This window comes from Bidens hawaiensis, unplaced genomic scaffold (genome assembly GCF_021521415.1).
Source record: "Bidens hawaiensis isolate Kalapana, Puna unplaced genomic scaffold, B.hawaiensis_p1.1 tig00000905_1, whole genome shotgun sequence".
Classification (NCBI taxonomy): Eukaryota; Viridiplantae; Streptophyta; class Magnoliopsida; order Asterales; family Asteraceae; genus Bidens; species Bidens hawaiensis.
The window spans coordinates 3,921,374-3,993,462 of NW_027491053.1; the positions used below are offsets into that span (position 1 = coordinate 3,921,374).

At 36.0% G+C, this 72,089-nt stretch overlaps 6 protein-coding genes, 1 long non-coding RNA gene and 1 pseudogene across 8 annotated transcripts; 2 read left to right on the top strand and 6 right to left on the bottom strand.

Annotated features, from left to right (window-relative positions):
• The first annotated feature begins 10,644 nt into the window (after positions 1 to 10,644).
• Positions 10,645 to 14,931, top strand: LOC143547524 (polygalacturonase At1g48100-like). Of its 2 annotated transcripts, XM_077038934.1 has the most exons (7): positions 10,645 to 11,038; positions 12,515 to 12,646; positions 12,734 to 12,961; positions 13,520 to 13,564; positions 13,652 to 13,859; positions 13,960 to 14,150; positions 14,228 to 14,931. In XM_077038934.1, the coding sequence occupies exons 1-7, from the start codon at positions 10,655 to 10,657 to the stop codon at positions 14,618 to 14,620; spliced, it is 1,581 nt and encodes a 526-aa protein (XP_076895049.1). In that variant the 5' UTR covers positions 10,645 to 10,654; the 3' UTR covers positions 14,621 to 14,931. The 2 variants fall into 2 exon arrangements, with proteins under 2 accessions (XP_076895049.1, XP_076895044.1); XM_077038929.1 differs by having other exon boundaries at positions 12,515 to 12,961.
• Positions 14,932 to 15,242: 311 nt separating this feature from the next.
• Positions 15,243 to 17,469, bottom strand: LOC143547541 (phosphatidylinositol 4-kinase gamma 3-like). The gene is made up of 3 exons (XM_077038946.1): positions 16,715 to 17,469; positions 16,089 to 16,587; positions 15,243 to 15,632 (listed from the first exon to the last, which is right to left on the bottom strand). The coding sequence occupies exons 1-3, from the start codon at positions 17,467 to 17,469 to the stop codon at positions 15,243 to 15,245; spliced, it is 1,644 nt and encodes a 547-aa protein (XP_076895061.1).
• Positions 17,470 to 26,710: 9,241 nt separating this feature from the next.
• On the bottom strand, positions 26,711 to 27,238 carry LOC143547551 (uncharacterized). The gene is made up of 3 exons (XR_013137789.1): positions 26,993 to 27,238; positions 26,843 to 26,915; positions 26,711 to 26,763 (listed from the first exon to the last, which is right to left on the bottom strand). It is a non-coding gene; the product is annotated as an uncharacterized LOC143547551 (long non-coding RNA).
• A 3,327-nt stretch (positions 27,239 to 30,565) lies between these two features.
• On the top strand, positions 30,566 to 33,232 carry LOC143546953 (putative late blight resistance protein homolog R1B-16; annotated as a pseudogene).
• Positions 33,233 to 33,637: 405 nt separating this feature from the next.
• On the bottom strand, positions 33,638 to 34,457 carry LOC143546964 (UDP-glucose 4-epimerase GEPI48-like). The gene is made up of 5 exons (XM_077038504.1): positions 34,436 to 34,457; positions 34,211 to 34,389; positions 33,962 to 34,055; positions 33,811 to 33,864; positions 33,638 to 33,708 (listed from the first exon to the last, which is right to left on the bottom strand). Exons 1-5 carry the CDS (start codon positions 34,455 to 34,457, stop codon positions 33,638 to 33,640), a joined length of 420 nt encoding a protein of 139 aa, XP_076894619.1.
• Positions 34,458 to 36,728: 2,271 nt separating this feature from the next.
• On the bottom strand, positions 36,729 to 37,187 carry LOC143546972 (uncharacterized). Its single transcript, XM_077038511.1, has one exon. It carries the CDS (start codon positions 37,185 to 37,187, stop codon positions 36,729 to 36,731), a length of 459 nt encoding a protein of 152 aa, XP_076894626.1.
• Positions 37,188 to 39,349: 2,162 nt separating this feature from the next.
• Positions 39,350 to 39,727, bottom strand: LOC143546992 (uncharacterized). Its single transcript, XM_077038523.1, has one exon. The coding sequence runs from the start codon at positions 39,725 to 39,727 to the stop codon at positions 39,350 to 39,352; it is 378 nt and encodes a 125-aa protein (XP_076894638.1).
• Positions 39,728 to 69,143: 29,416 nt separating this feature from the next.
• On the bottom strand, positions 69,144 to 69,707 carry LOC143547019 (uncharacterized). Its single transcript, XM_077038546.1, has one exon. The coding sequence runs from the start codon at positions 69,705 to 69,707 to the stop codon at positions 69,144 to 69,146; it is 564 nt and encodes a 187-aa protein (XP_076894661.1).
• Between the last annotated feature and the right edge of the window lie 2,382 nt (positions 69,708 to 72,089).

Here is a 72,089-nt window from a genome sequence, read left to right on the forward strand (position 1 = left end):
AGGCGGTAAGTCAACACAAATTCGGTCGGGTTCCGTCACGTTTGTTATGGTACCGGAACTAAACACGTTGGTTTTCATTACGATGATGGAAATAATAATTAGCATCGAGTCTACGAGAATTGAGTTCCTTTTGTCACGTTCATTACGGTACCAGAACTAAAACACAACAAGATATATAATTGTCATTTGTTCCATTTTCATTACGTTCGCTTACAGCCCAGAACTAAAACAAATCTAAAAAAAATGTCCTGACCAATAAGGTGCCGCAAAGTGGTCCAACAGGGGCTTTACAACACCAAATGCATTATTATTATTATTATTATTATTATTATTATTATTATTATTATTATTATTATTAGTGGTAGTGGTGGTGGCGGCGGTGGTCGTAGTAGCGATGGTGCACGTGGTGGTAGGAGTAGCGGCGGCGGCGGCAGCAGGAGTGGTGGTGGTGGTGGTGGTGCTTTTAACATGACTTTAATAAGAAATATAAAACTAAAAAATATTTTATCCATCAAACCAATTGGACATGCATAATATATATTGAGAAATGGTGCTTTTAAATAAGCCTTTTTAAGTGAAAATGTCAAAATGAAACAAATCAATCATATATTTTTCTTACATGCAATTTATTTCAAAATTACGCATTGATGGTTCCATATTTACATCTTCTTTATGCAATAGAGATAAGTACAATATGCATAGAAATTTGTAAATTTCATAAATAGTAGTTTTTGTGAGTAAATTGAAGTTTGGTTTTTAATATATATATATATATATATATATATATATATATGTTAAAAAAATATAAACAGATAACATTAATTAAACAAACAAAATTAAAAAAACTATAGCATAATGTCGTATTTGTTAGCGATTTTTTTGTTTAACATTGATGTCACATCGAGTTTTGATCTAGTAAGGTGGTTGTTATAATTTGAAAATCTTTCCTCGGCTTGTTCTTCGTTGAGTTTTTCCTTTATACTTTTTCTTCTTTTTTTTCTTCTGTTCCATTGTCGAATACAGTTGATTCTCTTCTCTGTTTGGTTCTCAACAAGGGTCATGAATCTGATAAGAAAGTGAGATGTTTCATCCTTTGATTCTAATAGAAAAGTCCATATAAAACGTGAAAAATCATCAGTAACAACAAAACAATAGGCTTTTTGGCCTATTGCCAAAGGATGAATGGGTACAAATAACTCCATGTGTAACAGTTGAAGAATGGAATCCAAACAATCTATGGACTTTGTTTTCTTTATTTTCAAACTTGTTAGTGGATCTTCAAACTTTACAATCTATAGATCCCTTTTTTCTCTCTCCTGTTTACTTATCCAAAAAGGCTTTCTCTTGTTCTTCTTTATATTTTTCTTGGATCTCACGTCCATTTCACTGGCTTCACTTTCAGTTTGATCAATCCTTTACTAGGAGCTGCTAGCAGCTGATGATCGGGACTGATTAAACTACTTTTGCATATCCTTTTGTTGCCTATGCTAGTTCTTGCAATGTCTTGCAAGGTGAGATGGGTTGCCACACACAAACAACATTTCCTATTATAAACCCCATAATACTCATCAGAACTATAAGACTGGTGATAATGCGGACTAGATGATCCTTGGAAGAATGGATCATGGTTGTGTTTGCTTCTTGATTTCTGACCACGATCATCAAATATATTTGTGCAATAAGACTCAACATTATTTTGTTGTGTATAATCATAGTAGTTGTTATCTAGTAAAGTTATAAGATTGAGGATTTTCTAGGTGGAACATATTTACTGGATGTACTAGCCTGATTAACATTCTCAAATGCTTTGTTTTTAGATGTTTTATCCTCATTCTCAGAACTTGATTGTGAACAACTTGGTGTGTTCATATCAACATTATCATTCAAATTTTCACAATTTTCAACACAAGAATCATTTGACAAATTAACACAATCATCATTTGAAATAATATCAACATTTTCATCCAAAATATCGTGAACAATGCCAACATCAACATTATCACAATCAACATTAACATCCACCAAATGAGTTTAATGTATTTTGCATGGAAACAGAAGTATTATTGCTACAGACACAGTTGACATCATATTGTTTTGAATTCACTTCACAATCAAAAAATGAATTTAAAACAACATTTTTATCACAACTCATTCCATCTCCCAAAGATTCCTTTTCTTCTAAACCACCTGCTGAACAAGATGAACTACCAACAGTACTTACTGGCTCACTAATAGGACCAACAGTTAACGATACCTTATGAAAGAATATCTTAGGTTTTGGTGCATGACCAGTTCCATAGAACATTTCATCCTCTGGAGGGGTGTTGATATCTAAAGTGGGGTAAGGATGCATAATTATCACTAAAAGGTGGTGGAACTGCAACAGAATCATATCCAATACCCCTCTTTTGTTTAACCCCCATTTGTGAACCAATAATACCATTCAACTTATCAAAAGCCATTTCAAAATTTTCTACAGTTATTTTCCTTTTGGAAAGATCAAGCTCAAGTTCTTCAATTTTAGCATTTAAACAAGTTATTCGTTTTGTGTGCGAATCAACTTTTAAATTTGTTTCAAATAGCTTTCTGTGTAAGTTTTCAATGCCATCATGATGAGTGTTAATTCTAGTGGTAAAAATCTTTTCAGCCTTTTTGTATTCCTGATTTTGATATATAAGACCAATAAGTTCATTAGACATCCTAGCATTGTGGGCTCTAAGTTTTCTACTTTATCAATGCACAATTGTGAGCATAAGTGTGTGTACGTCAAGAATGGCAGGGCTTGCTTAACTGCTTCCACTTGCAGCACTTGTTGATGCTTTGTTCCCATTCACAAATGCCATCTGAGCAAAGTTCATTGGCAGCATCAGCTCACCCATTTGATTCATCTAGTCAGTGTCAGATGATTACTTTGAATGAATAAACAGAGCCTTACCATATGCATTTGTGCTTCCTTGGCCAATTCTTGGAAACCCCCAACTTAATGAGTTGCTTTGCCCAACCCTCCCCCTACCATCAGACATATCCACAATCTTCACATCCCCGACGATCTTTCTTGGCTTTGTGCATTCTCTTGCAAAGTGCCCCATTTCGTTACAGTTGTAACAACGAAGCTTGTCTTTGTCAAACCTAATGTTTTTGCTATCTTCATCTCGAAAACTGTTCCTTCCATATTTCTTCATCAAGTTTGTGTACCTGTGAAATGCCATGGCCATCTGATACTTTATATCCATCTTCTCAAGGTCTTATACATTAATTTCCGGTAAGTCCCCTGATTGAAAGACAGAGGCAATAGTTTTCCCTTCAACAACTCCTCATGACTGGCCATAAAGGCATGGAATAGTGAAACATGGGAGTCATAAATATGCATGATGGGGTGGATTGAACTGCTTGAGTTGCTGCTTGAGGAATGTTTAATACCATGAGCCTTAAGAGCTTGATTAATAGCTTGGTTTACCAAATCCTGAATAGAGTTTGATGTTAACGATCCTGATGCACCAACAGATGATATGAAAGCTTTTTTTTCTAATCAGCTTGAATTATAGGTTGAGCCCTTTTACCCCATTTGCATGAACGGTAGAATGCGATTGACTTAGAAAAGCTTATCCAACTCCTGAACTATGGCAATGCCGGCATGATTTAGAGAACTGACATGGTTGTTCATTCAGAGCTTGTCATCCATATCTAATGATTTGATGGTAGAGACTAACTGCATAAGAGTTGTTGTGTTCAGATTCGTGGTTCTTTTAATGGTAGTTACATTGTTGTTCCATGTGTAAGGTAATGAGTTCAACAACTTCTTATTGATTTCAGATATCTCCCTAAAGATACCAACGCTTCTCATTTTAGTGTTCCAGGCTCCAAATATGTTAATGAGTGATGTAACCGTTTCCCCTTAGACATGTGATAGTTGGGTAAAAGTTAGTTATTTTTATAAATTAATTAGTTAGTTTTAGATAAATAAACGAGTGAACATTGGTACATCAACTATTGTTATGTGTTTTAGGGCATTAAAAGTTAAGGAGCTTAGTGTGGATTATTTACAATCTTGGAATGAAGACTTTGAAGTACGGGAATGGGAGTGCACGTCACGAGGCAGTTAAAGAAAAGAAAAAGATTTTTGCTGTGTATTTTGTCCTTCGCGCGACGCGAAGGATTGGAGAGGTAACTTCGCGCTACATGAAGTTGAGGAAAATCTGCCCGACTATTTTCTCTTTCGCACGACGCGAAGTTGAGGCCCATGAAGGCTTCACGCGACGCAAACCACCTTAAAACCAAAAAAAATCTAGGTTAATCACTATATAACCCATTAACCCCATCATTCGTCATATCACGACTTCCAAAGGCAGAAGAGGTTCCCAAGGACGACTTTCGACTATCCGAAAGCTTCCGGTTCCATCATTGATCGTATGTTCATCAAGATAAGTATTTTAAGCGATATGTCGATGCTCGGCTAAGTTCCCGTCTTCATTCTAGGCTAGGGTTTGTGTACTTTAACTTTAGATCAGATTTATTATGCTTAAGGATTAAGAGTTTGATTGAGTTTATGATTTGATCTTGCTTGATTATTACTTTAATTGTTTAAACAATTTATGTTATTGATTATAATTGTCGCATCACTTGTTTGGATGTGTTCATCAACACTTAGAGTTAGGCTCTTGAGTCATTGAACTAGTAATCATCGGTTATTGCAATTTAATTGGTTTTCATAACATAAATTGGTAATTGGGTAGACTAAGTTCAATTGTGTCAATAATTCGGTTAGGGTATCGTTTTTCATCATAATCAAACTAATAGGTCTAGCAATTACTGCGCAATCAAGTCATTTGAATCTGTGATTAAGTTGAATGATGGGACCTAACAAATGTCACATTACCCAAACCTAGAGTGAATACTTTTCTTAATATTATTTGCAAAACTTTAAAAGTAATTATTTAGTTTTAATTAATCTTTTTCAAAAACTGCTTGACATCGCCTGTCCGTCTTTAGTTAAATAATTATTTTAGTAATATTCAATTAGCACTTTCCTTGAATTTCTATGGAGACGACCTTACTTACCCGTAATTATTATAGGTATTTAAGTTAATAAAATCAATTGTTTGAGTAGACCGCGACATCTTACATCAACATGAATGAACATATTAAATTCCCCGTTCAACATTCCCTTCAGTTTTCCCTCATATCCAAGTTCCCTTCAAATTTCTCCACTAAATCATCCCAAAGTGCTTTTGCAGTAGTGCATTCTCTTAAGGTCAGAGTGATTTCAGTGGATAAGCACATACTGAGATACCATATGCCTTTTCATCTTAAAGCATTCTTTGTAGATCAATCACAGTGAGGCTTTCGGGAGGAACATCAACTGGACCATCATCAGTCATCGTTACACGTCTATGAGGTCCATTTTCTATAGATCTTATCATCGCATAGTCATTAGTTCTTATAAAGTTCTTGAACCTCCACTCCCATTCATCAAAGTTGCTATTAAAATTTAAGAGTCTTGGAGGTTTGTTGCCAGTTCCGGCTTCATTTTCAAGCATCATGTAGTTTTTCAACAAATCAGGACCATAAGCCATCTTTTAAAATTGATCATAAAACACCTAATTAAAACAGTCTGGAAATCAGCAGAAATTTCTGAAAATTCCAAGTCTGGTGAATCGCAATCTCAATGAACAGTAATCTGATTGCGATTGGTGATGCGAATGCGATTCAGGGAAAATGCGATTTCGTGACTATTGCGATTCTAGGTGTGAACAGTAATGCGATTGTGATTGGCTATGCGATTGCGATTTGTAACCTGATGCAATTGCGATTCCAAATGCGATTGCGATCAGGGATGCGATTGAGATTTGAATACAAATGCAATTGCAACAGTCACACAGATGTGATTGCGATTATGTTTCAATTGCGATCGCAATTGTCCTCCAAACGCGATTACGATTGAGTACCTAACAAACATAATCGCACACGACGCTGTTTAATGTAAATTTTCACATAAACACCCTTTTTACCAATTATGAAGCCTTGAAAAACTCAAGTAACTCATGCAACACTTACACACGCTCGTCAAACACAAGAACAAGAGCAAAATCCAAGGTTGTGGCCCAAGAACCACATATCGGAATTGGGGGGGGGAGGCTACCCCCTTATCCTTTTCTTGCTATAAAATGAAAGAAACATCCAGAAAACTTGATGTTCATTTGCAAAAGGATCCAGTTCTCTTCAAAACCCAACCAAAATAATTAAGGTACAAATTGTTTTTAACGCACTTTAATCGTGTTTTTCATGTAAAAGTGGGTATTTTAGAAAAAGAAATTGGTTATAACCATGGAAAACCTTTTAATCTGTAACAAAACTGTTTTGAAAGCTTAACATGAGTACTAAGCTGAATCATAAACTTTTTTGGCAAAAAACATGGATTAGGAGGTTTAAATCGCGTTTTTACGGATCAAAAACTCGATATAGAACCTTAAACGAAACCATATGTTACAAAGCTTGATTCTTGATATCACATGCTTGGTTTTATTGTACATGGCCTGTAGATATACTACCTAACTAGTCAAGACCCCGGAAACGCAAGAAAGGAACATAAATAAGTAAGAAACGCAAAGGTATTAATCGAAATGCTCGTTTAGGGGCTGCTTGAGTTTAGACTATGACATGCTTATTGTTATCTCAAGAAAATTTATAGAGACATCATTTACTATATGAATAGGTCCCTGTTCAAATTTGAGAATTTGGTAATAAAATGAGAATTTCTGGTAATTTTATTACTATTTATTGATGCTTTATTATGAAAAATAGCACACTAGCTTGAAAATTTCTGAAAATTTGTGGAGAACTTAGGTAACTCAGCACAAAGTCACACATAAATTTTGGGTCTGTTGGATAACCCTAACTATAGTTTCTGGATTCTCGTTTAATCGAATTTTAACGATTGTTTGTTGTTCAAAAGCTTGTGTTAGTTAAATATTTTGGTTCTGAAATTCCTACAAGGACTTTTTGAAGTTACTATGACCACTCAGAAAAATAATCAGATTTTTCGGGGATCGTTTGGTATAAACGGACAAATTATCGATTAAAAATAACATTTAATATGAATTCTATAAATTAATAAATAAGACAATATTTTCAAAAAAAATTATAAAAATCTACACTTAATAAATATCAAGTGTATAAATTTTTGTAATTTAAACATGTTCTGTTAAAAGGTTATGCTAATTTGAAAGTTAAACGAATTTAATTTATGGTAAAACCGGCAACGTTCTAGTTAACGAACTTGCTGGGATATCAAAACAACAAGAGTGTTCAAATTTCATAGTTTTGGATAAATTTAGTTAAACCAAACCTTTTAAAAGGAATTCAGACAATTTCGGTGAATTATGCGTGTTTTCTCCAACCTAATCTGTTTAAAACGGAATGGGCCATGTAGCAAATCTAGACACCTAAACCCTAACTTCTCTTCATAGTTAGAGTCATTTTAGCAAATAGCATGTTTACTCAAGTTTGTGTAATTTTACCTGTTTTAGAAACGTTTAAACGAACAACTTTGTCCAGCACGTAAAACGGTGAAACTGAGCCAAAACCGAGTTGAACATTAGACATTATACAACGTCACAATCTAAGACTACTGATATGTTTCTATGTAAACAGTTAGACCCTAACTAGATATATAACCCAATTCAGTTTAAAGGTTATATTAGTATTAACTGTACGATACCGAATTTAGGAATCGGATTATAAATGAGACGCGCTAGTTATAAACGCATATCGTACCGACTGTATTGCTATAAGGTAAGTTTCATGACCCCTTTTCTTTAAAATGTTTTACTGAATACTTGGGGTGAAAAGCATGTTTATATATATACTGAAACACTTTATGATATGAATTATCTGAGTTACGCTAACACACGAAAAGTCCCCACAAACACAAGTGATTAACTATGGGCCAATGGCATGTGAATAGTACTATTGATCTGACAAACCCAACTAAATTGGCACGGATGCCATGATGCTATTGCAATAGCACATGACCATATATATAGCATACATGCTATGTACTGTTAGACATAGCTACTCGAGGTAGGACATGGCTAGTGGAGGCCACGGGATAGAAACACGTTGTCAATGGTTCACTTGTGGGCATAGCATAATTACATCGTATATATTATCAATGTTGCAAAAGTCGTTAGGTGGACCCTAGGCGGTCGACTAGGGAGTTGGGAGTAGTTGGAGTACTCGGACATGGTAATTATAATGAAAATTAATTTTTGGGCATTATATATTTATCAAAATAAGTATAATTCACGTCAAAAGGGTACTTTAGCTTACTCAGCAACTTTTGAATGACTTTTAAAGAACCCTAGCCCGCTTAGTGTGACTTTTTTTTTCGACTTTTAGAAATTCCTAGCCAGACTTTTGACCGACTCCGACTAACCTACGCCGACTTGGAAAAAGTCTCCAAGGTAGGGGTCCGAAGACCGACTAGTCGGCCTTGGAATCTGACTTTTACAACATTGTATATTATAATTTTTTTAGATATGCTTATTTGATTAAGTCAAGCTTGTGAAACTCACCAACTGTTCATAGTTGGCACATTTTAACATGCTTTTCAGGTACACTTAAATTGGAATGAGATGCTTGTGTGCTATGTGGTCCAGTGAGGTTCAATACTATTATAGATAGATATGTAAGTTTGCTATTAGAGAATAAAGCGGCTTAAAGAACTGGCTTATGTTATGATACGCCTAGTATGTAACTGAAGTTTAAACAATGTAATATGATGTAAATTAGTGTGTTAATGTTCTTTATAAACAATGTGATTGATAACATAGGTGTTTGTTGCATCCCTTTTACACTTCCGCTACTGCTAGTCGGGGTGTGACAGAAGTTAGTTGAGCCGAAAACTCGAATACCAATTGTAGGTCCCTATACCGTATCTTACAACAAGTTCTTGGATCAATCTTAGTTGTAGGCTAGTGGAAATCACCCACAACCGAGCTAGATCTCGGATCTTATTATGTGTTTGAGTTATGTTCTAAACATGGTAAGTTAGGAGTGGGTGAAGAGATAAGGTTGAAAGAGAGAAAGATAGAGAGAGAGAGAGAGAGAGAGAGAGAGTTTGAATTTCCAAAAGTTATGTTTGCATGGGCATCCTCCTACTATTTATATTATGAAGCATGTCATGCTTTCTTTATTTTCTTTTAAGACCAAGTGGGCTTTGATTACATTGTGGCCTTTGGCCCAAACATACATAGAAGATTAAACGAAAACATAAAATACAACTGATAATAAAGCAAAATATTCAAAAACTTAATTGCATAAATAGGCCCATCACTTTCCTTTGAATTCTTTGTATGTTAACCCAAGCTCGAGCCACATTCTCCTATGCCACCTTCCAACTTATAAACTTATACTAGTCTTGTCGGACGTTTCTACAGCTTCTTTAATTAGTGGCCAGCTTTCTCGTCCTTTTCTTATAGGGGTTTGAGGGCTGTAAGCGGACTGAACCGAACCAGACAAGACTTTGTATGTGCTCGTCCATTAAGCTTTTTTTGAACAAATGGACGGTTCATGAACACCCTACCGAATGAAATCCGTGTCCATGTCCATTCATTAAGGAATTGAGTTTGTCCGTTTTCGTTTGTGTTTGTTTATTATTGTAAACGGACACTAATGGACAACCGAACACTAACAGACACTAGTGGACAAACAAACACCAATGGATAGTAATGAACGTTAATGGACAAACAAACTTAAACATATCAAAATACTTAACACAAACACTAATGAACAAACACCAAATGAACGTTAATGGACAAACATAAACGAACTTCCTGTTGAACAGACTGTCGGACGTTCGGTTCGCTTACAGCTGTGATTCATCTTCAGATTCTTTGTGGGTTACAATATTAGGAATTGTTGTGATTGTTGAAATATAGTTGATAACTTCAGAATTTTGTAAAGGCTTTCACGTTTTGGTTGAAACCGGTAAACTCTAACGGGTTTTTGGTTGAAAACTGAAGGATTGATTTGTGAAGTATGATCGTCCTTGGAAAAAAAAATATTATTTGGGTTGTTCAGATCCATTTTGCTAAATAAAATAGAGAGTGCATTGTGAGTATTTAATAGAGTAAAAGTTATGTGTTAAATATGTTAAATAATTATGTATTTATAGGGTGTAATTTTCTTATGTTAAAAATGTTAAATAATTATGTAATTTTCTTATGGCTAAAAGGGTAGTGGGTCGCCAAAATGCCATATATGAGTGTATCCGCATGGTCTAAACTTCTTTAACCTAAACGCATACTCACTAATTTATTCATATCAAATACATCAACCTAACCAGTTAACTCTTGAAATGAGTTAAACACGTTTTTAAATCGACTTGTTTAAATAAACTACCAGATGGTTGCGTTATTTCGTCAAACTAAGCAGGTTAACGCAAACACAACATGCGTATTATAAATGAGTTACTAGTTAAGATTTATTTATATTAATAATATATGTGTAACTAACAATCTTGTTGTTTACATCTGAAATAAAACCAACAAAAAAACAAATGATAAGGTGAATTATTTTTGCTTATATAAATACCATAATATACACTCTCACTCTCTCAGTCATCTTTCAACACACTCCCACCACCACCACACCTATGGGTTGTTTAACACTCAGAGGCTTAACATTTGCAATTCTGATCACCATTTTAGTGTGGACATTTGCCATTGATCATCACACTTGCAATGCAAGAAGAGGCTGGCATAGTAGTAGAACCACCTCATCTTCACTCTCCAAGAAGAAATCCGGAAGCCACCACCACCACCACACCGGCGGCAAGTCAAAGTCCAAATCTTCTTCTCATAAAGCACCACCGTCTCCGTTCACTCCACCCAAAGTCAAGGCTCCGCCAGCACCACCAGAAGGCAAGTCTCCGGTAGCTCCGCCAGAGAAAGGTTACCACGGTGGTCCAGCCGCGGCCGCAACGTATAATGTGTTGGATTTTGGTGCTAAAGGAGATGGGAGTACTGATGATACAAAGGTAATGTGTTTTTCTAAATTATTATGATCATTAATTATATATTATGATAAAATGCTTTTGATCAAATACAAATTACTTTTATCGTCGAAAACTTACTATTAAATAGAGTAATTATGTTAACACTAGTTTAATTATTATTACTCTATAACTTTTGAAATAAAATAATTATTATTAAAATATTTTATTTTTTATAGCATAATTACTCTAATTTAAAACTATAATTACTCTAATTATTTACATGTTTAGTAGGTTAATTTTATTTGTACCGGATCCCAATCAAATATGTACAATGTCTTTACAAACTTGTCAATATATTACGTTGTTTTGAATATATTATATTATAAATAAGAAATTTATGGAATCAAATATTGTGTATGCATTTTTGTTAAAAAAAATTATAATATAAGATGAAATTTCCATTTAATGGTATAACATTTTGCAAACTAATATGGATTTTAGCAAACATTGTTTTTATATGATTTTAACATATATATATATACAAAAAGTGAAATGAAAAAGTTTTGTTGGTGGATGTCCACCGTAATCATAAATCGTAAATAAAAACAAAAAGAAGGTAAATGATTGTTTTATTTTAATTACAATATATGATTAATTCCAAACCAATATCAGTGAGTTGTGTAACACAGGTAAAAGGTTTGATCCAGCTTCTATCAATATCCTGCTCAATTTTTTTAATGTCATTTGTCGGGCGTAATTTACTTAAGTCCTATTGGTTAGCAAGATATCGATACCAAGAATTTCCCGCGAATAGTTTTCTTTCTTTCTTTTTAAAAAGAAACATATGTAAATTTGAATGTACATTATTTGATTATTTAATATGAACGTACAAACTCAAAAAATATACTAATTGCGCGAATCAAGTAGTGTAATTATATATACAAGTAGAGTAATTATGTAATTACATCATGTTATATATATAATTACACTACTTGATTCACACAATTAATATGTTAATTTAGTTTGCATTTGATCCAACCTCTATTAATATAATTCCCATGTGTGTTATAAACTGGAAGCTATGGTAAACACTTGTTGGAGAAACAAAAAAGTTCCCTGAAAGTGTGATTTGTTTTTTATTTTTGATTTTTAAATTAACACTAACTGAAATTTATGATTAGAGGGTTTTATATATTTATAAAAGCGATAAAGAATTATATTAAATTAAACAGCCGAATGCTAACTATAATTATGATACTAACTTTTCTAATGTGTACATATACAGATATTTAGGTATTTAATAATAGTTAGACACTTTGTTTTTTCGTTAATTTCAAAACATATAAACATTTTTGGTAAATTCCAACTAAAATTTGTTTGACATATTAGCAGCCTAGCAGGCATATATTAATATTACATAAAAAATAACTAGTTTTTCCCATTTGTTAAAACATTTTAGACATCTAATTAGGATTATTATTGGAAAGTAATTAAATGTAAGTTTTGTTATTTAATTAGGCGTTTGAAGGTGCTTGGGCTGCTGCATGTAAAGTAGCAGGGTCAAAAATTATTGTGCCGTCATCATACAACTTCCTTTTGGGGCCCATTACATTCTCCGGCCCATATTGCCAGCAAAACATCATTTTTCAGGTGATTTATAACTTTCACTTTCTACCCTTCCAGTTTCATAAAAGTCACAAATGCATCAAACTTATAAATTACTATGAATTTGGGCAGGTTGATGGTACCATAACAGCACCATCAAGCTTCAAATGTTATGGGCCAGGGCTGTTTCAATGGATCTTGTTCACAAAACTAGTAGGGTTGACCATTCAAGGTGCCGGAACTATCGATGGAAGTGGCGCGATATGGTGGAAAGAGTCGGGGTTAAATGATCCGCTAGACGATGAACTAAAACTAATAGTTCCCCTCAATGGCACAAAAGAAGAAACCGCAAATTCATCGGTAGTTAAATTTTCTACCGCATATTATAGCTGATAAAATGGATGGGTCGAACGGGTTGGGCCCACAAACACTTTTTATTAAAAATACATATATTATGACGACTCTTAAACACGTTCAACGTGTTTTCTTTTTAGATATATTTTGTTTTACCCTTTTGACTTGAATTGAAATATTGAATAGGGGCGTGTGGGCTAGTTTTAGTCATTTTGGGCTCAAATCGAATTAAAAACTGAAAATTCGTTCTTTTGGGTCTTGAAATTTTGGAAAAAAAATATATGACTAATGCATTTGTGTTAGCGGTTTAGCCCAGATACTTTTGGGTTACTCCCTTTATTAACTTGTTACAGATTACTTAAAATCAAGTTTTTCAGTCTGGTTCAGTTTGGGTTTTTTATTGATGTGAATCCAAAAATCTGGTTTCCTAAAAAACACAAAAACAAACCGCTGGTTTTTTAATCTCAGTCAAGTAATGTAGGTGTTTGATCATTTTGGTTTTGTGCACACACCTAAACTATTTCATCATAAAGCATAACCCTGACTGATTCGCTTATATGCCAGATAACCAACTCGCTTGGAGGCAAAATGCCGAGCATAAAACCGACTGTAAGTACTCTTAAATTTTACCTACCCATAACAAGAACTGCTATATAGTTTTATAGATTTTTGAGATGTGTTATGGTGTTTATATAGGCGATTCGGTTTTATGGAAGCTTTGATGTAACTGTGACTGGCATAACTATCCAGAACAGCCCTCAGTGTCACCTGAAATTCGATAACTGTATCGGAGTCTCGGTATACAACTTCCACGTCTCGTCCCCTGCTGACAGCCCGAACACGGATGGGATTCATTTGCAAAACTCCAAGGATGTACTGATCCACACTACCGATCTTTCGTGTGGTAATTACCTCAATATTCTTGAAAAGTCAAATATGGTTTAACTGGTTCGGGTCGGGTCTGTGAGATTAAAACATAACCTGAATCGACTCATTTATTGCAGGGGATGATTGCATATCTATACAAACCGGGTGCTCAAATGTATACATACACAATGTGAATTGTGGGCCCGGTCACGGCATCAGTATCGGAAGTTTAGGAAAAGATAACACGAAAGCATGCGTATCGAACATCACTGTTCGAGACGTAATGATGCAGGACACCATGAATGGTGTAAGAATCAAAACATGGCAGGTAAAGCAACACTTTCTATCCCCTTTGACTTTGACTTTGACCTTACATTGACGTTGACTTTTGAGGTCAAACTGTAGGGTGGGTCAGGATCAGTACAAGGAATAATGTTCTCAAACATCCAAGTTTCTGAAGTTCAATTACCGATAGTAATCGATCAATTCTACTGCGATAAAAGCACGTGTAAGAACCAATCATCAGCAGTTGCGTTATCAGGAATCAACTACGAGAGAATAAGAGGAACGTATACGGTCAAACCTGTGCATTTCGCGTGTAGCGACAGTATGCCGTGCACGGATGTGCATCTAAATGGTATAAACTTAAAACCGATTCAAGAACGGTATCATCTTTACGACCCGTTTTGCTGGAAGACGTTTGGCGAGCTGCTTTCACCAGCAGTGCCACCAGTAGAGTGTCTCCAGATCGGGAAGCCATCTAGTAGTCATGTTCAGGCTGATCATGATACATGTTAGTAAAGGGAATGTGTGAATGAGATAAAATGTGTGTGGTCAGTTTGACTATCTGCCCCCCCCCTTGAAAGTTTGACTTTTGGAAAGTCAACAAATGTATATTCTTTGTAGTAATAGATTATACAGTTAATATTAGTGGTAGTAGTACCCAAGATACCATGAGTCTTAGTCTATTGAGACAGATTTGGGGTCATATAGAGTTTAAGTGTTTGTTTTTATTTGGTCAGATAAATAAATCAGGATTTCTTCAGTGTATATATTTAATGTTTTAAACATAAAAAGGTTTGTCTTGCTGAAAATACAAAAGAATGATTGGATGATTAATATGAAACATAGAAGAGTGTTTTCATGTTACTAAATCAGGTGGTTTCATTTCCGGTGGCTATTTATGTTATATTCAGTGACGGATCCAATAACTTTTGTTACGGGGCCAAAAAAATGTTAGATGGTGTATGTTAAATTACACTAAAAATCAAAGTTTTTTTTTTCATATTATCACGATTTTATGTCTTGAGATCGAAGAGTCATGGTAAAAATGTCATAACTTCGACAACAAAGTAATCGATCATCCACACCTTACGTAGTGTACAATACATACAACCTTATCCTACACAAGCCCAAGACCTCAAAGATCACTTTTCCCTGAAACCTTGTCAAGCTCAAAATCTAAGAGGTCCGAAACGGTTGCAAGGAACTCGGCTTCGGTTGTCCCTGGGGGGCTAATACTGCAAGCTTTCTCAACAATTTTCTCGATCATGGATTCCTTGTTGAGTGTCTCCCGACATAGAACCCGCCCTATGGCATAAGGACACAACCCTCTTGTTGCGCCTTTCTTTAAAAGCATAGTGGACACGCGTAGAGTGCGTGCACACTCACGTGATAGGTCCCACCCATTTGAGCTCAGGAGAGCCAAGTCTTGCTCAGCATCCAATGTTTTAATGTAGTCCACGGTTTCACGCGAATATGGCTCATGGGCTTGTGGCCAGTAGAGCCAATCAAATGTGCAATCTTCATACTGCAAAACACCACAAAAGCAGGTGTTACCTATCTAATGTTCGTTAACGTTGGTTTATTTAAGTTCGTTTATGTTTGCTTGTTCGGGTTTGTTTAGATAGTTATTTACTTTTTTCAGTTCATTACTAGTCTAGTATTATGAAATTAAAGTATCACCCTTACAATTGTCTAAATTTATTAACTTTTTAAGCCATAATTTCATCATTTACTTTTAATTGGTTTTCGCTCAGTTATGTTTAGTTATGTTTGTTCATTTATGTTTGTTTGTTACATTCATGAGCCATTCGTTTATACTGCTAACAAACATATATAAACGCATACAAACAAGAAAACCCCTTTCGTTTAATTCTTTGTGTTCTATTATTTGTTTGGTTAAAGTTAAATGAATGAACATGAAGATGCCTCATTCGTTATGCATGCCTAGTTGGTTGTTTTGATGATAAAACATGTTTCTTACGTTTTCGGGCAAGCAGTAACCATGGTCGATGGGGATTAGCACCATGCGATCGCCTTCCCGGTTCATCAAAATGTTGCCAGCATGTCTATCAGCATTCGCGGTCCTTATATCAAACACGGTGATCTTATGAACCTCTTCCACCGGGAAATCGCGTGGACCCAAATCCTCACAACTTCCACAGTTTTTCATAAACATTTGTAACGATCCGAGCTTGACATTCTCCGGTCCACCATAATACCCTTTCGGATGATTAAACTCCCCGTTTAAGCACTTTGCCATGATCGTAGGAGGTACACCTGCAAAACCTGTCTCCATTTCCCCAGAAACCCTCGGCCCACTCTTCGGGTGGTCTAGTATGTATGCTGCAACTTCCCGCAATGTGCCTTCACCTACTTTCGTTCCCCCTTTTAACCCTTCATCATTTGTCGACACGGGTAGCCCTTGAGGGTTGTTAACCGCCATCGGTTCTTCATCTATTGGCTTGAAAACAGCAACAAATCTGTTTGATAGAATATATTATTAGTTAAGGTTTATTGTTGTTATACAGTCGATTAATAATACATAATACCTTATAGCTTTTCATTATTCTATAATACATAATAAGGGTTTTCTATATTTTACAGTACCTGTTTCCTGATGGATGCTGCATAAAATATGTTCCTCCGGTACCATCTGCCGATCGTATCGGTTTCCTCCCCTTTCGCAGCCCATCAAACACAGAATCCAGCATACTCCATATACCCGAAGACAGTTTTGAATTCCGGTTAACAATAATCGGCTGCAATGGTGAGTCAATCTCTGGAGGCTTCTTCAAATTCGTCTCCTCATCGTTTTCAAGATTTCTTTTATTTTGAACAACCAGATGAATGACTGCATCATGATTATTACATATATCATCAATCAACCTATGATCATCAAGCCTCTCACCATTACACAAAATCTTGTGTTCTTCAACATCCATGAACCCCATCCTTTTAGCCTTTTCCAACACCATTTGTTTCAAATACTTGACATTCCTAAACCTGTCTGCCTCAAACTTGAACCCTTGTCCGGCGGTCATCTCGACGGATATCACCAAAAGATCAGAAACCCTTAGGATCAGATGAACAACATCACCACTACAAACACCATAATCTCTAACCAACGAATTGTTCCTCGATAACTCTCTCCCGCCATAAACCAGCTTTTGTTTCTTAACTACAAACCCGTTACGCGTTTGAATCCTATGTTTAACCGCACCAATCGAATCCAACTCCATTATTCTCATGGGGATCACTGAACCTGCAATGGTCAGGTAGATCACGATGGACTCGCTGCTCCTGAAGCAACCCGAGCCCGACCTTTTGAGGATCGGAGTCAGCGCAACGTCAACTACCGACATTGTATGAATTCCCGCCACTTTTTTTTTTTTTTTTGAATATTTTTTTTTACTTAAATTTGTTATCTAATCAAATATTTTATTTAATTTACACAATTAATGCATGTAATATGAATGAAGAAGAATTGTTTGGGTAAACATTAAACAGTGATTGTAAATTTGTATATTCGGAAACACAATGCAAAAGAGCAAAAAGACCCGAACGCTCTTTCGATGGAAAGGAAGGCTCGAAATATGGATTGAATGGTGAGAAATCTCGGGGGAAAGAAGAGGATTGGGACGCCGTGGGGTGTTTGTGAATGAGGAAAAATGTATGGATTCTTAGAAAGAATCAAAAGGCAAATTGGAGAAATTATTCAACTTTTTATATTCATGGAGTATTTGCAAAAATAGAAATGTAGCCGTTGAATTTGGGTTCTGTTTGCACCTCAAAATCAAATAGTCAAATGTTAATTTAGTTATAATAATTCATGGGTATGCATGCGCGCGTATTGCGTATTCCATATGTAATATCTACACCTGATTGGCAAATATTATCTTAAGTTCTAAACCTTCGAATTTGATCAAGTACCCTCCCCTTACTTTCTCTTTAGCTAGTATATTAATTTGAGTAATCATTTCTATTTTTCAAAATATTTCTTCATAGAACAAACCAATAAACACTAAAGTATTAAGGCTTGTTTTTGGACATATATATATATATGCTTCGATCTTTGAATTAGCAAAGGTTAAAATAAGAAGGCTAAACATGGGATTGCTGTATATATATACTATGGTTGGTTCCTGGTGCAATGGCCATGAAAACGGAAGAGGAACCCGCGTTTGGTTCAAGAGTATGTGGAGAGAACTGAGGTTTATCGGTAGATTATTGGCAATCAGAAACACAATCGTGCAACTCAGATACGAATTGAAAGATAAAACAAATATTTGGATAAATCAAAAATATGGGATCAATCTTGGTGAATGATAGTATGATACTGAAGATATGATCCAGTATTTATACAGATATATGGCGGGATAGCTGCCCCGGGGTTCAATATAAGAAATTATTACACATAAAAAAAACCTAATTTTTTCCATTAAATAAAGATTATAAATCCTTTAAAAGAAAGTAAATTAAATATCAAATCTATTAATCGTTAGTATAAAAAATCATGCAGTTAAACCCTAAATTCAATAACAGTGAATTAAGTTGATGTTGTTCTTTACAAAAAGCGATTAAACACTAAAATATAAATCATACCTGATAATTGCAAACGATGAACATATTTGATTTTGTTTGGATTATGAAACCGACAAATCATGAAGAACCGGTTATAGATGAGACGAAGAATCTGGTTACAAACGATGGAGAGCCTTATGGTTTTTGAACGAAGCATGTGCCATTTAAAGAAGAAACAATGAACAATTTAAACCTAGTAAATTTAATAAGTTTTATAATTCTAACAATAATTAGAATAATTAATATCATAATTACATTAATAAGTTATAAAAATATAAAAGTCAATATCATTGATTAAAATTTTATTGTGCATATGTGAAAAATAGATTTATGGAAGGTTAATGACATGGAAGCCTATGTGGACAACCTAAGTGAAGGACATGTGGACAAAATTTCTATTAATCGATTTATGTTTTAATCTATTTAGGGTTTAAAGGTATGATTTTTTTTTAAATTATTGGTTAATCGATATGATGTTTAATATGTTTTTTACTTAAAATTATGTTTAATCGATATGATGTTTAATATGTTTTTCACTAATACTAATTTATTTTTATGACCTATCAATTTAAAATTTGAAAATCTTATTATATATGTATAGGAACCTAACTGTTATAATAATTATAATATTAGTTTAATATATTTAACGCATTCCTTTATTTGGTATAATGTTAGTCAAACAATAATAATTGATTTAACGAGCATCTAATCTAATCTAACTAATATATTAAAGCAACATAATTTAGTCCACATGTCCTTCACTTAGGTTGTCCACATAGGCTTCCATGTCATCAACCTTCCATAAATCTAATTTCCACATATTCAAAATAAAATTTTAATCAATAATATTGACTTTTAAATTTTTGCAACTATAATTATGATATTAATTATTCTAATTATTGTTAAAATTAAAAAACTTATTAAATTTACTAGGTTTAAATTGTTCATCGTTTCCTCTTTAAATGGCACATGCTTCGTTCAAAAATCACAACGCTCCCCATCTATTGTAACAAGATTTTTCGTCTCATCTATAACCAGTTCTTCATGATTTGTCGGTTTCATAATCCAAACAACATTAAATATGTACATCGTTTGCAATTATCAGGTATGATTATTTTAGTGTTTAATCGATTTTTTTGAAGAACAACATCAAATTGATTCACTGTTATCGGATTTTGGGTTTAACTGCATGATTTTTATTCTAACGGTTAATTGATTTGATATTTAATCTATTCCTATTGATTGATTTAGTTTTAATCTATTTAGGGTTTAAAGGTATGATTTTTTTTTTAATTATCGATTAATCAATATGATGTTTTATATGTTTGTTGCTTAAAATTATGTTTATATATTGTTATTTTTTGTTCATAATACGTCTTTTTTCAAGTTTAACTAATATTAATTTATTTTTATAACCTATCAATTTAAAATTTGAAAATCTTATTATATATGAATAGGAACCTAACTGTTATAATCTAACTAATATAATAAAGCAACTCAATTCTATCGATGTGTCATTTATCTAGGATGTCCACATAGGACTCCAAATCATCACATTTCCATATAATTATCACATATTCACAATTAATTTTTGGTAACATTAAACTGTTATTTTGAAAACTAAAATCTTTTTTAATATAGTTGATCAATTAGTTATATATTAACTAGAAATTCACAACCTTACAAAATTTGTTATTTTTAATTAAAACAATCATGCAACAACAATCTTACAAAAAAATAATTAAAACAATCTTACAAAATGCACACATCAGGAATTTTTTTTAAATAGGTTGGATCCCCGGCAAACATTTCAATAAAAATAAAAGAAAAGAAAATAGGTTAATTAAAACGATTTCTAAATTAGTCAACAGGTCAAATTGTTTTCTTATTATAGTTAGATGTCTAATTTTTGGTAGTTTAAAAAATCAAGTCCTGGATTTTTATTTGAAATTATATGCTGCATTTATATGCTTATTTATAGGGTTTTATTTATAAGATGTATATAGCATTATATTGAATTCGATTTATTGTTTTTATTATTTAATTAAAACGGATTCTGAACTTACGGTGTTTATCAAAAATAAACATTTTCATATGTAGTATATAACATCCGCTCATAAATGCATTCTCCACATTAAAACAATCTTCTGCCTTTGAAGCTTTTACAAAGTAAGTTCTTCAACTGTTAATTATAAATTATATACTTAAACGAATTATTTCAGTAAAGTCTTTTATCATTTGATTTAAAACAGATTACAATGGTGGTTTAAAGCTTTACAATGTTGGATGATATTGATGTTCTCAAAACATTTCCATCCACAATCAAGGTTAGAGTTTTGAAAGTATGGACCGTGAATGATAACAAACACTCCAAACGAGGACTTCTTGATGGAGATGGTCCTTATGAATCAATCTGTAAGTTTTTTTATTGTTTTATATTTTCCTTTCTCTATATTACTCTTTTCATTAATTATCTACACATGTTTCTTCTTCTTCTTCTTCTTCTTCTTCTTCTTCTTATTATTATTATTATTATTATTATTATTATTTCATGACAGGAGAATCGAATGCAAGCTACGGTTTTTAAACCCAAAATTTTTTGTTTTAAAAGGTTTTTGAACGAAAACTCTACAGGGGTGAAAATATAAGTTTAAACCTGGTATGTATTTATAAGCTTAGTTTTCAAATAATATTACAAAATCTGTTACTAATGTGTTTTTTTTTGTTTTTTTCAGGTATAATTGTTCATTTATGTTATATTATTCCTTATTTACTGAATTATTTATTTATAAAGTATTTTCTTTTTATGTTATAGATATAGTTTAACATCTTTTGTAATATCTACTGGTAAAAAACTTATGCCAAATATTTGTTTTGATTGAATATGTTTTTTACATTTTATATCGTTTCTTGATATGTTTTCCATCCGTGTGTAACACGGGTTATTATCCTAGTATTCCTAATATGTTAAAAATAACTTTTCTTTTTAACAACTCAATAACTCAAGGTAAAGACAAAATGGCAAAAGACGTCCTTTACGTTTGACTTAATTTTCATTAGACGTCCTTTAATAAAAGAAATAGCAAAAGACATACATCATATTTCAAATTCCTTTCACGTTACGTCATTTGGCACTAACCATGTTAATTTTTCTTGTTAAATCTAGACATGTGCAGGGCATGTGAGGGTAGTATTGTAATTTACAAGTTATTTAATACTTAAAAAGAAAGTGATATATTTAAAAATAAAAGATAATTCTCCCAAACACACACACTCTCTCTCTTATTTCTCACTCTACTCCCTTTCTTTCCCTCTCTACCCCATAGATTCCACCGGACCACCGCCGCACCACCACACCTGCAAACACCAACAACCGTGGTTCCCGAAACCCAATTGTTTTACTGGAGGATGAAACTAGATTTCTGGCAACACAGGTCCCACCACCTCGTTCTGCCACCAACCAACCTCCAGCAACCACCACCATCTATACCTATCACCGCTACCACACCTATCACAACCACCACATATCCATATTCGTGAAGATTCAATTTGTTTGTGTCGGGGCTGTGGGAGAGGCGGCGCTGGCACCCGCACCGGCGATGGAGACAACGGTGGTCTTGGTGGGTTTTTTCAACCTTCTTGTGTGGACTTTGTTACCTTCTCACCATTTGCTCTTCCCTTTGTTTAATTTACCAGCATCTAACAACCCGGAGCCATACAATCTCGCCGGAAAAAAAGCCCCAAATTTCAAACCCTAGAACCCAGATATGTTCGATTCTACTTGCTCGGCGACCAGCAGTGAGGCTCCATGCTCACAACAAGGAGGGGAAGTGATGATACGGGTCTGAAAACCCCATACTTCTGATCTGCCACAGCGTCCCATGAGAACCGCCACTTTTTCCCGTCAGTTCGCCGGCACCAACCCGGCTCGGGATCCGAGTTGTTTGAAAACCCCATGTGGAATCCACCCCGCCCATCTGGAATCAACACAACCATGCAATTTAAATTCCTTTTTTTAATTTAAAATAATAATAATAACTTACAGGCAGCGTGCCGAAGATTGGTTCCCGGAAATGAGCAAAACGCCGCTATTTCAAGTGCTTTTCTTATCGGTTTTGATAGTGATTGGTTGGATGGTGATAAGGAAGATGATGGGGAAGAGATGGTGATGGTGGATGGCAGATGTGTGGTAGAGGTGTGTGTGAGAGAGAGAGATGGGTTATTTGTATTTTTTTTTATTTTATTGAAAAATAAAAATATTTTTCCAAAAGGTTAAATGTGTTGTCTAATTACACAAACAGTTTTTAAAGGGGTAAAATGACCACACTACCCTCATGTGCAAGGCACATGGTCAAATTTAATAAGAAAAATTAACTGGGTTAGTGACAAAGGACGTTAGGTGAAACAAAGTTGAAACATGAGTTATGTCTTTTGCTATTTCTTTTAGTAAAGGACGTCTAATGAAAATCAGGTCAAACGTAAAGGACGTCTTTTGCCATTTTGTCCAAGGTAAACTTCCTATTAAATTTATACCTATTTTCATCAAGGAAGTTAAACATTGAGGAAACACCTTAATATATTTCTAAATAAGTTACGACTACTTTTTTTAACTGATCGACGAAATACAGATATAAGAATGAGTGAGCAAGTTACTGACGTAGGCCGTCGTGATCTACTAAAATACAATTAGTTAAGACTTAAATACCTATAAACAAGTACGGGCAAGTAAGGTTGTCTCCACAGGAACTCAATGAAAGTGCTAATTTTAATATGACTAAATTAACTACGGCGGACAGACGATGTCAAGCGATTTTTAGAAAATATTTAATTAAAACTTAATTATTACTTAAAAACATTGCAAACAATATTAATGAAAACATTCATTCTAGGTTCGTTTAATGTGATATTCAACTTAATCCCAGATTCCTTTGATTACGCAGTAATTACTAAACCTAATAGTTTGATTGTGATGTCAAACGATACCCTAACCGAATTGATGACACAATTGAACTCGGTTTACCTAATTACCAACTTATGTTTGTTAAAACCAATAAAGAAACAATATTTGATAATAACTAATTAATGACACAAGAGCTCAAACCCTAAATGTTGATGAACACAACCAAACAAATAATACATCAATTAATAATCCCAAACACAAGTTGTTTAAATAATCAATCAATAATTAAGCAAGACCAAAGCAATAATTCAATCAAGCTCATAAACCTTAAGTATTAGAATCTGGTAAGAAGTTAAAATACACAAAAACCTAGCCTAGAATGAACAAAGAACTTAGCCAAGCATCGACATATCGATTATATCACTTATCTTAATGAACATGCAAACCCGAGATGAACCGGAAGCCTTGGAATGATGGAAGATCGTCCTAAGCAGCCTCTTTTGTCTCTGGAAGTCGTCTATAACCGAATAGGGAGGTTAAAGAGTTTATATAAGGCAAAACCTAAATTTTTTGCCCGACTTAAGCATCTTCGCGTATCGCGAAGATGTCCCAGCATACTTCTTCGCATATCGCGAAGGACAAAATAGTCGCGGCCGACATACTGCAACTTCGCGTATCGCGAAGTTGCCCTTCTTTGCATCTTCGCGAATCACGAAGATGTAAAATATCAAATTTTCATTTTTTCTTTTCTTGAATGCCTCGTGATGCGTGCACTTCCAATCTTTCACTTCTCGATCTTCGTTCCAAGCCCGTAAATATCCTCGTTAAGCTCCATAGCCTCCAATGTCCTGAAACACGTAAACAATGCTTGAAGTACCAATGTTCATTCATTTATTAACCTAAATATAACTAATTAATATATAATAATAACTTTTACCCAACCATCAGTTACTTTTCTTAATTATAGAATAAGTAATAATATTTTAATAAACTTTTGAGTTACATGAAATAATATAAAACTTCCGATTCTAGAAAAAAAGACATAGAGACTTAAAATCAAAAGAAGTAAGAAAATATATAAAATATGGTGAGAAAAGCGGGCATAATAAAATAAAAGAAAAAAAAAGGTGCTGTTGATACTAATATATGTTATGTTCGAAAAGCTTGTGGCTCGCTCAATAAAAGCTCGAATAAAACCAGGAAAAAGAATTTGATTTGAAACAACTTTAGTTACATTGGCCCATTTCTGTAACCGGGCCAAACTCGGCTCGGCTCGTTGGCTCGATCTTAGGATATCAGAAGCTCTGTGCCGGAAGCCCTCCTCGCCCCTTCAGAGATCCGCCCTTACTGCCACTCAAACTGTTAAAACGTTTGATAATGAAATCATTTCAAGGAAGAAAACGGTTGTAGTCGCGCTAAGTCACCCTACAAAGACTAATAATAATAATAATAAACTAAGTCTGAGTATGTTACATTAAAATACAATAAACAAATAAAACCAAACAATGCTTATAAAGTCTAATATAAACTCAGTGTTTCTAATGAGATGCATAGATGGAAATAGAACACTTACTAGAATCTAGATTTAGATTATATTCATTATGCACTTTATTAGATAACTAGTAAAAGTACTCGCGCGTTGCGGCGGGGCACGACGGGCATTTGACCGGGCTTGATTAGACTCATGGGCAATGCAAATGATCAAATGATTAATAAGAAATGAAAGGATTTTGATTAGAGTTTGATATAACGATTTAACTTTGAACAAGGCATAACTCTATGATGTTTTATTTGTACACTCTTGTTTGAATTCAAAAATTTGAAGCAATTTTGTTATATCACCTTAAAGAAGAGGGCATGTTGATGATGAGAGAACCAAAAGCAACAATTCCATCATGTGTAATTCAAATTGTAATACAAACCAAGAAATCCAATTAGGAAACCCACATTGTTTTACAATAACGTTTCCTCACAGCAAAGCAGGTGTAGTACCAATACAGAGTTGAAGCAAAAACCAAAATACTATTTATATTGATAAAGATGAATAAATTCTCTATATGCTATTTGACTATAATCTACAGCTGACTTTTATAGTTAAGAAGAAATTGTCCAACAATCTTTTAAGTAAAGTTGCTCTCTCAAATCTCAATAAGTACATCTTTATAATAGATGACCAAAATCCAGTTGAGAAAAGTTTTGACAGCCGTAATCCTTACTGCTTTCTAGTATCGCTAGCAAAATAAACAATGCTATTTATATTTGGGTCATAATGGGTAAATTTTATGACATGCTAAATCACTTTGGGGTCACCATTAATTAAGAAGTGGGCATGGGTTCTTTATAAATATCATAAAGGTTTCATTATATTACTGGATTATACAAAAATCAGACTAAAATAATAACACTTTGTTTACAAACTAATTTCAATATTGCAAAGGTCTGTAAATAACTAAAATTATAATCGTTTTGTATTTATTTTTTTCTTTTGCATAATATTTAAAATTATTAAAAAAAGCGCCAAGTCGTGAACATGTCTGGTTGACCCAAACCTAACCCGTTTACTTTAATATGCTTACAAGTTCAGCCCGACTCCAGTTTTCATTATTTGACTTTCTTTTTACCATATAACTTGAAAGTGAACAAACATAGTTTTTATAACTATGATTAAATGCTGCATTTTACATACCACTGAAGATATCTGGCGTCTTGGCGAATTGATCTTGAGTGGACGCATGTGAATCTATAAACTCCAACATTTCTGATACAGTTTGGTCTAATGCATAAATCATCATTTTCCCAATCTATACAACATACGAAACAGGAGGTTATGTAAAAGGAAAAAATGCACAAATTTGTTGATTTGAATAATGAGAAAATTACATTTAGTTTTTGTTTTTTGGCCCTGTGATTGTCGGCAAGCATGCGCGGTTCTTTTTGTAAGCGGATACATTCTCCAAGACTTTCAGGTGAAATAAAGTTGAGTTCAACCTTCGTGCTTGACTGTAAGGAGGAAATATTTTATTAGCAAACAAAGAATGTTTAGCAAACTAATAACATAAGGGATATATGATATATCTATATGTTTTGACCTTCAAGATTTTAACTTGATAAAGACAGCAAGCTGGTACAAAAACCGCGTCACCAAGTTTTTGTTCGATGGTCCATGGTTCGATTCCTAACCAGCATAAAAAAAGATTGATAAAACTGTCTATGTACATGGCAAGCAACCGGAAACATTATAGTTAAAGAAATACCAAATTCCTCTTTGAGCTTCCTTTTGTGTTCAGCGTTCAGGTGAAAGGTTCGGTCGTGTATCGGGTGAAAGACCTGCAGCGTCACGCAAGCGTTGCTATGATAACGATAGAAAATAGTTTTGAACGAATCTTGCAATAATATAGAATTACCTGCTCAACTGAAAGACAAGCAGTATAACTAAACTCTGTTGAGTGATTTCTAAAATATTCCTCTAATTTAGGCACATCTTGCCTCTGAAATATATCCCACAGAGCACCTACGTCCATTGAGTCGTTTCTTTGTGGGCCCGCTTCACAACCTAAAGATTCATGTTGGTCACCATGGTCTTGTTTCACTATTTTTGACTTGTTCAGCTTTGTCGATGTAAGGACACTGGATTTTGTATGTGTCAGTAAATTTACCTACATATCAACAATTTCAAATATGTTTAGCAACGACATTCTAATATTTAAAAGGCAATAACTTTATATTCACTTTATTAGAATTTTATATTTGTTTAAGCACATGAATTAGAACATGGAACAAATAGCATTTAAGTATTAAATAAACCATACAGTATCAGATTTTTCAAGAGTAACCGAGTCTTCATAAGCAATATCAATCTTTGGGCCCATGTCCGGTTTTGATGCAGATCAGGCAACTTAACAGCCACATTAAGGTAGCCATTATGAGGGTGTGTATAATCTTTAAAAGGCAAATAGCTAATGAATTCAACATAATGACGTGGCGATTCTCCTTGATATAAACAAGAAGATTGGTCTTCCAACTTCAAAACTAACCCTTGATTATTTACTTGACCTGCATAGTATCCCTTACAGAATTTGTCAAGATCGACAGTCACCTGTATAACACAACACATATGTGTTAATATTAGGCTTTCAATGTAATAGTAATATCTATCACACCGACCTCACTCCAAACCAAGTAGTTGGTTGCTTTAACTTCACAAGCATTTGAATGATTGGCACTTTCTTTCTATTAAAATGTAATTGAGTTCATGAACAGACCTTTTTTCTCAGTGCATTGAGAATGTTGCAATTGGCACCAGAGACAACGCCACCATCGGCTTGTCGTCTAGACGGATTTGTTAAAAAAAAATGGGTCAGAAGCTCCCATCAAACATATTTAATATGCATAACGATAGAATCGATACCAGAAATGAGTAAAAGAATATCCCTACAATATATGAAAATTTGAAGGATTCACCTATTGGTTTGTTAGTGGAAGTGTTGTAGTTTTAACAATAAGTAATATAATTGAAAATCCATATGAATATGCACATGAACTGCATGCATTTCATCCTTCTGTACCTGACACGATAATGCAAGTTAGCTTCCACAATTGACTCAAACTAACCACTAAGATAAAACATTCAGTAAAATTAAGATAATATAGCATCAACTCTGTACAAGGAACTCCCTAAACTCAAAACTAATTATCAAATTAAGCACAAAATTAGAGAAGAAATAAACAAAATTAGCAAGAACATAGAAGTTGCAGCAACAAAAAACACAAACAAGGTCAAAGCTGGGGTCCAATTATGGATCAGATGCATTCTAAAATCAACAAAAAAGCCATAAATTAATCAACATTAACAAAACCCTAGAGAGTGGTGTAAAAATTACCTGCAATGGGAATGGGCGAGTCACAAATTACCGATTGAAGAATGGAATGTTTGGTAATTGATTTGGGGAAAGTTAATTGCAATGATAACATATTGGAGCGTTGATTACCGGTTACTAAAGTAGAAACGGTGCCATGCGTTTAATTGCAGTGATGAAAAATTATGATCGCCGGAGATATTAATGTCGCCTGAAGATAATTGTAACGTGTAGCCGCATGTGAACCTGTAGCCGGCTGAACAACAGGAGATGATTTCAGATGAATTAATTAGAATAAGAGACCCAAATGTTACCTGTTAGGCGATGGGTTTGATACGTCGGCTGTTTCAATTGTGGTCTTAGTGCAATTGAAGATAGACTTTAATGGCAGAATTGGGGGTTACAACAGATGAAAGAGATGGACATAATTGAAGACAGTCTGATGGGGGGTTACAAGGATATGGAATGACGCCGGTGATGAAAGTAATTGAATTTTTACGGTAATAGAATAGCGGCATCTGAATTCTTCCAAATTACCATTTTGTCCACTCCATTTCTTTTATATTAAATATAGATATAGATATAGATAGATAATCATCACAAGACAGACAGAATACAAAAGTCAAAAGGCTGTAAATTATATAAGACGGTTTTATGGTATCCCAACGAAGGGGTATAGCATCATTCCACAAGCTATATGCCCAAAATTGTAAAGAATAGTCGACCAATTTAATCAATATAAGCGGTCTACTTTGACTTTGTCTGGTTCTACCAGATTCATAATGTTTCTTGATTATAGTCGTGTATGTATGGGTGATTATGTTGTAATTATGTGCTCTTAATATCCAACAATACCGAATGGGGTAGTGAGGCTTTTTGCACCAACTTTGCTACGGGGCGTCGGGGGGGGGGGGGGGGGGGGTAGAAAAAAAGTGTTTAAGAGGAGGGTTTTTGGAGTTTATGGGGCCGAGCTTGATAGAATTGGCCAACATTAGTAACCTCCTCGTGATTATTTTCACCACCTAATTTTCAAATTACTATTAAAAAAATTGTTCCTTCTTATCCATATACTTCATAACAAGACCTAGGGGTGAGCAATAACTATACCGGATATAAACCTGACAAAACTGAACCAAAGTTAGCTGAAAAACGAATTAACTGAAAAATGGTTATCTGTTACTTTCTGTATCCTCAGTTAACCGAACCTAGCAATTCATATTTTCATATATTTGTAGCTTTATTACTTCGATTTATACCATCGTTTCATGTATTCATATCTTCATTTCATGTATTTATTTCTTTATTTCATGTATTTGTACATTCATTTTACATATTTATGCATTCATTTAATCAATTTCCAAGTAAAAGCTTGAACCAAAATTAGATTTCGGTTACTAACCAAACCTAAAATCAAAATTAGCCGATCAACCAAAAAATTAACCAATTAACCGAAAACCGAATGATTAATCTGGTTGTGGCTAGTAACCGAACCGTAGTATGCTCACCCCTAACAGAACCTTTTACTCCTTTATTTCCTCCATTATTGTTCTGAAAGTCCAACATTTGTCTCACAAACACAAGATCCAAGGGATCTGGTAATTCAAGCCATAGACAACAAACTTGCCACTAAATAGTTTTTGCGAACATGCATGAGAATATGAGTTTAAAAGGTGCATGATTTGTTGATTCCTACATATACCCATAATTAACACAAAGTGAATTTTGTAACTCCTCAACCCGCCAAGGCTTCTTTTACTTGGATGTCTCAGTTATACTTAACTAAAGCCGAGAGTTTGCTTGTGACTATGGAAGTATGGAGCAAGCGTTTTATAAAGCAGTATTATGTAAATTTGTTTTTTAAATAGGATATATAATGTTGAAAATTAAATAACGCGTTTAGTGATGCTGTGCAAAAGTCCCATTGACTTTTAAAATTCTCTGCCATAAGGCAGATAACACGAACGTTCCAAATTTCATGCAGTATCCTACACTTTGCACTATTCACACTTACAGCCCACACAACTGTACTATACTAGGATCAACAACAAACAAGGAGCACCACTTAAACTCTCTTTGACTTCAACTCAAAAGCTCCTCTAGAACCCAGAAATTAAGGTTGAGACATGATGACAAATGCAGGTCTCCAGATGTTCATGGAGAAGCTGAACCAGATCGTTAACCGCAGCGACATTCCATTCATCAACAACCACATAATTACACGTGAAAGGCCTCAGTTCCAACTTCTCTACGACGAAATGAACTCTATAAGTCAAATCCTTCTCATTGACGAACATCAAGACCTTCGAAAAGTTAACGAGCTGAAGAAAAGATTTATGGATGCGGCAGAAGATGCGCAATATATCGTCGATCTCTTTCTATCCGGTGTTCGCATTTGGAATATTGGACATTTCCCTACATCCGGGGACTTCAAACATCCTGATGATGCTAGGAGATCATTCGAGACGTCTGTCGTCAATATGTTTCTATCATGTGTTCCCATTAGGAATAATGCTACATCTCATCATGACTTTAAACACCCTCTAAATCTTGATGATGTTAGGAGATCCTTCAAGTCTATCGAGGTGGAATTCATGAGTATGGGAATCGATAACACGTAGATGGGTTCATCTCGAAGAATAGAAAGAGTGCTAAATCAATCTGCCGCTGCTCGAAGAAATAAACTAGATGAAATCTTCGTGGGGCTTGATCGTGATGCTGAGCTGATAAGAAGCAAACTTGCGGATGATCAAAAGAAGCTAAATGTTGTCTCTATTGTAGGAATGGGCAGAATAGGTAAGACCACTGTGGCGACCAAAGTGTTCAATGATGGTCATGTAAAGCATCATTTCCATATTCGTGTTTGGGTCACTGTTTCTCAAGCATATGATAAGCGGGGTGTGTTGATTCAAATTCTGGAATCTATCCGTGGTCAACTAGACCTTGAAAAGGCTAGTGACTCTCGACTTTGTGAATTGGTGCACAAGCAACTTATGGGTCAGAGATATTTGATTGTCATTATGATATCTGGCACATAGAAACATGGGATAACCTGAAAATTTTCCCTCATGGCAACAATGGAAGTCGAATTCTGCTGACCAGCCGCATCACTGAAGTTGCCAAACACGCAACCTTAGATGGACTCATTCATCACTTAGGATATTTGAGCAAAGAGAAAGGCTGGGAGCTGTTGTGTCAAAAGGCGTTCCATGGGAAGGAGTGCGCTAAATGGTCAATCAAACCCGGAATGCAAATAGTAGAAAGTTGTCATGGATTACCACTTGCAGTGGTTGTCATTGCAGGAGTCCTAGCAAAAGAAACATTGAATGAAAAGTTGTGGGTGGATATTGCTAACAAGACTAGTTCATACATCTTGTAGGTTTAAGTTACAATCATCTTCCTCTTCACCTGAGAGAATGTTTTCTTTATCTTGGTGGCTTTCCAGAAGACTACGAGTTGAAAGTAAAATGGTTGATCTGGTTATGGGTGGCTGAGGGGTTTATTCAAGAAGATGGAAATAGAAGCTTGGAGGATATCGCAGAGGGTTACCTAATGGATCTGATTGACAGAAATCTTGTAGTTGTAGCAGAAATAAAGAAGTCTAATGGAGGTGTCAAATCTTGTAAAGTGCATGATCTTGTTAGGGAGCTATGCTTGAAAAAAGCCAACGAAGAATGATTCATCCTTCAAACAGAAAACTATCCATTTTCTACTGTAATTACACCACCGTATAAGCCTGTCCGTGTGTTCACAAGTCAGAAGTTTTGCACTCCGTGCTCTTCTTATCTGTCCACCCAAACCCTTCGATCAGTATTGTGGTGTAGTCGTTACACAGATCATCATCATGCAATTTCAAAGAACTTATATCACTTTGTACTGCATAGGGTGTTGGATCTACAAAATATAGGATTGTTTGATTTTCCCAAAGGAGTGGAATTGCTTGTTCACTTGAGGTATCTTGCAATTTGGAAAGAATCAGCAGGCTTCCCGTCTTCAGTATGCAATTTATGGAACCTTCAAACCCTCATTTACGTTACAAGCTATATCCACACGGTTCTTCCCAGCAACATATCAGAGTTGATCAATCTAAGACATTTGTGGAGTTATCGTCATTCTAGTAGCGGCACCAGGAGCGCCTATATTCTTCGATCCATTGAAAAACCAATCAATCTGCAAACGATTTCAAAAGTGATGTTGGGATATGGAGTAGACAGTTTTCAAAAGTGTTTTCCCCGTGTTAAGGAACTTAGATGTACTACTTTTTCAGGGAAGGAATACGACTTCAAATCACTAACTTACCTTGAAAAGCTCAAATTGACTGCCTACCGCAGATTAAGGAAATCAAGATGTGACAATATTACATTCCCAGCAACATTGAAAACACTTAAACTAGTTGAGTGTCGTCTACCGTGGAGTGATATGTTTATATTCAATCGCTACCTAATCTTGAGGTTCTAAAACTAAAGCTCAATGCCTTTGAGGGAAGCTGCTGGAGCACAGATGAACAGGAGTTTCGACAGCTAAAGTTCTTGAGACTTGAGACGTTAAATATCAAACTGTGGGAAGTGTATTGTGCAAGCTTCCCGTGCCTTAAACGGTTAGAAATCTTCCATTGCTTCCGTCATGAAGAGGTCCCCCCTTGAAATTGGGGACATACCAACACTTGAGGTTATTAAAGTCAATAACTGTGGCAACTCTGTCGATGAATCAGTTAGAAGAATCCAAGAAGAGCAACAAGATTTGGGAAACTATGACCTAAAGATTGGCATCATGCACGATTTTTTTCAATGAAAGATACATACATAAATAACGGAATGTGGCTGCCATTTTTGGTCTTGCAATTTTGCAGTAAATCTGTAAACATGTTACTGTTTTATTTTTTGGAGAGAATTTATGCTGCTTTTTCAAGGCATATTGGTTGAGGGTCAGTTAAAAAAACTATTATTAAACTAGATGAACACTTCCAATTCAACTCGCGTTCTGCTTTTCCGGTTTATGCATAAATAATCTCAGCATCACCGGGTCATCGCCCGGTCTTTAGTAACGGGATTTTCTGGAGGACAAATATCAAAGCTTATAAAACTTAAAATGTAATCTAGAGATAAATAATCATAACTTGCAGCAGCTGACTTGCAGATAGTCCAAATGAAGTGTTTCATTATTTGCCTCAATGTCGGTACCTTTCCTGAAGCCATTTCATATGTTGATATATTCCATCTCCAAAACAGATGTCCCGTTACCTGTCCTCAAGTTATAAACTTCACAACCTAAAAAAACTATAAAACCAAAAGAATTATGTGCACAATTTAACACATAACTATAGTCATGAATCCGCCATTATGCAGTGACGCGTGTAACTTAAGACCAACCTATTTTAGGATCAGAAAGTTTTGCCAATGCAGCCTTATGGCCGTCTGCTAAATCTACAACATGAAATTAATCAAAGTACCTAATAATAAATAAAAATAAATGGTAGAAATATTATAATTACATAAAGGAAACCATTGTAATCAACAATACAGTACCTTTTTAAAGGGAAAAGAATATTATACCTTGGTTTGTCCATAGGGGTTGGCTGCCGACAAAGGGAATTCTTCTGTGCATAAACAGTAAGCTGAAATGTTCAAAAAAGATACAATCATGTGTTCATTAGCATGTTGCTTTCAAGTGTCAAATAATAGATATATAAAGTTTTTAACACAATATAATGCATTTATCATCTGTTAAACTGATTTAATTTCAGTAGGCAGGGAAGAATAAATGAGATACCTTGTTGCATCCATAGGTAGCCATAGCTTCCAAGAGAGCTATAGGACCTATGATATTATTGTGATAACACATCAAAGGCTTCTGCACACTTTCACCAACTGCTTCTAATCCAGCAAAATGTGTTACTGCATCTATCCAATATTGCCACCGCAATCCATATAATTGCAAGCCAGTAATACCTAATAACATCCAAAGAGAAAATAATGTACACATCATTAAAATCACCACAGTTGTAGAGAAGAGACATGTATACTTGGTAGTTCGTAGTAGCAAAATGCAGGCTTATCCCGGAATGATGTCAATCTGCAATAAAGCACAAGAGTTAAGAGATTTTAGTGTTACTAGCTTATTTCAAAAACAGATTAAATTAAATAAAATAACAATAATCATAAGAAGTGATTTAGCATATTGTCATTTGCCAGTAGCAAACACCCTCAAGCAAAGCAAATAAAATAGCATGGTATGCTGGTTCATATGATTTGACCCTGCAAACATATAATATTACAATCTGATAACGAACCAAAATCAGAAATCACAGAAAAAATTTCAATCCAATTCTGAATGATTATACACTCAAAGGAAACTCCATTGGAAAGTTAGTAGTCACTTAAAAACTGATTTTAAAAACCTTCTACTCGGTTCTTCCAAAAAATAAAAAAAAGTTGCGGTCGGTTTGATTTACTTAAACAGCTAAGACTGAATCATTTGGACCTCAAATCGGTCGACTTGCTTCGAGTAAGACGTGGTAGTTTATGAATACCCCTATTTTGTATATTTGAATATATAGCACTGAATTAGAATAATATTTAATTATTTATCTTGTAACTATTTATTTATTTGCTTTATTTATGAAGGGGCTCCTTTTTTTAAATTATAGCTTCAATGTAAGTTTCTACATGGCAAACTATTTGATAAGCTTGAACATCGAGCACGAGCTTAAATAAGTCAGTATTAACCCAACTAACAATCAGACCAATGACAATCCCAACTTTTAAGTTTGTTATCAATAAAAAGATCGTTAATTTTTGATGATGTGGAGTGTGATGTGGTGGTAATATTGGTCCAATCGACTAAACGGGCTACTTCTATTAGTTAGATTTCAGGCATTTTATTTCCTTCATATTAAAAATTATAAAATTAAAAGTAAAACAATAAATGGATCCAGCATCACCCAAACTATCATTTCTTTGCAATACTTGATCAATGGCAATGAGAGAAAATAGAGGAGGCTATTTGATAAATGGACAATATTTTATCATCTAACACATTACATTTACTTGGTCCACAAGCGAGATTATCTCGGAATTGATTGAATCAGGAACTAATGCAAACTATTTTTTTTTATTTAAAATTTAATTTTAATTTCTTCCTCTTGATATTATTTAACAACCCCCAATGGGTAATTACAGTTGCCTGGTGATATTAATGGCCATGCTGATCACCACCGGCAATGCCACCGCTGAAGATAGCCATTTTTTCCAATATGCAAGGTTAAAACCATTATGCGACAAAATGGTGCGTGGTGCAACGGATTATGGTGACGCAATGAAAAACGCCTTCCGCTCAACTCTAGCACTAAACCGAAGGAACTTGGTACTGCTAGGACCCGTGATTGCCTCCTTGGCCAAAAAGACCCAACCTAAAAATTCAGAAAATATTTAAAAACGTGTCACGAAAAGATAACTGATATTACAGGATACATAAAGGATTTAATCGCGGCTGTTGATGAAGATAACAAAGATATGATTGAATATTATTTGCGTTCGGGTGATATAACATTAAGAGATTGTGTCGATAGCATCACGGAGGATGATATTCCCCAGCCACCCGAGCTTTCAAAGATAGCCCAAGATGTTGAAGACTACAAGGAAACCGCATTGGTCATTTTCTTACAAGCCCCTATCGATACCGTATTCAATAAACCTTTGCCAGCAGACTATGCGGGTTAAACGGCTATGACAAGGTGCTCTGCTACATGTTGAACAAGACACCCTTGTTTTATTAATTGTGTTACAACAGATGTGCTGTAAATTTCTTGATTTTTTTTTCTGGGTAACCCTTGGTTTACTCATTTTCTAGAATTTCATTACAGTAGTTACCTCCATGTTAAATTCCAAGGCCCTCTTCTGTTACAAACCAAACAGAAGAACTCAACCTAAAAAACTAGTCTGATAGGTGAGGGAACCCATTTGGCTTATAAACCCCACATCAGTTGCCCATACAACCGATGTGGGACAAGTCCCATACCTTACAATGGTTTCAGTCCATAACAATGCACCCTCCTTAAACAAAGAGAACTTGCTAAGAGATAGAAGAAAACTAATTTTTTGCATATCCCAGAATGAGATCGGCAGCTAGGTTAAATCAAACTATCAAAACCAAAGTTACACATGACACCCACAAAGTAATGAAAGGCCATAATGGTCCTTGACAATTGAAACATAACCAAAACCAACATAAACAATAAAAACACTAAACAATCCGTAACAATACTCCTTCCTTAACCCACTTTTTGTCCTTAAGAAGTGAGTTCCACAAAGTCGGGAAAACACAGTTTCATTTCATCAAGGAACTCCGACTTAGCTTCCTGAGTTGTTTGCCCCTTCCATTGTATTAGCACCTTCATTGCCGCTCGGTTTCCCCGTCTAACTAGCTTGCGATCCAACACCCCACACGGCTGTAACATGAACCGAGCATCTTTTGGAAGTGGTATAATTTTTTCAAGTGGTCCACCTGCATATTTATATAAAGAAACATGAAAGACCGGATGAATTTGCGCTTCGTCCGGTAAATCCAACCTATACGCAACATTCCCCACTTTTTCCACGATCAAGAACGGGCCGAAATATTTAGGAGTGAGCTTTGAATGCTTGTGAACCCTTACAGTATTTTGCATGTATGGCTGGAGTTTGAGAAAAACCCAAGTACCCGTCTCAAATTCTCTTTCAGTCCAGTGCTTATCCGCTTGTTGCTTCATTCGGTTTTGCGCTTTTCTGTAGGGACTGTTTTAGTAATTTTACCACATCTCCCGGTCTTGCATAAACTCGTCTACATCCTTATCGGTCGTGTCCTTAGGGGTATACGGAATGTGTAAAGGCGGGGAAAACCCGTATAAGGCCTCGAAAGGCGACTTACCCAAGGAAGAGTGGAAGGTCGTATTATACCACCATTCTGCTAACGAGACCCATTTAACCCACATGTGGGGTCACTCCATTACTATGCACCTTAAATAGCTCTCTAAGCATCGGTTAACAACCTCCGTTTGGACATCCGTTTGGGGATGATAAGCCGTAGACAAATTAGCGGCCACCCCTTGTAAATTTAGGAATTCTTTCCAAAACGAGCTTAAAAATATTGGGTCACGATCTGAAATTATAGAGTTGGGACAGCCATGTAACTTATACACGTTATCTAGAAAAACCTGTGCTACTTCCTTAGCCGAAAACGGGTGGGCGAGGACCATAAAATGGTTATATTTAGTTAAGCGATCCACCACCACAAATATCGTATCCTTTCCTTTAACCTTCGGTAACCCCCCTACAAAGTCCATCGAAATGTCGGTGAATATGGTGTCGGGAATAGGTAATGGTTGCAACAGTCCCGGCGATAATACGTTCTCGTGTTTAGCTCTCATGCACACGTCACAACCCCTTACCAATTGTCTAACCCCCTTTACCATCCCCTTCCAATAGAACAATCCTTTCACTCTTTGTACAGTAGCCTTCACACCTGAACGCCCACTGATTGGAGACTCATGACACAATTTAATAATCTCCATTCTAAGTTCTGTGTTTTCCCCTACCACCATTCGATTCCTCCTTGTTATCCACTTACCATTCCATGCAAACTTTTTTAGATTCTCACCTACCTTTAGTTTTTGAATTAAATTTTGCACCTGCACATCTTGGGTCTGGCTACTAGTACCCTTTGCAACAATAGGGGTTCAATTTGTGAAATGGCGGTGGTGAATAGCGTGATCCCCTGGACTCATGACAATGCATCAGTGGCAACATTTTCCTGGCCCTTTTTATACTCAATGGTATAATTGTATCCCATGAGTTTCGCAAGCCACTTATGTTGTAACGGTGTTGTGACTTTTTGGGTCAAGAGGTGTTTAAGACTTCTCTGATCAGTGCGTATAATAAAGGGGCTTGTGACAAGGTAAAAATTCCACTGCTTTACAGCCAACATGATTGCGAGAAGCTCCTTCTTGTATACGGATAAAGCTTGTTGTTTTGGAGATAGAGCTTTGCTAAGGAAAGAGATCGGGTGATGTTCTTGCATCAAAACAGCCCCCAAAACACATGCGGACGCATCGGTTTCTACCACGAATTGTTTAGAGAAATCTGGTAGAGCAAGTACCGGTGCCGATGTAAGACCTTATCGGCACCGGTACTTACTAGTAGCCAGACCCAAGATATGCAGGTGCAAAATTTAATTCAAAAACTAAAGGTAGGTGAGAATCTAAAAAAGTTTGCATGGAATGGTAAGTGGATAACAAGGAGGAATCGAATGGTGGTAGGGGAAAACACAGAACTTAGAATGGAGATTATTAAATTGTGTCATGAGTCTCCAATCAGTGGGCGTTCAGGTGTGAAGGCTAACAAGACACCCTTGTTTTATTAATTGTGTTACAACAGATGTGCTGTAAATTTCTTGATTTTTTTTTCTGGGTAACCCTTGGTTTACTCATTTTCTAGAATTTCATTACAGTAGTTACCTCCATGTTAAATTCCAAGGCCCTCTTCTGTTACAAACCAAACAGAAGAACTCAACCTAAAAAACTAGTCTGATAGGTGAGGGAACCCATTTGGCTTATAAACCCCACATCAGTTGCCCATACAACCGATGTGGGACAAGTCCCATAACTTACAATGGTTTCAGTCCATAACAATGCACCCTCCTTAAACAAAGAGAACTTGCTAAGAGATAGAAGAAAACTAATTTTTTGCATATCCCAGAATGAGATCGGCAGCTAGGTTAAATCAAACTATCAAAACCAAAGTTACACATGACACCCACAAAGTAATGAAAGGCCATAATGGTCCTTGACAATTGAAACATAACCAAAACCAACATAAACAATAAAAACACTAAACAATCCGTAACAATACTCCTTCCTTAACCCACTTTTTGTCCTTAAGAAGTGAGTTCCACAAAGTCGGGAAAACACAGTTTCATTTCATCAAGGAACTCCCACTTAGCTTCCTGAGTTGTTTGCCCCTTCCATTGTATTAGCACCTTCATTGCCGCTCGGTTTCCCCGTCTAACTAGCTTGCGATCCAACACCCCACACGGCTGTAACATGAACCGAGCATCTTTTGGAAGTGGTATAATTTTTTCCAGTGGTCCACCTGCATATTTATATAAAGAAACATGAAAGACCGGATGAATTTGCGCTTCGTCCGGTAAATCCAACCTATACGCAACATTCCCCACTTTTTCCACGATCAAGAACGGGCCGAAATATTTAGGAGTGAGCTTTGAATGCTTGTGAACCTTTACAGTATTTTGCATGTATGGCTGGAGTTTGAGAAAAACCCAAGTACCCGTCTCAAATTCTCTTTCAGTCTAGTGCTTATCCGCTTGTTGCTTCATTAGGTTTTGCGCTTTTCTGTAGGGACTGTTTAGTAATTTTACCACATCTCCCGGTCTTGCATAAACTCGTCTACATCCTTATCGGTCGTGTCCTTAGGGGTATACGGAATGTGTAAAGGCGGGGAAAACCCGTATAAGGCCTCGAAAGGCGACTTACCCAAGGAAGAGTGGAAGGTCGTATTATACCACCATTCTGCTAACGAGACCCATTTAACCCACATGTGGGGTCGCTCCATTACTATGCACCTTAAATAGCTCTCTAAGCATCGGTTAACAACCTCCGTTTGGACATCCGTTTGGGGATGATAAGCCGTAGACAAATTAGCGGCCACCCCTTGTAAATTTAGGAATTCTTTCCAAAACGAGCTTAAAAATATTGGGTCACGATCTGAAATTATAGAGTTGGGACAGCCATGTAACTTATACACGTTATCTAGAAAAACCTGTGCTACTTCCTTAGCCGAAAACGGGTGGGCGAGGACCATAAAATGGCTATATTTAGTTAAGCGATCCACCACCACAAATATCGTATCCTTTCCTTTAACCTTCGGTAACCCCCCTACAAAGTCCATCGAAATGTCGGTGAATATGGTGTCGGGAATAGGTAATGGTTGCAACAGTCCCGGCGATAATACGTTCTCGTGTTTAGCTCTCATGCACACGTCACAACCCCTTACCAATTGTCTAACCCCCTTTACCATCCCCTTCCAATAGAACAATCCTTTCACTCTTTGTACAGTAGCCTTCACACCTGAACGCCCACTGATTGGAGACTCATGACACAATTTAATAATCTCCATTCTAAGTTCTGTGTTTTCCCCTACCACCATTCGATTCCTCCTTGTTATCCACTTACCATTCCATGCAAACTTTTTTAGATTCTCACCTACCTTTAGTTTTTGAATTAAATTTTGCACCTGCACATCTTGGGTCTGGCTACTAGTACCCTTTGCAACAATAGGGGTTCAATCTGTGAAATGGCGGTGGTGAATAGCGTGATCCCCTGGACTCATGACAATGCATCAGTGGCAACATTTTCCTGGCCCTTTTTATACTCAATGGTATAATTGTATCCCATGAGTTTCGCAAGCCACTTATGTTGTAACGGTGTTGTGACTTTTTGGGTCAAGAGGTGTTTAAGACTTCTCTGATCAGTGCGTATAATAAAGGGGCTTGTGACAAGGTAAAAATTCCACTGCTTTACAGCCAACATGATTGCGAGAAGCTCCTTCTTGTATACGGATAAAGCTTGTTGTTTTGGAGATAGAGCTTTGCTAAGGAAAGAGATCGGGTGATGTTCTTGCATCAAAAAAGCCCCCAAAACACATGCGGACGCATCGGTTTCTACCACGAATTGTTTAGAGAAATCTAGTAGAGCAAGTACCGGTGCCGATGTAAGAGCCCCCTTAAGTTGTTCGAAGGCGTTTTGTGCTTCCTCCCCCCATCGAAACACATCCTTTTTTAGCAGGTCAGTGAGTGGTTTCGCTATGAGCCCGAAAGACCTTATAAAACGACGATAATACTCGGCTAGCCCCAAGAACCCGCGAAGTTGTTTCAAAGACTTAGGAGGCGCCCATTGTTGAATAGCCTCAATCTTAGTTGGATCCGTTTTGACCCCTTCACCAGATATGATGTGACCCAAATACTCCACCGCTCGACCGCCGAACACACATTTAGACTCCTTAGCATATAACTGATGTTCCCGCATGGTGGACAGGACCTGATGTAGGTGTTGAATATGTTGCTCTTCATCTCGGCTATAGACTAAAATGTCATCAAAAATACGAGGACCCCTCTTCTTAGGAAAGGTTGAAAGACATGGTTCATCAATGCTGCAGTGCGTTTGTTAGTCCGAATGGCATAACAAGGAACTCATAATGCCCCTCGTGGGTGCGAAATGCAGTTTTATGAATATCATCCAGAGCCATTCGAACTTGGTGGTACCCGGAACGCAAATCCAATTTAGAGAATAATGTAGCCCCCCCCCCCCCAATTCGTCTAGTAATTCTTCTATTAACGGAATAGGAAACTTGTCCTTAACCGTCACTTCGTTGAGTTTGCGGTAATCCATACACATTCGCCATTGCCCGTCCTTTTTCTTAACCAATACTACCGGAGCCGCGAACGAGCTTTGACTGTTACGAATAACCCCAGCATCTAGGAGCTCACGTGTGGTTTTCTCAATGACGTCTTTTTGTATGGCGGGATATCTATATGATCGTTGGCTTATAGGTGTGGTACCTTCTTTCAACATAATCTTGTGATCAAATGGGCGCTCCGGAGGCAAGGTTTTTGGCATTTGGAATACATCAGAGAACTCATGCACCACCTTCTGCCACATGCATGCATTCTTGTCTTGAGCTTGATCACATACCACCTTGGATTGAAACATGGGTTTGGCCGACATACCTGTGAGTTGAAGACTAAACATTTGTATGGAGCCATTCTTGGAATGTTTCTGAAGTAACTCTTCAACCTTCTCTACCGAGCATACAGAAACTTGGTTATTTTGCAGGCCCCTTAATTCACAAGGTTTACCATCGATTTGAAACTGCATGGTCATCTTTTAGAAGTGCCAAAGGATGTCGTGTAAGGGTAGGAGCCACTGGATACCCAAAATCATGTCAAAGCTTTCGAGGGAAATAAGCAACACCTCCGTGCTAAACCAATGGCCTTGCATCGACCACTGAAAGTTCGAACAAACTTGGTTGCAAACAAGTTTCTTACCATTCGCTAGACTTACGTTAATCGGTGGGATATCTCTAACCGCACATTGGAGCTTTTTAGCCAACATTTCGTCAATAAAGTTATGTGTCGACCCCGAATCAATGAGAATGTGGAGTTGGCGCGTACCCATCGAGCCCTGAACTCGCATAGTAGAGTATGAAGGAAGACCTGTTAATGCGTGTATGGATATCTGATGTTCTTTTTCTTCCCCTTCGGTTACTATTTCCTCTACCGTTACATCATCCTCATCATCAACTTCGATGATGTACACCTAGTTTCTGTTCCGGGCACATTTATGCCCCGGTACAAATTTCTCCGTACACCAAAAACACTCCCCTTTCGCCCGTTTCTGTTCCAACTCCTTACTTGTCAGATGACGCGACCCCCCGATTGGTTTAGAAGCCATCGAGGCAGGCCTATTAAGGGTGGGCAGAATAGGTAATTTGGTTGCATTTATGGGAGGGTTAATCCTTGTATCAGTATTGCTTCTTGTATTTGTTATACTTCCCTTCACTATTTTAAGTTTTCCTTCCAAAGTTTCAGTGTTATTTGTTTGGATCCTAGCCAACCCATAAGCTTCATGTAGAGTACACGGCTTAAACATCTTAACGGGGCCCCTGATTTCTTGCATAAGACCTTTAAGATAAAGACTAACGGCTTGTGTTTCACTCAAATTTACCTTGTTCAATAGCAAATCAAACGAGGAGTTGTTGACGTGAAGCAGATCCTTCTGAGTGAGGGAAGCAATTTCTTCCAGTGGATCCTCGAACATGGCATTGGAGAACCTGCTCGAGATAGCCCGAACATAATCATCCCATGAAATATCTGCAACGGTAGCCTTACGAGTATGCATAAAAGACCGATGCCATTGTATAGCATCCCCTTCTAGGTGAACAACCGCGCATCTGAGCTTCAACTCTGCGGGCGTTTCATCAAGTTCAAAAAAATGCTCACAGCGATAAACCCACGCCTTCACATCTTCCCCAGAGAACTTAGGGAATTCCACCTTCCCGACCCGCATGGGTTTAGTACCCTTCGAGTCTGCATCGGCAAAAGAGAAGTACGAACCCAAGCTACCATCGCTGCCTTTTGGGCCGCTAGCGCTCGATTTCTCCTTAACCGCTTTGAGTATCTCCTGTTGTTTCATTAGAGCCGATAAGGAACCCTGGATCTCCGAGATTGCCTTGTCATGCTCCTTGAGAGTTTTTTCAACATCCTGATTGCGAGCGTTTGTCATGATGACGAGAGGGATTCCGACTGGTGATCGAAACGGCTCTGATACCTTTGATAAGGTTAGAACCGATTAAACAAAGAAAACTTGCTAAGAGATAGAAGAAAACCAATTTTCTGCATATCCTAGAATGAGATCGGAAGCTAGGTTAAATCAAACTATCAAAACCAAAGTTACACATGACACCCACAAAGTAATAAAAGGCCATAATGGTCCTTGACAATTGAAACATAACCAAAACCAACATAAACAATAAAAACACTAAACAATCCGTAACATCTTCAGAAACTAGAGGTCTTCTCGGCGTCCCAACAGTGCAGTTGTTTGATACATGTAGGCAGCCCTTAATAAGAAGCTCATCACCTGCAAAAATAATTCAGCTGACCTATTTGATCTTTTCTAAATAAGTTACTAAAATTATTTCTTTTAACAAAATAAATAAATAAATAATATAACATAACCATACTCAATTCTGAATACACGAGCCAAAATTTTAACCTCCAAATGGGTCACATCAATATCAAAATGTACAGGTTACACAACAAAACTATATAAAAACGGAAGTATAAGAGTTTTATCCATACAACTAATCAGACAAACTACTAAAAGTTTATAAGCAGTAATATAGGTCAGACTCGGTCAGCATATACTTTCAGTAGAATGCATCTGACTTGAATTTACTGACCCAAACTCAGTTAACTGACTGGTCGGCAGATTGGTCAAAACCAACAAAGAACCATCGTCCTCCTTGCTACCATCATCGCTGTTGCAAGAATTCTTGACATCATCAGCAACATTGCAAGAATCTCTGACTTCACCAACATCGTCGTTGCAAGAATCTTTGACTTCGTCATCGTTGTTGCAAGAATCCTTGGCTTTGACTTCACAGTCACCAGCAGATGGTTCACAGCTTTCTTTTTCTTGATCTTCAACAGACCGAGAGCCCATTGCAGTAATGCGTACGCTCTGCTTTGTGTAAAGGGACATGGCTTTCTGTGTGATAAAGAGCGCGAGCAAATTTTAAAAATTAATCATTTTCCTCTGTTTATTAAAGTATAGCTCTTCAAATTATAAATAAAGTAAAATATGAAAACTTGCGAAGAAGCTCATCAAAAAAAGTTTCACTTACGTCCAGTTCTTGATTGATGGATACTCTAATTACGATGTTAAAGCAATCAAAGTGGAACTGTTCATGCAAAAATAAACAAGATAATTAAAGAAGATGAACCTTATAAACGGAATCGTCCACATCAGCAAATAGCAATGCCTCATTACTGTTAACATCTTTTGCGCCCTCCTGCTACAAAGAAAGTAAAATCTTTGAATAAAACAATTTAGCTAATTTTGTATTTGACCAGTTTGAGATGAAACAAAACCCAAATTATCACATAAGTAAATTAATCAACTTTACCTTTAAAAACATTATCTTGACGTCACATTCATCAGATACTGATGATTCTTGATCCAAATCCAACATGTTTGTGATTTGATCAAAGAGTTCAGGCCTAGTAAGATCTTTAGATACATCAATCTTTGAAAGATAAGCCCGAGAAACAAGGGTATTATCGTCTTTTCCAACCACAGAAACACAAGGGCTCTCTGTAACCTTCCTAACTTCAGGGATATTGAAATCCAGATTCTTTTCCTCATCCTCAATCTGTGGGCCCATCAACCCGGACCAGTCTTCATTCGATAGTCTATGAACCGAATCCTCAGCCTTCTGAACAGCAGACTGTGAGTCAACACTAACCACATTAGACTCCAACGATTGGCGATTCCATTCAGTTCCACCAGTGTAATGGTAAGGCATGGTGGCATGACTCATGCTCATTGGTGGTCTGCCAAGCATTGCCGGCATGCTCTGGTACATATATGGATTGAACAGTGGGACATGGTGGAACGGAATGTAAGACCAATTTGGAAAATAGTTCCAACTGGTTTGACTTCTTCCCAAAGTAGGGTTAACCAGTTTTCCTAACAGGCTAGGGTGAGGCGGCAGATGAGAAGAAACTTTAACATTCATCGACGGGGACGATTGGGATTCAGACTTCAACCGCTTCCTAACCGATAAATCATCAATACAAGCTTTATCAGATAAATGTTGGTCATGGATGCTACGATACCTATGCTCACTAATTTCATCTCTATTTTTCTTACTACCATTATCGCGTCTTGCATCCTTATTATCTTTATGCCTGGAAGGCCGATCATCATAAAATGGGCTTCCATCACGACTACTAGTATGCCTATGACTACTAATATGGTCTCGTGATCTCTTCTTTCTATCAGTATCTTCTCGGGCCCAGCCCGTTTTGTGCCTATGGGCCCGCTCAGCATCACCTCGGTATCTATCTCCTCTATGCTTATACTCTCTGTAATCATCTTCATGATACGTATCTTCACCTTTTCTACCTTTTTCACAGTATCTGTACACTTTATGCTTGTCACTGTATCCTTCTCTTCTTTTCATTCTTCTTTCAAGATCCTTTTCTAATTCAATATTTCGACTTTCTTCTTTCACAGACCACTCTGGAAAGAGAAAATAAAAAAAAATAAAGATTAAAGCACATACTCTAACTTAAAAAAATGCATTTTTCACTTTTAAAATTAGCGAACTCCAATATTAACTTCCCATCAACTTTGAGAGTAACAAAACAAGAAACTGTTACAACTTTACATAAATCCTAATATATGCTTAAAGCAATTTCAATACGGGATATCTAGTGCCACATTTTAAAGATAACATCACATAACCTAGATCTTGATTCTATATTCAATTACATATTACAACAGCCCAATCAAACAATCAGAAACTACCTAAAAAACAATGGTTCAATCAATAGTAAATAGGATTTGAATATAGAATCAATCAAACTCGTTTAACGTTACGAAAATCAAAATCAAACTGATTTTAAACATAAACTCATTCAATTTCTGCTCGAGATTTCAAAACTCGGTATGCATTTATGGATCCTAAATTCCTGATTCCTAGACTTATCAGGCAATCAAAATACAAAATTTATCTGATTAACATAAACAAAAACTTACCAAATCCAAATCGATTCATAAAACAGCACCAAGTTCACGAGCAAAGCTAGATCGGAAACTGAGTATTCGACGGAGAAAAGGCGGCGTAAAACCCTAACCGATCCGTAACTCGTAAATAGTTGAATAATGAAGTAAAAGTGCATTAATGTGAGCAAGTAAAGTAATAAATTGGCATAGGCCTATTTCATAATTTTTGTTTGGGCTAATATACTGATGTAGGCTAAGTATTATTAGCGGATTAGTATTGATGGGCCTAGAAAGTAAAACCAGCATTATAAGATTTTCAGTTTCGGCGGTAACCAAACACCAAAACAGAAAACTTATAAACCACACCGCTAAATGTTAACAGTCATCAAAATAAAAAAGCATAACCGAAAAACCAAAACTTTTCTCTTGATGTTTCCGTTTTTTGATTTGAAAATTGTTGAGCACAAAAGTAGATAGATGATAAACGGTTAAATATTGCCTATTAAGAAATGAAAGCCTGTATATACGGAAAAAAGAGCGTATAATCATGTGTAGAAGCACTAAACACAAAGTAACCGTTCAAATTGATCCCTTCAGTAGCCAATATAGCAGTAATACAATATCACTAAATATGTACAAATTGACCTATTTAGCAAGTCAACTTATGTTTATTGACTCTGATTATATGCACCAGTCAACTAACCAAACTGGAAAAAAGTCAACATAGAGAACTATACCAGTCAACTAACCAAACTGGAAAAAAGTCAACCTAGATGACCATACCAACCGTGTTGTAACAATTGCGATAAAGCGCCGATTAGTCGGAACTCGGAGGGCTACCGATTCGATTTCACCTAATCGGCCCCTAAAATTGGTATCAATCAAAATCGGTCAAAATCTTTATAATACTTATTTTGAAAAACTTATAAACTTTGTGGGTATTATTTAAAAATATTACATATAAAATTTGAATCCGATTAATTGCTAGTCAGTACCCAACCGCCTAGTATATTTCCCCGGTTATCAGTTACCAATTCTGATATATATTATTATACAAAAATCAAGATGTACACTTAAGATTCACATAATGATCATCATATTTATTAAAAAATGCAGAAGCAAATAAATAAAAGCATATTGACAGACAGACAGACAGAAAGACTAATCAAATATTAGAATCATTCAAACAACAGTTGCATTACTATTTCAACAAATTCTCAAATCATAGAAACAACTCACTGTTATCTTCTTCATCTGTATTTACAACCTCGCCTTCATCACTATGTTTCTGCAACTTACTCTTCATGAGTCAAAACCCTAATTAAGATATTGAATTTATATACAAAATTGATTGGGGCAAATTGCAGTATGAGTTATATTATATGTTTATTTACAGAGAAATCAATGAAATATAGAAATGTGGAAGTGATGCGTTCGGTTGGAGTGGAAGAGAACAAACAGAAAGAAATCAAATATACAAATAAAGTGTCTTGGGCGGGTGGTGGTGTTGGTTAAATACTGAATTTTACTTAAATACCCTTATGCACTTTCACTTGTTAAGTCCATGGAAACTTCGTTTATGTTGGTCAGTTTAATAAGTAAACGAAGAATTTCGTTCGTTAAATGTAAAGAACGAACATGAACAGAGGCCGTGTTCATGAACATCCGGTAATTTGTTTGTTTAGGTTCCTTTGTTCCATTTAAGTTCATCTGGTTATGATCGTTTACGTCCAATCTGGTGACGTTCGTTTACGTGTCTATATGTTTGTTTATTAAACTTTAACTATTACTATTTTTATTTATTTATCTATGGATTTTTACTACTACTATTTTGATATAATTATGTCTATGATTAAACTTTTTTGGATATTATGTGGTGTAGTACTTATGGATTATTTGCTGATATTTTTTTGATTTAGTGATCATTATTCTCATATTAATATACATTCATTTCTGTTCGTTTGTGCCCGTTAGTGCTCTTTAGTATCTAGTTAGTCGTGTTGTGACTGTTAATATCCATTAAAATCTGTTTACAAAATTAATGAATGGACACGGACGAATACAAACTTAATTTCTTAATGAACAAACACGAACACGAAATTACGTTTGGTAAATTATTCATAAACCGTTCGTTTGTCCAATAAAAGTTTGGCAAACGAACATGAATAAGGTCGCATCTGATTCGGGTAGGTTTGTTTATAGCCCTATTCGTTTGCATACCATTCATCCTTGATTTTAATGTTATCTATCGTTTTATGTTTATACTTTATACATGCTATATTCTTGTCATCAGCAATAATTTTCAACACATAAAACAAAATAAAGGGAAAAAGTAGTAGAATGTACGAAGTTTGGTGTAAACAGGTTATAGGTTGCATATAGAAGGTTAATGCACAATATGATCGTAAATAAGCTAAGTACAGTTTATTTAGCCTTGGCAACGTTAAAGCCTTAAGTTAACTAAAAGGATTTTTTTTTTATCTGTATCAAAAATAAATAATGATATTAAGAAATAAACATGTGATGCTAATAAGAAGATTGTAAATAATGGTAAATGAAGTTACAATAACTAACTCCAAACCAAAGATGCTTATTCTCCAATACAAGATAGCAAAGATTATAAGATTATAAACTGTATATAAATAATGAAGTATGAACTCAATCAACAACACTCTCAAAATAACCGATGTACAACAATGTGATGAACACCAAAGTACACAAAAACAATTAATACTAAGCGTGATTTCTCAAGAATGATGAAACCCTTAAAATATGTAGAAGACAACGAACAAGAGATAAACAGAATAAGTAGACAACGAAGAGAGATCTTATCAGTGATGATTCTGAGCGTAAAGTGACATTGCCTCTTAACCCTTTTGGCAATAGAAGACGTTACCACTTAGCACACTGAGAGAATCCAAGTCCAACTACACTCCAAGGCCCAGAAACATAACGAAGCCTATCTCCTCAACTGTTTAGCAACCCATACAATTAGCCTAACATGAAAAATAAACATCAAAAACTATATTAGACTCAATTCACAAACCTATTTGATACTAAATTGAGCATTATACTTATATTTCGGCACTTGGACATTTTACAATAATATGTTTGCCGATGAATTAATATTTTAACAAAAAATAGTAATATTTGATTTAATCGCCATGGCATAAAAATAAATCTTAGTTTAACTCAAAATTCTAAGAAATTGTTGCCTTGTAAACCATTTGCAGTGAATACTCTAAAAAGAACAAAGGTTGAACTTTCGTCTGCTTTTAAAAAAAATGTTACCCATGGTTTAGTGTACGATAATATTATAGTTATGTCTATAGTTACAAATCTTATTTTATGATGAAAAAAAGTATTTTCAATTAATTTACATATTTTTAGGGGAAGTCGGTATAACTAAAACTGTTTGGATAGAGTAAAAAATCAATTGGTAATGCGCGTTCGTTTCATATAATGGAATGAAATTGGAATTAGAATTTGCATAGGATTTGGAATTTGAAAGAATTGGATTTGGAATCTGAACATTCCAATAGGAATTAGAATTTGAAGGAATTGAAATCCAATTTTTATTCTTGGTGTGTTCGTTTGACAAATGAATTGGAATCGAGATTTTTTTTAATAAGGATGACGCGGAAACATTTTAGATTTTTTGTTTTTTATTTATATTTTGTGTTATGATTTTTTTATTATTTTTTTTAATTTCTTTTAAGGGTTTTCAATTAAGATAAAAAAACCACTCAAAAAAATATTCAAAAATAACAATAAAATATTCATAACTCAAAATATAAATCGAAATCAAAAAAAGTAAAAAAAACCAATATATTTTATTCGTTGTTCTCGTTAAAAAAATCGAGAAAAGATTCAAACGAATTCACTTGAAATCCTCCAAATTTTGGAAGGATTTAGAATCCCTTTATTTGAAGGAATTGAATTCCAATTCCAATTCCTTGACAACTGAACGCACCAAAAGGAAATTAAGATTCCAATTCCAACGAAACGAACACGTCATGTCATGGGATTTTAATTCCAAATCCTTTGAATTCTCACGAATTCTGTGAAACAAACACGCCCTAAAGGTTTAATGGGGCGCTTGGGATTCCTTAATTTTTCCACCAGTTATAAGTCATAATATTGTGACTTATTAACTTATCATATTATAATAAGTTAAAATATCAAACATCTTTTAACCAAATTAATAAGTTATAAGTAACTTAAAATAAACAATTCCAAGCGCCCCCTAAATTCAACTCAACATATTCTTTTATGAATCAGTTTTTATGAATCAGTTAGGAATGAATCACAAGTTTTAATTGACAAGAGATGTTAAAATAATAAAATCCATAATTTTCAATTCTAACTTATGAAGTATCTATTTTTATATTTAAGTGCTTTTAATATTTCGGTCGAGTGTTAATGTTGGGTTGATAAGAGCTTATTTCTAGTAAAATCAATTGGTTAAAGAGGCACCATTAGTTTTATTTATAACCTTTAATGCATGCTGTTTTGTATAAATTTATATATGCTTTTATATTTTTTATAGAGAATTGTGGTTTTCGCCCTTGTGATTTGATCAAATTTGCGGTTTTAGTCCAATAGTTTCACATTTGAGGTTTTCGTTCAATAGTTTTATTCTCACTTGTAATTAAACCCGACCTCACTAATCCAGTTAATTATGATCATTAAACCCATCAGCGTGCCCCTCACGTGAGGGCAATTTTGTGATTTTTCTTTCCAAATAAATCGTAATCCTCGTTTGTTTGTGTAAGGTTTGTGAAAAGACAAAGGAAAGAATGACGAAGATGAAAATGGGATTTGGAAATTAGGGCTATGGTTTATTTGAGGAGAAAAAGGACAAAATTACCCTCACATGTAGGGCATGTTGATTAGTTTAACGACTAGAGCTAACAAAGTTGGGGGGGCAAGTTTAATTGCAAGTGAAAACAAAAGTATTTGACGAAAACCGCAAATTTGAAACTATCGAACTAAAACTAAAAATTTGGTCAAACCAGAAGGACGAAAACCGCAGTTCTCTCCTTTATAATACATTTTGATATTTTAGAACAAATGGTTATTGGATTTAAATACTCTCAACTTTCACTTGTTGGCCGGGATCACTCCCAACTTACAAAATGTTTACCACCACTCCCAACTATCACTTTATTTTTATTTCTTACACTCCCGAAGTTAAAATCCCTAACCCTGCTAGATTTTTTTTTACTGAAGTGGCATTTTTTACTTAATGTGGCATTTAAAAAAAATTGTGATCCAACATATCCATTTCATATTAGAAATTAAAAAACCAAAAACTAAAAACAAAGATTAATATAATACTTCTCTCTCTCTCTCTGTCTCTCTCTCTCTCAAACTTAAATCCACGAGCCACCCCCCACCACACAATGCCACCCCCACACTACCAGTGACACACGGGGAACTCACATGCACATCATTTTTCGTTTTCTATTCGTTTATTGCCGGTTTCACTTATTTTGGCAACCCGATTTCGTGTATCTTCTTCCTAGCATGATTGGAATATGCCTTGGCGTCATGCCAAATCATATTCCCTTGTTTCCTTGGAGTAAGGAACAAGATTTGAGTTAATTTTGCTAATTTCTTGATTTCTTCTATTTTAACCATATTATAATTAATACTCGTTTATGACGATTTCTTCCCCTCCAAACCCAATCAAACCTATATAATCGACCCTTAGCTGCTAATAATCTTTTGCCCCCCCCCCCCATTTTACCATCAATTCCCATTCTTAGTTAGTAATTGAAGATTCTTGACGATTTGACTTTCAAGTGTTCAAGACTTTGACTTTTTGGTTTCTACCTGTTCCATCCATTTTCCGGGTAAGTTGTATTCATGAAAGTTGTGTATTTTTATCTAACTAACAAAAGCCCTCTATCAATTTTATTGATCGGAGGGGTGTTAAAACCGTAAATCTGGTGCAAACCTTAAGTAGGTTGACAAGAACACACAGATCTAATAACCTAAAGGCCTATTGAATATTCCGGTGGAATCAGAATATTCAACAGATGGGAACGAATGTATGAGACAATAACAACGAAACAATAAAATATAGTCGGTAAGAACAATATCAAAGACAAAGATTCACTGCATTTAATATATCATTTAATGTAACAGTGAAAGGAATGTCTAGGGTTTCGTGACGACGGCGGCGGTACGAGGAGACAAAGAGAATATTCATTGGAATGTTTTTGCTCTCGTATTGCGTGCGTGCCCTAAATGGAAACCTATGACACTATTTATAGACCTTGACATTTCTTCTAGAATCCCCTAATAATTACATAATGAATGACAAATAAATACAAGTGTATGAGTCTTCGAGCATAATATGTATCTTGCTCGAGCAGACTTCGATATGCACTGCATGCTCGATAAGAGTCTTCGAGCATGCTTTACTTAAAATAGTTTCTGATAGAAAATATTATCCTCTAGCACGTTTCATTCTTCTTGACTAATCCTTGCTTTGTTCGAATTTGTCCATCGAGCAACCATATTCTTCTTGATGTCTTCAATCCTGCCTTGTGACTTATTGAGCAATCTTCAGCATGCTCGGATGTGAAGCTTACTCGGAACTGAACCATGCTCAAAGTCTATACTTAGAGCATATGACATCTTATTATTGCATCCATGCTCGACACCAATGTGCTCGGACCACTTGTGTTCGGATCACTTGGCTAAACTTGAATGATCAAGTCGTTTGCTCGATTGGCAATCCGTACTCGATAGAAGAACACTCTTGCTCGAAAAAGTGTAGCTTGCTCGAAGCCTTCAACACTTAGAAGAATTCACCCAAATGGCTCTAGAAGACCATGCTCGATGATCCAGGCTTGCTCGTAGTCCATACTTAGCCGATTTCTTCAGGAGGTTGAGAAGATTCCAATCTTCCTTTGCAAATATCCGACTCAACAATCTCCCCTAGATTGGAACAAGCTCAGATGCACCAAAACATACCTGCATACAGTTATACATGTATTAAAATTCTAAGATAGTCAATTTAAGCACAAATATCATTACATTACATAAGGGAATTCTGCCACTTAGGCATTACACGTCAAATTTAAACATCTTTCAAAATACAAATCAAATTCACATAATAAGAAACAAAACAAAAGATAAACAGGAACAAGTTTGATCATCCATATGCTCCATCCTGCTATCTTCTTCCCTGGCTCCGTTCATCAGCTTTCTTCTTTTTAAGTCTTATAATGGCAGCCCTTTGCTTAAACATCTCAAGTTCCACACCATCCTGAGAATCAAGAGGAACTTCTGCATCAATAATGTCTTCAAGGTCTTGGATGTGTATGAATTGTAAGTCTCTATCATACTCCACTATAGAAATAGTTCCCCCTAATGAGTTTCTCAGGGATACAGAATCATTTTTCTTGTTGTAGGTGAGATGAGCAATTCTTCCATTTTGTTGGACTTGTGAGTTTGGCTCATTAATCTCCCTTCTCATGGCTAAGCATTTATTCAAAGTTCTTCTTTTAGTGCTGGAACTGCTTGTCTGTTGTTTATCTTTCCTCTTTGTTTCCCAGAAAGATAATTATGCTAAATGTACTTCACTCTTTCTTTTTCTCCTTCTTTCTCTTTGAGTTTTTGTATGATAGTTTCTTGGCTTTTGATTGAGGAATGGAAATCTCTTTTCATATTGTTCCTTTAAGAATTTTGAAAGGTCATTCCTTTGTTGTCCAGCAAACTGATTTCTCTGTTGATTGTCAAATAGATCTAGCTGAGCCATCCTCTGCAATTGTTCTCTTGAAAAATTTCTGAAGTCATCTCTGAAGATGATGAGAGTCTCTTCACCATCTTCAGTGATTACCCTCAGTGTCCTTATTGTTTTGTCAAAATAGAGATTTGTGGGCAAATTTAGATTTCTTGGTGGAGCTGCAGGCCTCACAATCTCTGATCTGATAAAGCTTCTTCTTGACTTTATTGAAGGAATTTTCTTTGTATTCTCCTTTTCTGACACTTCAAACCATTTCTGAAGGTTTCATCAGTTTTCCCAAATTTGCACCTTTTTTACAGAGAGTGCTGATCATTTCTGCCATTTCTTCTTCTTGCTTTCTCATCTTTTCAGCTAAAACTTCTCTTTGAGTTTCTAGGAATAGCCTTTGCTCTCTATTATATATGTCAAGTAGTTGATCATGAGGCATGCTATCAAACTCAGCTTCAGTCATCCCCTTTACCATTACAATGTCTTTCAATGTCTGCACTCTTTGGGGATCATTGAACCATTCAACTACTTCTGCCCTTTTCTTCTCGGCCTCTTCCCTCTCCTTTTGTAATTGCATTCTTAATTTTCTCTCCCTTTCACAATTTGCAGTGCACTTGGCTTCGTTGTGGGAGTCCTTGACTATTTTCACTTTCTTCTTCAGTTCTTCAAGAGATAGGTCAATGAGAGAGTTGTAATTGAATCCATGTAGTTGCAGGAACTTGATGTCTTTGTGTTTGCCTTTTATCTCTTCATAATTTCTCTCGTCATGAGCCTCCTTTTCAATTCTTTTCTTACTTCTCTCGGCCTCTTTAAACATACTCTTTCCTTCATCCTTTCTCTTTCTCACTGTGTCTACATAATCTGCAACATCATCCACAAGAGCATTCTTTTCCATTTTATCAAACGTGTCAAATGATTGCAGATTGAGAAATGCAGGTCTATGTCCAGCTCGCAACATAAAGGCCCTTTTAGATTCTCTACTTCTCCAGCCTTAAGCCTAATGTACAATGTTTTTTCTGGACATCCTCTGCAGGTATTTCGGATCAAATTTGAGGCTCAAAATATAGGCTTTATCTTCCTTTTCTTTGTCTTCAGCCCTCTTTGCCCTTTCTTCCTCTTCATCAAATTCCATGTTATCCTCCAGGTTTTGTAAGGCCCCAATCATAGGTTCTTCTGCTTGAATTGTTTGAGGTTCCTCTACAACTTTGGGTCAGTTTTGTTCTTCTCTTATAGACCCCTCTCACAGATTTCTGCCTTTTGGCTTTAGAGATCTCTATTTCTGATATTACTTTTCTTGTCATAGGTTCCCTACCCTCAGGTTCTGGCTCAATGATCTCTTTAACTCTGGGCTCTTTGACCTGAGGCTCATCATCAACAACCTCCTCAACTCTTGGCTCTGTAGTCTCAACTACTTCTTTAACTCTAGGTTCTAGTATGTTGCCAAATTGTGGTTTACTGCATCTTTGATCTAATTCTTTTTTAGCCTTTTTAGCAGCAGTCATAATATCAGGAGCATGTCTTTCAGGATACTTTAGAATTTCTTGATGAGTTTTTAATACAACTAGCTTAACAACCGTTCCATAAGAAAGTTCTATCGTTTCATCTTCACTTGGTCCTGAAATGATTAGGACTAATCCGAGCTCTTGCTTCTTTGGTTGTTTAGTTTCTGGCTCAGGCTTACACTGCGCATGCTCAGGCTCATCCACTTTGTTTCTCGTTCAACAGTAATGGGTTCTTCAGATTGAATGACTGGTTCAGATTCATCTTGAGTTTGTTGAGATTGGTTTTTCTTCAGATTTTCCATTGCAGTCTTAATACTCTTATCTGCCAATTTTCTCAGTTTCTCATCTTCCTCCTCTTTCATTTTCATTTCTATCAAAGTCTCCAGTACCTCTTGAGGAATCTCCTCTTCTTCTTCTTCCACAGCTACTTTCTCCCTTTCTTCATTTAGGATTTTCATCACAGTCTTCACAGATTCAACCTCAGCCATATCAGTGTCATATACCTTATTTCTTTCCAAAATTTCATCACCAGAGGTTATTTTGTGAGAAGATTTGGGAAGTAGATCTTCATCAGTATGCACAATCCCTTTCCCCTTTTGTTTTCTTTTTGCAATCTATTCTGGGGATTCTTCTTCCTCCTCTGCATCTTCCTCCTCTGACTCCCCCTCATCTCCAGCTTCTCTCACATACTCTTCATTTAACATCTGTAGGGCGTTTGATATTCCCACTCCAGCCTCTTCCTCACTAACCTCGTCATAACAATCTTGAATTAGTTTTAGAGCTTCTGCTTTCTCATTAGTATTCTCCCCTTGTTTTGGTGCATCTAAGATCTTCTCAATCTCAACTTGCTCCAGGGTTTAATCCTGAGTAAGGCTTGTTGCAGAGCAAGCTCTAGAGCTATGTTCTTCTGTTCCAAAAAAATGCATTCTTTTCTTTCAGCATTATGTTTTCAAATTCTAACTCAACATTTTCAGCTATGATATCATAAATGTTTGGTCTTGATGATTGTGTTTCTTGGTTAGGGTGGAAATCAGGTTCAGAGTATGGTTCAGGAGAAGATGATTTAGGTGAAGGGACAATGTAAGAGATAGTTGTAGCTTGAACAGGTGGTGAGGATCGAATAGATTTATGTAGAGGTGAGGTTGTTGGTGTAGGAACATGTGTTTCTTGGGTAGATGGCTTTGGTGGTGACATGGGTGGTGAGGATCGAATAGGTTCATGTAGAGGTGAGGTTGGTGGTGTAGGAACATGTCAATTGTAGATTCTGCAGAGACCGATTGACGAGTATCTGAATGAATCTTGGATACATAAGGAATCGCTGATGCTCCTCCTTCTCAGCATTATATACAAAACCATTAAAAATAAATATTGAAAAATTAAATGGTTGCTGAAACAATGTAGCCACAGTCATTGTAGCAAGCTCCTTGCTTAACAAAGTCCAAGTGTCTCTTCTAGGAGATAAGGACTGGATAACATGATGTATCAAGAATCTATATATCAAGGGAAAGCTTCCCTTCTGAAACTATCCTTCATTCACTCATCCTTGATATCCCATCGTCTCTTGAAATATTCTTAGAAGTCTTGGAACTGAGTACAGAGACAACACCTCATGATTGTCGTTTTAGTTGTAGTGCTTCTCTGATGGAGGCTTTAGTTATTTCAATATCCTGCCCCAACACAGATGCCTCAATCCTTCGTCCATTGATATCATTAACAAGTTCAGCAGAACCCCAGAAATTCGTAATGTGATTTCTGTAGATGATTGGGTTCTCTGTAAGTGCTACCCTTAAATTGGAATTATTCAGAAAGTTTGATTATTAGCTCCAACTCTCTATTTTCATTGTTGACCTCCAACAGGGCGCACATGTTGTGCTTAGACTCGAACTTCATTGCCATCAGTTCTGTAAAATAAAGAGATAGTCATTACTTATAAATGCAGAATCAATAGTCACTAGTTAGTTAGAGAAGAAGAGCTTCTTCAGTAACCTGTTCTGTAGTAGTTTTCGAACCCACATAAATCAAGAAAATAATCAGTAATCATTCAATAAAAACCCTAATTTTGAAACTCGGGGATACGATAGTCGAAAATCAATATCTTACCAAGGTCGAAACAGAGCTAATGGCTATGCTTGAGTAAATATCGAGCACAAATAAGTATTCAGAGTGAACAGGGGATGCACAAGCAAGAGGGTTTTCATTTGAGGTTGAAAGAGGGAAATTAAATGGTTGGAAAAGTTTCTAAGTCCCCCTTTATACCTAACGTTTGGATAGTACAATACCGATTTGTCGTATAGTGCACTACAGTTGTCATTTAATTCAAATTAAATGTACCACCTTTGCTCAAGCATACAGCCAAACAGACAGCTGTCTCCCAATGTACTTGAGTACTTATCGTAATTCATGCTCGACGTACTCTCAAAAGAAAATGATAAAGTAATTTGAACTTATTCATTGAAAATCTGCTCGACAATCAGTATACTCGAGAAAAGAACAAAAATTTCTCGAAATCATTCAAGTATATTTCAAAGCTGTGCTCGAATATACCCATGCTCGATACCCTTAACCAAATTTCATAGTTTACCAAACAAAGTGAATAATCACACATGCTCGAGGATAAGATTATACTCGAGATCATTTCAGTTATCAAATCAAATACAACTCAAATAAGCAAGTCAGTATGCTCGTGAGAGTCAATATGCTCGAAAACATTTAGAAAATCAATCAAGTTAAATCTTGTGCTCAAACAGACAGCACAAAGAAAATTCAAATCTCAAACATACAACCATACTCGAAACACTTAACATCAGTAATCATTTCATAACACTGTGCTCGAATAGTGTAAAGATGATATGTATGCTCGAAACACTTAGAAAAGTTGTCAGAGCATATCAATGTGCTCGAAGAGCAACAAATAAGATATCTATGCTCGAAACACTTAGAGAAGTTTTCAAAGCATAGCATTGTGCTCGAAGAGCAGCAAATGTGATATCTATGCTCGAAACACTTAGAAAAGTTTTCAAAACATATCATTGTGCTCGAAGAGCAGCAAATGTGATATCAGGTGTAAAGTCATTTCAAAGACCAATTCTAACACGTAGAACAAACTCGAAAACACTTGTGTAACTCCAGATTTCATTTCAAACATAACAGCATATGTCTAGCACGCTTAGACAAGTATCACACACAAACTTTGCTCAAATCAATAAGATACATCATTTTGAACCACTGATTTAACTTAAGCAAAAGTTTAAGCAAAAGTCAGCCTTATTATGACTTAAGTCAGGTTGACATTAAATAGTAGCACTTAGCATGATTATTATGACTTTTGTGATATACTTAAAGTTCAATTTAATGCTTAAAGTTAGAATGGTTAACATTATGGACTTCAGGTTGTCCCTAATCTCTTCTCAAGGATTATTTAGTTTTCTCCAAGTCACCCAAATTTGACTTCAACCCCCTGATGCCTTCGTCAAAATAGTTTTAATATATGAGCAGATTTATTAAAAATCAGACTTTAAGGTTGAACGTTGGACTTACATGCCATTCAGACTTACATGCCTTACATTCAGAGTGTTTAGGACTTATTGGTATGCCCCACCCTTGTAGTTCACTCGGTGCCCCTTCAAGTCTGAATATTTTGAAATTTATTTTATGAATAATAATAATACTTTGCTTGCAAATTTTTTTTAAGCTATTATATAGTAATGTTTCCCATAGCTGCTTAGATATTTTGTAAAATAATTTTATGTAACCAAAACAACAACAGGCTCGTGTATGACTGGATAGTTACCTTTCTGCCTATCATTCGGAAAGATGTGCAAGGGAACATACCTTGATCTTCAATGTGTCACCACATCAGACTTAGCATGATCATTATATTTGTATCACATAGGTCACTACACTCATGAGAAGATACCATACATATTGTTAAGTTACTTAACAGAAATCTTTTAAGCCTATAATCCATGTGTTAGGAAATTAAACAATATACTATCATTTCCCAAAGGTTGGATACGATTTCCATTTAAAAACATTTCAAGCTTCTTCAAAGCTTGTAACTGAATAGTATTATCATTTCTCTTATTAGTTCACCAAAAACTATTTGATAAGTCAAAAATCATGTTAATCGTTTTAAAAACATTTCTTTAAAAACTTCAGTTTGCATTTGGTTTTGAAAAACAACTTGTCATTCAAGATCATATGACTTACAAACAGCACTTAAAATTCACAAATTCAGCAAACTCATACAATCTTGAATAATCTTTCACTCGAGCACACAAGAATCCTATCGAGCAAACTTAGAATCTATCATTTCAATACGTGTGCTCGAAGTACCTAGAAAAAATACTCTAGACTTAACATTGTGCTCAAGCAACAGACATGTGCTCGAAAAACTTAGAATGGTTTTCCAATACATATATCTATGCTCGAACAGTAGAGACATGTCATCTGTGCTCGAAAAACTTAGAAAAGTATTCAAGTCGTATTGCTTGTGCTCGAAGAGCGACAAACACAATATCAAGCACAGATTCATACCCGAAGCACTTAAGTCACTCAAAATAGATCAAGTATGAAAATATTCAAGTACTAGAGACATGAATAGTAAATACATGTTATATTTCACACATACATTTCAACAAGCATGATTCAGTCACTCAAAATGGTCAGTTGAGCATATTTCAACAAATTATGCATTCAATCACAGTGAGCAGCAAATAGATAGTCAGTAAGCATCTCTCTTAAGCACATCTCATCAATCAGATTTTATCAGCATTTATCATTCCTAGGCATTTTAATAGAAAATGATACCTGATTTTGTCTAATGGTTTGGTGAACAGGTCAGCCAAGTTATTAGATGTACCTACCCTTTTCATTTCTATTAAGCCTTTTTCACTACAGTCTCTAATGAAGTGATGTCTAATTTCAATGTGCTTAGTCTTAGAGTGATGAACAAGATTTTTGACAATAAACATGGCAGCAGTATTATCAATTAAAATAGGAGTGAGTAAGAAATTCAGACCATAATCCAGCAGTTGATTTTGGATCCAGAGAACCTGTGCATAGCAAGCAGATGCAGCAATGTACTCAGCTTCAGCAGTTGAGATGGACATTGTAGTTTGCTTCTTGCATTGCCAAGACACTAGTCTATTTCCAAGAAACTAACATACTCCTGAAATTGACTTCCTGCTCATGTTGCAACCATCATAGTCACTATCAGTGTAGGCCATCAGATCAAAAGAGGGATTCTTTGGTTACCAAATTCCCAAGTCTGGTTTTCCCTTCAAATATCTGAAAATCCTCTTCACTACCAACATGTGAGAGACCTTGGGGTTTTCTTGAAATCTAGCACATACACACACAGCAAACATAATATCTGGCCTGGATGCTGTCAGATACATCAATGATCCTATCTTGGCCCTATACTCATGCTGGTCCACTAGCTCCCCCTTTTCATCAGGTACCATCGTCTCATGTGTGTCCATTGGTGTGGACACTGTCTTGTAGTGTAACACCTCGGCTTAAAGCGGAAACGCCCGAGTGTGACGTACAGATTGTTCAAACACACGTGACACTATTTGGTGACAATAATAACATTAATTCATTTAAAGCATCATGTAACACAATGTTTGAAAGTAACAATACAAATCCTAATTACAATCAAAATAATAATTTTGTTTATTAAATAACTTAAATATTCTAAGTGTCTTCTCGCCTTCAACCTCTAACAATAGTACCTGTAACATATATATAAAATACGGTCAACTAACTTAATAGTTGGTGAGTTTCCCACAAGTTTGAATAAATACATAAAAAAACCATGTAATTCCATGAAACTTGTGATAATTAAACTACTTCGCATGCAATGTCCTTTCCAGTTGCAACAGCCAACGTACTTGGATCGGGGGTCCCTTTTCCACTCATAACAAAATAGTCCTGAGTGCAAAGGGGGGCGTATGATCATACTTATTGAGGCAACCACTTGCTAAGCACATAATCAAGTAAGCACATATAACACACAAGTCCACGATATGAATTGCAGTTTAATAGCTGAGTATAAAATCGATTTGCGGTTAATAGGATATATATGCTACCCCCAGAAGTAAAAGCGTTAAAAAGGGGAGGGGGTGAGGAACTCACCTTAGAGATTGAAGCGAAATGAATAAAAATAACTCGAAGGCGTCAAAGGAAACTGAAGCAGTCAATCCGTACGAACTATGAATAAGAATAAACACGACTTTTAACGACTATTCTAACGGGATTTTAAGGTTGATTAATTGTATGAATAATTTTAGGAGTTAGTTATTATTATAATTTATTACAAATTTTTATAGCTCTTTAATTATTATATTATTACTTATGTTTTAACGGTAAGTCGGTTATTTACGTGATATAATTATTTTTATGGCAAGGCTATGAAGTTTATACGTTCGAAAGTTTTGAACTATGCTTTATAAGTTGAAATTACAATTCTTGTTTTAGCGAAATGATTTTAAAGAATTAAAGTTTACATTTAAAAATAAACGAAAGATTTTCTAATTCGGTTTACAAAAACGAAAAGTTTGGTCTCTAAGAGTGAAATGGTGGGATATAATTTGTTGTTAATTTTAGATAATTTTTATTTACTTTAAAACTGATTTTTATGATTTATTATGATTTTTGAAAGATAAAAATCAGTTAATTAATGATAATTAAACTAATAAACTGATATAAGAAAAATAATAAAAAAATGATGTCTAACCCGGGACCATGCATAAGCAGTTTAACGTCTTAACCAACTAATCCGGATATCGTATTCGTATATGATATGATTTTTAATTAATATATTAACAGTTTTAGAGTATTTATTAATAATAATAACCAGTTCTAAAAAAAAGACATACAAACGCTTGACCCGGATTTCGAACCAGGGTCTGATGTCTACGAACCATGAAGTTGACCAATTATTCTAGGGTGGATATTCGTTAACTCAACCAGTTTAGTTCTTAAAATACACATTCTGAATTTAACCTTATTTCATTAATATACTAAAAACATTAAAGGTGTGATTGACCCGGGTTTCGAACCCGGGTCTCGCGTGTATGAGACCAGAACCTTAACCACTAGGCCATGTTAATCATTCAGTTATCGTACAAGAACGATTATTCATATATTATGACAGGATTCATCTTCTCCAATTGAAAACCCTAAGTTTTCAATTGGAGTAAATGGTTCCATGTTTGGTGTAATTGACCTAGGGTTTGTTTTAGGTGTTGGGTTCGTTATTATTCATATTACAATTATCTGGATAGATCTTGGTTCGTCGGAGTTAGGGGTTCGTTGATAATCTGAAGCTCTGAGCTCGATTACGGCCAAATTAAAGAAAAAGAGAGTGTAAGAGAGGTGTGAGCAAGTTTAGGATGAGAAGAGGGTCCTATTTATACTACGAATGGGAGCGTTTATGCATTAGTTTGGTCGATTGATTTTCCCAGATTTTCCAAAAAGTATCGCGGGTTTGATCCACGGTTTTAAGGTCGTTATAATGTAATTGATTTGTTAGTTATTGATGGTTAATGACGACAAAACGTGTTGCACTAAAAATACGGGTCAAAGATTGAGGTTTGGAAGGTGTTTGGGAGTCGTCGGCGCCAAACTCCGGCGGCCGGACCTGCTGGTCTGAAAAACGGGGGGGAAGGGAGGCGAGGTTGGGTTTGCTTATTTTAATATTATAATTTAAATAGTATTTACAGTTTTAGTCCCCTAAGTTTCAAGAACCTTTTAAGTTGAAAGTTTAATTATAATTTACATAATGGACCTTAAACTTTGAAGTGTTATATTTAAGGTTAACTAATTACAGTTTTGGATATTCACGTGCCTAACCCGTAAAGCTCGATTATCAATGAAGTTCGGGATTTCATAAACAAGTTGAATATAGAAATAAAAGGAACAACAGCGAACATTAAACATCGGGAAACTTTATTAAATGATAATTAATAATGATAATACATCGAAACGACCCTCCGGGTCGGGTTTACAAATACAAATACGAAGCGAAAATTGACGGATGTCACATGCAGTTTTGGCACTTGAATTTGTTTAGTATTTCTTGAACATATTTGGATCGATTGATGAAGATATCATCTGCCTTCTGCTGCACTTGTAGTCCAAGGAAGAAGTTCATTTCTCCCATAGAACTCATTTTATATTTTGACTTCATCACTTGTTCAAAGTCTTTACACATCTGTTCATTTGTTGAACCAAATATGATGTCATCAACATACACTTGTACAAGCAGTAGATCTTTCTTTCATCTTTTATAAAACAATGTCATGTCAATAGCTCCACGGTAGAAACCATTATCCAACAGGTGATTTGATAGCTCATCATACCAAGCTCTAGGAGCTTGATGTAGTCCATACAGTGCTTTGCTCAGCTTGTACACCTTGTTCAGATGAATTGGATCTTCAAATCCAGGTGGTTGATTCACATAGACTTCTTCATCAATCTTCCCATTCAGAAATGCAGACTTAACATCCAATTGATAGACTTTAATGTTCATAGATGCTGCATATGCTAAGAAGATTCTGATGGCTTCTAATCTTGCAACAGGGGCAAAGACTTCTTCAAAGTCTACTCCCTCTTCTTGTAAGCACCGTAGAGCCACCAGCCTTGCTTTGTTCTTGATAACTATCCCTCTTTCGTCATTCTTGTTTCTGAAAACCCATTTGGTGCCAATTGCATATTTTCTTCTGGGTTTGTCAACCAAATCCCATACATGCAAGTCCCTGAACAGAGCTAAATCCTCCTGCATGGCCTCCACCCAGCTGTTGTCTTTTAATGCTTGATTGATGATCTTTGGTTTAACTTGGGATAAAAAACAGGAATAGAGACATATGTTTGCTCTTTCAGAGGAACTTCTTGTCACTTTTTCATGCAAGTCACCAATAATGTTTTCTGCAGGATGATTTCTTTCAATAGAGGTAGTCTGAACAATTTGATTTACGGTTACTTCTGATTCAAGATTTGTCATATCCACATCAGAAGTTTCATTCTGAGGTTCTTCTTCAGGTTCAGGAGACACTTGATTTAGAGTGTTTGCAGATGTGGATGTTTCATTACTTCCAATCTGAAGAGAATCAAACAATGACTGGAATCTGTCCTCAAATCTGTCATTCTCTTCAGGTTGACTCTACTGTTGACTCTGCATTGGTTCACTTTCCATTTCACTTGGGCCTTCATTGGATACTTCAACTGCAGCTACTTGATCACTGACCTCCATCTCATTTGGTTTGCTGTTGCATCTCTCAAAGTTGAATCATTTCTCTCCTGATGCAACAGATGACCACAGCTTGTCCAGATCAATCTGCTTTTGCTTTCCTTTCTCTTCAATACTTGTTCTGCACATGCAGTCATCCATGTCTTCATTGTAGATCTTGAATGATTTAATCATCTTTTCCAGATCAAACAACCACTTGGGTCCTTCTGCATTATTAAAGTGATTTTCATTGAAGATTATATCTGAGGACTCAATGACCACCATGTGCTCCTTGACATAAACTCTGTAAGCCTTTGATTGAGATGAATAGCCCACAAAGAAACATTCCAGAGATTTGGATTGAAACTTGTTTAGATAGTCTTTTGTATTCAGCAGTGAGCATTTACAACCAAAAGGCTTCAAGAACTTCATATAAGGTTTTCTTTTGAAGATAATCTCATATGGAGTCTTGTTGTGAGTTTTGTTCAAAAGAACCCTATTCTGCACATAGCATGCAGTGTTGATGGCTTCTCCCCAGAAAGTTACTGGTAAGTTTGCATCAGCTATCATGGTTCTTGTAGCTTCAATCAATGTTCTGTTTCTTCTTTCTGCAACACCATTCTGCTCAGGGGTTCTTGGAGCACTATACTATTGAAAGATCCCTTTAGAAGTGTAGAATTCTTCCATAATTCCATTCTTGAATTCTGATCAATTGTCACTTCTAATCACTTTCACCTTCTTTTCAAGTTAATTCTCCATTTTCAGTACATAAGTCTTGATTAACTCTGGAGTCTCATATTTGTTTCCCATGAAGAAGACCCATGTAAACCTTGAAAAATCATTTGTTATTACCAGGCAGAATCTCTTTTTCCCAATGCTTGGAACACTTATAGGACCAAACAGATCCATGTGAAGTAATTCCAACACCTCATCAATTGAATTGATCAGTTTGCTCTTACGTGAGGATTTATGTTGTTTTCCTTTGAGACATGAGGAGCATTTTTCTTCCAATTTGAACTCTCTAGTAAGGAGTCCCACAACATACTCACCTTTCACCAATTTATTCATTTTTTTGAGATTGACATGACACATCTTCCTATACCATAGTTTTGTTTCATTTTCAGTGGTTTTAGAAACAAAGCATTTTAAGTGGATTCTTTTCATCATTCAAATGCCTTTCATACATTTCCTTGTATCCTTTCATGTCAAATCCACATACAATGTCAGGAATTACAAATGTTTCTTCCACAACCCAACATGAATCAGTGTGATGTTCATAAGCATCACACTTCTTGCACCATACTTTAGCAAAGCTTCCCATATCTTCAAGCAGTTGCTTGTCCTTGATTCTGTCACTGGGATTTGGAAAGTAAAAACCTAAAGAGGTTTGAGGTTTTTGGGCATAGAGAATTATTGAAATCCATTTTGATAGGCTTGTTCACATCAGGCACTTGAGGGTACTTCTCTTTGACAAACTTGATCATCTTCAGTTTAGTTGGAGTGCTTGAGGAACTAGCTTCTTGAATGGCCTTGTACCTTCTCATTGGAACATATTCAACATCCCTTATGTTAAACAGTTCATGGTTGGAGAACACAGAGTAAATGGGAGGATGTTGATCATATGTGTAGCTTTCTGATTTATTATTCTTGTTCTTTGGTTGAGGTCTTTCACATATGTCAAGCACCCTGTGTTCTCTCCTAATTTTCTCATAATGCTTCTTCAGTTTAGGGGTTGTTTTTGGTAGCTTTGGCATTTGTTCACTGTTCTTCTTCTTTGAAGCCTTCTTGTTCCTCTTCTTGTCATCTGAAGATCTGTCACTTCTGCAACTACAAGTGCTTCCTTCATTGGAGTATTCACTCCATTTCTTCTTTCCATCAGCCTTTTCCACTTCCTTTTCATTTGACTCAATACTCTCATTCAAAACAAACTCACCTTCTTTGCTCACAGTCACATTTTCATATATCTTTAAAAACTCGTATTTGTCCTCAAACATTAATTTGCTTTAAGTATTCATTTCTGCTCTCTTTGTCCACTTTGAGTGGATATTTGTCACAAAAAGGTAGTGGTACCTTTTTGTATTTCTCTTCAGGGGTCATCTTATCAACATATCTCACTATATTGCCGGTTGACACAAGGTTCTTCAGAAACTCCATTTGAATTAGCAACTCAAAATTCTTGAGCTTCTCTTCAGTATACATCCATTTTAGCCCTTCATTTTCAACAGTCATTTTCGATTGAGTCATGTAGGCTTGCATACAATCTTCCTCCAAGCTTTTAATCTGATTTTCATATTGGCTTCACTTGTCTCATATACATTTAGAAAAGCCTCATTCCTTCCACATTCAGATTTCCACTTTCCAATCTCCTTGTTAAGTTCATCAATTGTTAAAAGAAGATCAGAAATAGAGGGTTTAGATCAATGTTTTCAGACCCAGCCCGAACATCGACCCGGACACCTTACCGGGTCAAAGGTCGAACCGACCCGGGAGGGCGGACCGGTGTTTGACCGGATGACGCCATAAATAATTTAAATATATATTTACACATATATATATAATTCATATACATATAAAAAATAATAATAATAACAAACTTTAATGTTTATTTATGTTTTATACATTGTTTTTTAAATATATTTGACTTATGTTTGATCAATAGAGACATCAATGAAGCTTGGTTGGTTGGCTTATGGGGTAATTATTAAAGCTTCTATCTTTGAAATGACCCAAGTTCGAATCCCGGCATGCACATTTCATTTTGGATTTAATAAAAAATGGGTTTTACCGGTCCACCCGCCGGGTCAACCGGGCCGACCGCCACCTATAAAACCCGGCCGAGTTTTTAGAAACATCCAAAATACACTGACCCGGCCCGGTATAGGGACCGGGTCCGACCGGCCGGGCCGGGCCGGGTTTCAAAGCACTGGTTCAGATTGTATCTGTGATCCTGAAAATTCTCCTTTCTCCTGCACCTTAGTCATGAATGCAACATTTGCTCTTTCCATCTCAGTAGCATGGTTGCTACAGTCAAATTCCCCATCTTGTGGTACCATAGTCACTGCAACATTTCCTTGATCTCTAGCTTGATTGACAACATTGGCATTTCCACTGTTTTGATTGCCCTGAATTTGATGCTGATTGTTTCTTTGTTGTGGCTGAGTTTGTTGTTGCTGGAGTCTGTTGTGATTCTGATAGGGATTGTGATTAACCTGCTGATTTCTCTGTTGAGCCCCTTGGTAATTCTGTTGTTGGTTTTGGTAGAACTGGTTCTGATTTATATGATTACCAAGATGCTTTGGTTGATTACATTCCCTGGCAAAATGTCCTGGCTGTTGGCAATCGTAACAAATGGCTTTGGACTTGTCTAAACCAATACGGTCATTTGGTCCTGAGAATGATGATCTCCCAGCCATGTTGTACAGCCTTTTGCTTCTTACAGCTAACATGGCCGCTTGCCATTTGATGTCCATGTCTTCCAAGTCATCCACATCTATCTATTCAAGGTCCTCTTGCACTATACTTGTGTTAATCAGATTCTTTGCAACAAAGGCATGGTAGGAATCAGTAAACATGGAGGATAGTTCTTGATAATTAGTTCCATGACTTGAATTTTGAGCATAGGGCGGATTTCCACTAGCTGTAGAGCCATTATCATCTTCAATCATTTGGATGTTGAATCTGGACTGACTTCCTCCACAGACTGACCCTGTCTCCAAGGGTTCTTCTATGATTGGCTGATTCTGATGATTCTTGACAAAGAGATTGTTCATTGGTGCCACAAGAGCATTTGTGACAGGAAAGGTAGGCTTCTTTTCCTTTATCATGTTGTTCTCTATCATCTCATGCTCAGCAGCTTTTAGAAATGCTAAGACATCATCCTACTTGAAGTTGGGAAAATCAACCTTCTCTTTAATAAACTTGCTGGCTATGTACCATTCGCCAGACAAGGAGGACAGCAGTTTCTTATTCAGCTCAAAATCGGAAATCTGTAAGTCAGTTGTTCTGATTTCATTGACAATGGTCATGAACCTTTGCAGCACTGACTTTAATCGTTCACCTTCCTTGAACTTGAAGCGGTCCAGCTGCTGTTTCAATCTGTCCTTTTTAATGTCTCTTAGCTCTGTATTTCCCTCAAACATGTCAATAACTGCATCATACATCTCTTTTGAAGTTTTGTGATGATTGACACTGGTCAATATCTCCCAAGAGAGACCCAATTTCAGCATTAATAGTGCCTTGTCGTCTCGTTTATTCATCTTGCTTTCAATGGTGGCACTGTTCTTTGCTGCAAGGGAGGGAATATACTGTCCATCTTTGATTGAGTTCCACAACTCTGGGTTATTGTAGTTGACCGCAACTTCAAACAACACTTTCCATCGAATAAAGTTTTCTTCTCCAATTAGTCTTGGAATCTTGTTTGTTGATACCTCTTGATCGTCCATTGCTACAGATCTGTACTCAAAAGCCTTAAAGCTTCAAACTTTACCTCAAAACCTTCTGTCCCATGGCTTTCAGAGACCTTCCAAAGCTCTGATACCACTTTTCAGGACCGTAAATCTGGTACAAACCTTAAGTAGGTTGACCACACAGATCTAATAACCCAAAGGCCTATTGAATATTCCGACGGAATCAGAATATTCAACAGATGGGAACGAAGGTATGAGACAATAACAACGAAACAGTAAAATATAGTCGGTAAGAACAATATCAAAGACAAAGATTCACTGCATTTAATATATCATTTAATGTAATAGTGAAAGGAATATTTAGGGTTTCGTGACGGTGGCGGCGATACGAGGAGACAAAGAGAATATTCGTTGGAATGTTTTTGCTCTCGTATTGCGTGCGTGCCCTAAATGGAAACCTAGGACACTATTTATAAACCCTGACATTCCTTCTAGAATCCCCTAATCATTACATAACGAATGATAAATAAAATACAAGTGTAAGAGTCTTCGAGCATGATATGTATCTTGCTCGAGTAGAATCGATATGCACTGCATGCTCGATGATAGTCTTCGAGCATACTTTACTTAGAATATTTTTTCCTCTAGCACGCTTCATTCTTCTTGACTAATCCTTGCTTTGCTCGAATTTGTCCATCGAGCAAGCATATTCTTCTTGATGTCTTCAATCCTGCCTTATGACTTATTGAGCAATCTTCAGCATGCTCGGATATGAAGTTTGCTCGGAACTGAACCATGCTCGAAGTCTATACTTAGAATATATGACATCTTCTTATTGCATCCATGCTCGACACCAATGTGTTCGGATCACTTGATCAAACTTGAATAATCAAGTCGTTTGCTCAATTGGCAATCCGTACTCGATAGAAGAACACTCTTGCTCGGAGAAGTGTAGCTTGCTCGAAGCCTTCAACACTTAGAAGAATTCACCTAAATGGCTCTGGAAGACCATGCTTGATGATCTAGGCTTGATCGTAGTCCATACTTAGCTGATTTCTTGAGGAGGTTGAGAAGATTCCAATCTTCCTTTGCAAATATCCGACTTAACAAAGGGTTTTGCTAGTCACTTGCGGTTTGACCTGTTTAGGGTTCTTAAACATTAAAATTGGGATTTTCAATTACATCACTTTTTGATTAAAATTAGTTTTCGCTCCAGAAATGTTTTAGTTAAGTTTTCACATTTTATTTATGACGGACTAGAACCCAAACCCGAATTCACTGTTTGGATTCTAACCCGTCTCAGCTCACTTAAATCTTGTTTTTATCATAACTTGAGAAACGTATGAAGTTTTAACGAAATTCCAGTTGCTAAATGCTCGTTTTTAATTATATTATAATCGGTGAGAAATTTAGGTTTATTTTCTTGAGGTGGCTCAGCTCGCTTATTTCCGTATCCTCGTCTTCATTAACTCGCCTAATATTCTAAGGTGAGTAATCACATTCCCCTTTGTATATTTTCATTTTGGGGGCTTTATGCATGTACAAAACCCAAGTTTGTTAAATTATCAAACTCAATTCCATTATTTGCATATTGTGGTATTACTCGATTAGCTGTTAATGCTACTTGATTATGTGTTTACAGTTTTATGGTTGGTTGGTATCTCATCCTCATCCTCATAGTATGATCATGCGTCGTCTTAGTAGCCATGGATCATGTTTGATGGATCATGGCCAAAAGACACAATTATTTGTATTTATTTTGTTTTAATAGCCATTGATTGTGTTCGATGAATCATGGCCAAACGAATTTGATGTGCGTCGAATAACCCTCACAACGAAGCTTTAATTAAAACAAAAATCCTAACCACACACAACCGGCAAGTGTACCGGTCGCAAGTAATATAACTCTAGGAAGTCCGAGTATCGAACACGAAGACACGAAAGACGCTAACGATTACGACCCTAGACACGACCTACCTAAGAATAATAATTAATTAATTTTTGATTTTTAAATTTGTTTTTATAAAATGACTTAACTGGACTGACTGACCTAACTGACAAAAGTTACCAAAAATAGAAAACTTAACGGAAAACTGACGGTGTTAACTTCGGATGGGAGAAAAACGTCTACCTAGGTCTGAATCAAATTGTAGGTCTAACAAGCTAATGGATTGGATGACTTCAAGACACCGGTCCCTAAAGATGACACGACTAAGGATCGCTCGGGCTCACTGGATTACCTCTCGGTCTCACTCAACAAGCCTAAACTACTCAAAATCGGCTAAAACGACCAAACCGGGAAATAATTGCTAACGTGTTCTAATGAAGGATCACCTCTCGGTCTCACCAACACTCGACCCTAATGGTAATGAATACTACACAACCAAGGATAGAGGAACAATTCAACTTAAACCAAAA

Excerpts from the sequence above, each read along its gene's own strand:
- LOC143547524 (XM_077038929.1), top strand. The coding sequence starts at position 10,655 with ATGGGTTGTTTAACACTCAGAGGCTTAACATTTGCAATTCTGATCACC. Across the intron at positions 11,039-12,514 it reads GGAGTACTGATGATACAAAG|GCGTTTGAAGGTGCTTGGGC; the intron begins GTAATGTGTTTT and ends TTATTTAATTAG. Across the intron at positions 14,151-14,227 it reads TAAGAATCAAAACATGGCAG|GGTGGGTCAGGATCAGTACA; the intron begins GTAAAGCAACAC and ends GTCAAACTGTAG.
- LOC143547541 (XM_077038946.1), bottom strand. The coding sequence starts at position 17,469 with ATGTCGGTAGTTGACGTTGCGCTGACTCCGATCCTCAAAAGGTCGGGC. Across the intron at positions 16,588-16,714 it reads CAGCATCCATCAGGAAACAG|ATTTGTTGCTGTTTTCAAGC; the intron begins GTACTGTAAAAT and ends TCTATCAAACAG. Across the intron at positions 15,633-16,088 it reads GTTACTGCTTGCCCGAAAAC|TATGAAGATTGCACATTTGA; the intron begins GTAAGAAACATG and ends GGTGTTTTGCAG.
- LOC143546964 (XM_077038504.1), bottom strand. The coding sequence starts at position 34,457 with ATGTCTCTTCTCTACAACTGTG. Across the intron at positions 34,056-34,210 it reads CTACCTATGGATGCAACAAG|CTTACTGTTTATGCACAGAA; the intron begins GTATCTCATTTA and ends TGAACATTTCAG. Across the intron at positions 33,865-33,961 it reads TTTCCCTTTAAAAAGGTACT|ATTTAGCAGACGGCCATAAG; the intron begins GTATTGTTGATT and ends TTCATGTTGTAG.
- LOC143546972 (XM_077038511.1), bottom strand. The coding sequence starts at position 37,187 with ATGAAGCAACAAGCGGATAAGCACTGGACTGAAAGAGAATTTGAGACG.
- LOC143546992 (XM_077038523.1), bottom strand. The coding sequence starts at position 39,727 with ATGCAAAATACTGTAAAGGTTCACAAGCATTCAAAGCTCACTCCTAAA.
- LOC143547019 (XM_077038546.1), bottom strand. The coding sequence starts at position 69,707 with ATGGACGATCAAGAGGTATCAACAAACAAGATTCCAAGACTAATTGGA.